Here is a 53,500-nt window from a genome sequence, read left to right on the forward strand (position 1 = left end):
TAGCCATTTAAAATTCTTCGTTACAAAGTGGCTCGCGAAAAAAAACGGGGGGGAGGAGGAAAACAACATCGCAATAAAGAACACGTGACCCGTCGCTCGCCACATTTGCGGCTACCGCGGGGGTGTGTGCGGCACGAACGCAAACAACAGCGCCTCTTCACGGCGGTTGCACTCAAGCCGTGGGTCCCCCCACCACCACCACCCCCCCCACCCCCATGAGCCGGCCCGGTGAAGGCGTTTAGAATTCTTTACATTCGGAGGAAACGGCCAAGACCGATAACTTGGAGAGCAAATTAAGGAAGTCTATCGGCAGCAATCAGAGTTATGGGAGAAGCACTGCGAGCCAGACTGCACAGCTGCTTTGCTTTAAAGGCAACAATAAAAGTGCAATCCACAGCTGCGGCCATCCCAGCAGTCCTTGCAGGCATCCCTCTCTCTCGCGGGCTCGCCGATGATCGTATTTACCTGTGAACGCAACGACACAACGCCCTCTCTGGTTATGGCGTTCAACGCGTGATCGCATTCAACATGCGATCGCGCGACGTTAAATTGTTCTGTCCGTGGGAATGGCGCGAGAGCTGACTGTGCGCGGAGAAATACCAATCCATCGCGGCGCTTAACGCCAGCACCCAAAGAGAAACCCGACTCCTTGTCCCTCTGCCGTTGGTGCCCCCTGCTTTTGCGTTCGATGTCGCGGTTTGGATTCGTGTTTTGGGATGGTCGTGCGGGATCTGTTTTGGTGTTTGGGATTGTGTCTGCGTGTGCGTGTGGGGATCGGTGTGCACATAGCCTGGCACAAGCGCCGTGGTGACGTCACATCCACTGAATGGCGAATGGCGGTTGTTGTTGTTGTGGGGAGCGGTGGCGCAGCGGTTAGCGCGCCGCGCTGCAAACCCAGCAACCTCAAGTCCGATTCCTGCTCACGGCCGACACCGGTGACGATTGTCTGAACCGGTCCTGGGCCCTCCCCTAGGTCCGCTCGCCCTCAAACGAGTAACCGGTGCGGTGCGTGGGAAACGTCGCCACTGGGGAGACAAAGGCGGCCGGGCGTGGTGCTGGCCACCCACCCCCTTCGTGCGCCACGCCGACCTTCGTAGGTGCTGCTCGCAAGAACGGCACTTTGTCCAAACCGCTTGTTCCAGGCTGCACGGTGGTGGGGGGGTGGGGGGAGCCTTTGTCTTCTGAGCGCGGGCTCTCGTGTTCGGCGTGTCCGTGTGTTCAGTTTTAAGAAGGGGAAGAAAAAAAACCCTGCGGTGGCGGCGGCGGTGAAGGAATGCGGCGGCGCTTCCTGGCCGCCGCGCTGCTGCTGCTCGTGGAGCGGCGGGCGCTGTGTGGGGGGGTGGGGGCTGTGTGGGGGGGGGGGTTACGCCGAGTCGCCCCCATTAGCTCCCATTACGAAGCCCTCGTCGGGACGGTTCACTCGGCCTCACTCGTCGCGAGCGCGCGCCAGTTCCCGGGGCTACGCCAGAGAGTTGTGCGCTCACGCGACGACGCCGCCGCCGCCGCCGCCGCCCTGTGCGTGGAAGGGTACTGGCGGGTGTTCGTGTTGTCGAGTCGTTTGCCAACCCAGTTAAAAACAACAACAACAACGACAACGACAACGACAACAACACGTGTTCAACAAAAACAACAACAACCCCACGTGTTCCTCACGTCGTCCCTAATGTTCCTAAGGCCGCTTGGCTGCATTGATTTTTTAGTTAAATCGAGTTTGACCCAGAAGGCGGATTGTTTACAAGGAATACGAATTCAATCGAGACGCAAAAGCCGTACTTTTTACTTTTTTCACTGGTTCGTTGGTGGCGGCTTTCGTGGTAATCTGATCCGGCCCCGGCGTCTCGGCAGTTGTGAACGGCACTCGGGACGGTGGGAGCTCACGTTCTGGTTGAGGGTTGACTCGGCGAATAACCCTTCCGGAGAATGATAAAACGAGCACCGCTTTTTGGGGGAAGTCAACTGGTTGTCCAGTGGAGAAACTCGCTCCCGCCAAAGGAATGTGGAATTTCCGCCCGCTGTAGCGGGAAATTGCTTTGACTTTTTTCCGTAAACCTTATGTGTTCATAGCTACACGAGAAAACCTCTCAAATCTCGTTTCGACACACCCCACCACCTCCGATTAGCGCGGTTGGCTCCGTGCGGTACGAAACAAGTTCCACATACAAATAAACACTCGAACATGTGGCCTCCCTTGTGCCGCACGGCGTGGCTCCGCTGGCAGGCGGCCTCTTTCTCGGCCGTGAGAGATGCCGCCGCCGCCTTCCCGGCTCGTTGGGCCGATCGCTCGCGCAGGCCCCGACGCCCGTGGCCCCTGGCAGGGCTCCACGCCGGCGGTGGGGAGCGGCGGTAACGGTGTGGCGGCGCCGGCCCGGCCAGGCCGTGCCGCGGTTGTTGCGCGCCGGTGTTTTGACGCGGCGTGGGCACGGGGAGAAAGGGCTGAGCCTGGGGAGGTAGCTCCTGAGTCCACAGATGTGACGAGTCACTTCTCAGCCACCGTCTCCTGAAAGAAAATACCGAATCATAATAATTCACAGCCCTTTTCCAGTCCACTGCCGGATGAAGGCCTCCCCTAAACTGTCGGTCACGAGGGCTGCGTTGGCCGTACTTCACCACGCTGGTCAGTGCGGGTCGAAGGGTGGAGGCTCAGGACTGGTTCAGATATCACCCCGCCGCTGATCTTAGCCGCGGCCGGGAATCTAACTCGTGTTGCTCGCCCTCCTTCAACACCCGTGGCCCGCGTAGTCGAACAACTCCCTCCTCTCCCCCCTCCCCCCATGACCGACGTGGCATGGGGAGGCGTTCACCCGAGGCGTCGCACCACCCGTGGCCGCGGGTTGGGCACGCGTGCTCCGACCCCATCGCGCTCGAACCTTCACTGCGCAGGTCGAACGGCAGATCGTAGAAATCGCGGCCGTGAACGTCCGAGTCGATTTTTTGCGGCTGCCGCCGCGATCGGCTTTCCCCGTCGTCACGTTCTTTTGAACGGTTTGGATTCGGGTTGCCGCGCTCGTGCTGTTTCTTGCGCGCGTGCATCGAGGGTTTTTACTTGTGGGATTGGTAGAGTGGGCATGGTGGGGCAGTTCCATCGGCAGGCTGAGAGAGAGACTAATATTGGCGTAGGCCTTGTAACGCGAGCCTCGCTCTGCGCCCGGAGGAGGCTTCTCAGCTGTTGGTCCCAGCATCTACCTATAAGCTAACGAAAACTCTTTATGAACTATGTGTATTTAACCAGGTGAGACCCACTGAGGTATATAATAGCCCTTTTATTTCAGAAGCGACCTGGCTATCGCAAATGATTGATGAATGAAAATGTGGCTCATCACGTGGAAATTTATAGCAGCCAAACACCCTCGAAACGCACGCTTCTGAATGTGGTGGGAACAAACCGGAGGACCCGGAGAAAAATCCACGCCACCACTGGGAGAGAGAGACACGCAAACTCCAATTATACAGCAGGCGTCAGGGTTGGGACCGAACCCACAACCTCCTGTATACCAGGCGAGGTAGTTAACACCTCGCCACCGTGGCGCCCCAACCACCTCTGGGGTTGAGCAGCTGCTGCAGTCCGCTTTGTTGACGTGGGTGCCGTCCGCCTCTCGCAACTCCCCCCTGCGGCTCTGCTCAAGATAACAAACAAGGACGTCGTCAGTTCTACGGAACAATCTCCGTTCAACGGCAACAACAACAACAACAGCGCCAACGATAGCGCCAGCGATAGCATCAGCGATGAGGTGACAGTAGTGGATTTTATTTGAACGCGGAATTCGTATGTGCCAAACGAGCCGTGTGCACATAGGGGGGTGGGGGGGCACTCGGCGCATCTATGCGCTGGCTGACGTGGAAATCTGGCTCTGGCCTAAAGCCCCCCGTGGAGCGGCGAGTTTGAGAGCTCCGGGCCAAAGAGTGTGAGCTGCCAGTTGTCCGTTTGGCACAAACACCCCCCCCACTCCCCATCTCTCACCCACACTCCACTCGCCGCCGCCCCCTCAACGCGGTGCCAAAAACCATCGCCGCACGGTAACAACTCTGCTTTTACTGAGATAGCAGCAGCAACAGCAGCACCAGTAGCACCAGTGGCCCCGATTTCCGCATGCATAAACCATCTCACGAACTCCGGTCATCCTCGCAGTGGCTTCTGGCTAACCATCGAACTAAGACGGTCACTGCATCGCGCGCCTTCAGACGCGCTTTTGCGGACGTCTGGAACGCTCTGCCTTCCGGTATTAGGAAGCCATTGGAGCTATCCACTTTTAAATCAGCGAGATTGAAAACTCATCTCATTTATAATTGCTTTCTGTGTTTAGTTTGTTGTCCTTCCCCCACACCTCCTATTAGCACGGTTGGCTACGTACGGTGCGAAAGAAGTTCAACGTACTGTACATATATATGCGCAGCAGTTGCTCACAGAGGTGCTCTCAAAAATGTGAAAAAAAACCCCAGCACCTTTCAGGTTCTTAAGACTCTCCCGAGCCGGTGTCGGGTTTCTGTGATCCTCGTTGATAAGGCAGGGTCCGGTTCTCGCCCACCCACCCACCCACTCCCTGGCCGTGTCGTTCCACGCCGAGTGCCGGGCTTGAGTCCTCACTTTTAAGCGCGGGCGCGCGGGGAGTTATCACCAGGGAACATCGCCGCGGTTCTCCCGGGGACGCGCAGTCGTAACCCGACACACATACACGCGCGCGCGCAAGCAGGGCCCGCTCGGTGCACGCTGATGGACGCGTTCACAAAGCGACATCGCACAGAACACAAAAAGAAAAGAAGCTGAACGCTTTGTCTGTGGGGGGGCGGGGGGCAGAGAGACGCAGCGTGGATGGAGGGTTGCGCCGGCGAGCGCCGATCGCTTGACTCTTCATTTTAGCGACAGGCCTTCTCGTTATCAACAGCAACGGTAATCAGTGCGATTCATATCCGCGCGCAGAATTCGTGCGGCGAGCTGCCAAAGGCCCAGAGGCGAATGCCGGAGATATGCTCGAGGGCAAAAATCAATCAAAAGCGTTCGAAAGGTAATTGCCAATAACAGAAGTGACTTTTTATAACGGGAACCGCGTGGGGGAGACGTGGCACTCGCCAGAACGTACGCTGAGATTTCATTGGAGTGGGGAATCGTGGGAAGCGGAGCACGGGCGTTGATCACGACGACTGTGGGATGGATGACATTGGAGGATGGTTAACATTTCGGACTTGTGAAGAGGTTGTTGGGAGAAAGGCAGGAAATATGGAATCTTAAGAAGAACATCCTCTGAGTCGAAGATGGAACCCGAACTGGTGATGGTGCGGGCCTCGCTCCCCTATTAGTGATGGTGGGGGCCTCGCTCCCCTATTAGTGATGGTGGGGGCCTCGCCCCCCTATTAGTGATGGTGGGGGCCTCGCCCCCCTATTAGTGATGGTGGGGGCCTCGCTCCCCTATTAGTGATGGTGGGGGCCTCGCTCCCCTATTAGTGATGGTGGGGGCCTCGCTCCCCTATTAGTGATGGTGGGGGCCTCGCCCCCCTATTAGTGATGGTGGGGGCCTCGCCCCCCTATTAGTGATGGTGGGGGCCTCGCTCCCCTATTAGTGATGGTGGGGGCCTCGCTCCCCTATTAGTGATGGTGGGGGCCTCGCTCCCCTATTAGTGATGGTGGGGGCCTCGCCCCCCTATTAGTGATGGTGGGGGCCTCGCCCCCCTATTAGTGATGGTGGGGGCCTCGCTCCCCTATTAGTGATGGTGGGGGCCTCGCCCCCCTATTAGTGATGGTGGGGGCCTCGCCCCCCTATTAGTGATGGTGGGGGCCTCGCCCCCCTATTAGTGATGGTGGGGGCCTCGCTCCCCTATTAGTGATGGTGGGGGCCTCGCTCCCCTATTAGTGATGGTGGGGGCCTCGCCCCCCTATTAGTGATGGTGGGGGCCTCGCTCCCCTATTAGTGATGGTGGGGGCCTCGCCCCCCTATTAGTGATGGTGGGGGCCTCGCCCCCCTATTAGTGATGGTGGGGGCCTCGCCCCCCTATTAGTGATGGTGGGGGCCTCGCCCCCCTATTAGTGATGGTGGGGGCCTCGCTCCCCTATTAGTGATGGTGGGGGCCTCGCTCCCCTATTAGTGATGGTGGGGGCCTCGCCCCCCTATTAGTGATGGTGGGGGCCTCGCCCCACTATTAGTGACGGTGGGGGCCTCGCCCCCCTATTAGTGACGGTGGGGGCCTCGCCCCCCTATTAGTGATGGTGGGGGCCTCGCTCCCCTATTAGTGATGGTGGGGGCCTCGCTCCCCTATTAGTGATGGTGGGGGCCTCGCCCCCCTATTAGTGATGGTGGGGGCCTCGCTCCCCTATTAGTGATGGTGGGGGCCTCGCTCCCCTATTAGTGATGGTGGGGGCCTCGCCCCCCTATTAGTGATGGTGGGGGCCTCGCTCCCCTATTAGTGATGGTGGGGGCCTTGCCACCCTATTAGTGATGGTGGGGGCCTCGCCCCCCTATTAGTGATGGTGGGGGCCTCGCTCCCCTATTAGTGATGGTGGGGGCCTCGCTCCCCTATTAGTGATGGTGGGGGCCTCGATCCCCTATTAGTGATGGTGGGGGCCTCGCTCCCCTATTAGTGATGGTGGGGGCCTCGCTCCCCTATTAGTGATGGTGGGGGCCTCGCTCCCCTATTAGTGATGGTGGGGGCCTCGCTCCCCTATGTCCTGAGCGTGTGCATGACCAGCGGCGTGTGTGGCATCGCCGTGGGGGTCGTGATGGGACGCCCTCGCTTGCGCGTGTGTGTGTGCGGTCGCCGCCTTTGTTGTGGGTTCACGTCTCCGCGCGTCGTTCCCATCGTGCCTTCATATTTTTTTTGCCTAAAGTTCGGAATGTTGTGCATTCGTAGCCGCGCTCCCGTGACCCTATTTCCACGCCCGCGCGCGCAGCCCGCGCGCCCTGCGTCCGCTCCGTGCGTTCGCGTTGAGGCCGACGAGAGGGTGTGCGGTTCTGATCCGCAACTCGTTCATCGCCGGTGTTGTCGGGGAGATCTGGCGAGGAGAAGAAGGGAAAGAAGGGGTGCTAATGGGGTGGTAGACGTGCAGTCTGGGATGCTGGGCGCGTCGGCTAAGCCCTGGAGGGGGGAGTGGGAAGAATGGATTGGGGGGTGGGAGGTGTTGGTGGGGTGCCGGGTGTGAGGAGGAGGGGTACCTGTGGGGGAGGGGAGATGAGGCTGTAATAGTTGGGGGGGGAGGGGAGGAGTTGAGGGTGGGGGGGGGTTGTGCCGGATTGCTCAAATTAGAGGTGCCTGCCCCCACACGCTCATTTTGCCTAATTAGTCACGCCCGTGCAAGCAATGGCTAGCATCTGGCCTTGCCAGGGACAGGAAACAGCAGCAGCAGCAGCAGACTCTCCTCCGTATGCACTGCCAGACCCCACGTGTGCTGCTTGCTGCTGGCCGTGCCATAATCGCATTTTCTCAGGCCGCAGAGGGGCGAGCGGCCCAGGTCCGCCGTGGCGAGATGTTGACTACCTCGCCCGGTGTACGGGAGGTCGTATGTTCGATCACGACCCCTGACGCCCGCTGTATATTTGGAGTTTGTGTGTGACTCTCTCTCTCGACCCCCGTGGTCACGTAGATTTTTTCCTCTGGGCCCTCCGTGCCAATTCGTTACTAGTACAGCACACCGGTGTGTTGGAGAGCAAATCCACAACATTTACAATCTGAGCACGACGTTTTGTCAGTAATTACAACTAGCTTCATCAGGCGACAGCCAGATTTGTGGAGAAATCCTTCTCGTATATTTACGCGATCTAACCCAAAAAACCTATTTTATGGGTGATATTGGTCGCGAAAGCCTGCTACGTGTGAAAATCAGTCTGCGTGTTTTCGAGTATTTGCCTGTTGATGTCAATGTCCACGTGACGATGAACCACTTTGTTGGGCTGTCATTCGTGATAGGCAGGCCGCTTTCTGAAACAGAGCCTCACACTCGTGAACACACTCAAACGGAGGCCGTCTCAGCCACGCACGTGACACTTGACACGCTGACACCCAGACACGCGCCCAGACACCCACAGACCCTCGCACAAAGGGCCAAACAAAGACAAAGATCCCCATTGGAGCCGTGATAGGCTGTCGGGGTAACTGCTGTTAGCGAGCACCTATCAAGTTTGGAACGGCACACGAGGGGGTGTGTGGTCAACACCACACCCGGCCGCCTTTGTCTCTTCAGTGGCGATATTTACACATCATTTGGGGCTGAGTCGACCTAGGGGAGGCCCAGGACCGGTTCAGATTATCGTCACTTGTGTTGACCGTGAGCGGGAATGGAACCCGGGATGGCCGGGTTCGTAACACTAACCGCCACACCACCAATACACACACGACGCTGACACACAGACACACAGACCCTTACACGCTCACCATAGGGGACTGTTTGTCCAGCTTGAAGCTCAAATCAATTTTCACCCACAGCCCCTGGGAGCTAATCTCCTGGGCTCCCCTCCCCCACCCAGCAGCCCCCAACGCTTCAGGAGGACCACGAGGCGGCGATGTTTTATGCATGAGATGATTAGCCCAGCAGGAACCAAGGGAGGGTGGGCGATAGGTGATGCGAGAGATATAGGTACAAAGGCAAAGATCCCCCGCGTAGCCCCTAACACGCTATTGGGGCATTTGCTGTTAGTGAACACTTTGAGCGAGTGGCCAAAACCATGCCGGGCCACCAGTGCTGATGTTACACATCACGCCAGGTACTACTCATTTAAGGCTCATTCGACCTCGGGGGAGGCCCAGGACCGGTTTAGATATTCGTCACTGGTTAAGTGGGAATCAGAACCCAGGTCGCCGGGTTCGTAGCACGTCGCGCTAACCGCTGCACCACCGCTCCCTCTCCACACACGCACACACACGCACGCTCACAGATGCTTAACAAAGACACACAGCACAATGCAGAGGCGTGCATAAAGGCCTCGAAGCCCTTTCCACGATATGATCATGAGTGTCGTTGCGGAGGCCGCAGGCGACAAACGTAAACATTCTGACAATTCCCTGCTCCACGCCGCCGTGCCTTGCCCACGTCTCTCGATTACCGCACCCCTGCGCGTTTACAGGCACAAGTGCGCGCACACGTACACGGACACGTTGACACACACACACACACGGCGCACGCGTCCACTGGCGCGTGCGCGCACGCACGTCACGTCGCACACAAACAGACCGGTAAGTAGACTCGCCCAGCACGTGGGCGTGCACACATACGCACGGCATGGCACGCATACGCACGGCACGGTTGCGCACGGCGATGGATTCGGACTGGGCAAATAGACACGGTGGTGTGCTGACAGAGTAACAAAAGAAGACGACAAAGATAATCCGAATAGCCGAATGCAGACTGTTGGGGCAATTGCCGTTAGCGAGCAGCACCTATGAAGCCCGGCACGGCACGTGAGGGATGTGCTGTTGGCCAGGAACATACCTCGCCGCCTTTGTTCTAGAAAGTGCTGATGTTTACCCACTACACTCGGTAGTGGGTACACATCCATTGAAGCTGAGTCGATCTAGGGGAAGCCCAAGACTGGTTCGCTGGCATGGTGACACACATGCACACGCACAGAATGGTAATAAGGCCGGGGCATTTTGCATCAACAAATAATCTAATGCAACAAAGGCCCCTTTGTTCTGATCCATTATTAATGTGCTACTCGAAGGGCCTATAAAGGTGCTTGTGAATTATGCGTCAGGCAGCAGATGATGGGTTGGCGTTATGGGTTAGCGAGTGGCACTGCTGTTTTCATCGTCGAGTATCGTCTGGCTCGGGCGCGTCAATTGCGACATGAATTACGGTGCATTAATTAACGACGGCCCGCTAAATGGGGCCCCGTCCGTAGCGCAGCACTTTCCCGCTCACTCCGACGAGGGACGTCGTGGTTGAGTGCGCCGTCGCTCGTCTTCCTGCTAACTAGCGTCGGAGCCGGTCCTCTCGTTAGCGGATACGAGAGGCCCGCTTTGTCCACGGTTGCCCCGTTCGGCGGGCGGCGGCGGAGCAACGCAGGGGCAAGGTGGCCGTCGGCACCAGGGGTCTCGGCGGCTCTCTGGTGCCCGCCTGCCCGCTGAAGGGCCGGCGCGGTAATTTTTTGGGCAAGCGGTTTCAACCCCCCGGGGGTCAGTGCGGGGTTTAAACTTTAACCTCTCTTGAGGCCTGCGGGTCTCGGCGTGCTCCATGCGGGAGCGGGCGGGCTGGCGGGGGGAGGAGGGACGTGGCGACACAAAAAAGGCCAACGCGGGTGATGCTCTGCCGGCGGACGCTTCGTGCCCGCTCACTCCCCGGCGGGAAGGAAGATCCCGCGGTGAATTTGGCTGGCCGATGTTGGTGCTTGTCTCTGCAAACGCTCGCTAAGTGCAGGGTAAGGGCGCGCCGCTTTCTCTGGGTGTGAATAATTCATCGCGGCGATTATTGTGATTGCGTACAAACGCGACGTAGCCGCGTCGAGGTTGCTCCGGGCGTCGGCGCGCGCCCCCAGCATCTCCACTGCAGCTGCCGCTCACGACAAAGGCGCCGCTCGCTGCGCTAATCGTGATCAGGGGCCCGCCAGGTTCACTCGCGGGTAACGCACGCGCGTGCTGGAGGGGCTGTAACGATTCCGTGCGAACAAGATTTCGATCGGCGCCGTGGTGTTGCGATCGGTAGGAAGAGGCGTTGTCGTACGTCGTGCCGTGCCCAATGTGATCGCGACGGCGTTGGCTCTCTCTCGCTGGCAGCGCGCACACGCAGCATGGCAGTTCTGCCTCGGCGTTGATGTGGCTGAGACCGACCACCTGGCGGTTGAAGTGGTGTGACTTCCCGTGGTGACTCTCTACCGAAGACATCGTCACCAAACGCAGATGTCTCTCATTGGGTGCACAAAGAGGAAAAAAAAACCCCACTGTGTCTCATCACGCAACATATATTGCATTGCATCAGCGTCGCATGCCCTTTCACTTTTAATAGATTTGACCTCGGGTGTTGTACTGATTACATGCGGATGAGTCAACGCACGAAGGACGGCATCAGCAGCAGCAGCATTGGGCAACGAGCGGGGCAGCCTTGTGTCTACCCCTCTCCCAGTCCCCCCCGCGTTGAGCGCAGACGAATGTCATCACTGCCCGTGATGGACTCGAGCCGTCAGTAGAAATTCCATGCCACTTCCTGGGAACGATTATAATGATGCATCATCGTACATCGAGTGTCCTGGCTGGCTGCTGGCTGGGCTCCTCACCACCCCAACGATAATTCTACTGTTAGTGGCTGCTGCGGGCCTTTGCCTCCCAAAACTAGCTGGGTAACTGGCTACACGGGATGTTTTCCGTGAAACAAATAAACATTGATTGGAATTAAGTTTGGAAGCTATAATAATACTATAAAAATATTTTACCAGGTAAGGCCCACTGAGATTTTTAGCTTTTTTTCAGAAGTGACCTGGCCACAAATGACAGCGCAACGAAGTGGCTCATCATGTGGATATTTATAGCAACCAAATACTCTAAACGCTTGTTTCTAAATGTGGAGGGAAAACCGGAGGACCCGGAGAAGAATCCACACGACCACGGAGAGAGAAAGAGAGAGACACGCAAACTCCAAATATACAGTAGGCATCAGGGTCGGGATCGAACCCATGACCTCCTGCATACCAGGTGAGGTAGTCAACATCTCGGCACTGCGGCGACAGTGAAGAAGAGGGAGTAGCGAATACAGGAGAATGACCACAGTTCATTTAAAATCGCTCTAACTTTTTCAATGTTGTGCTCCTTTTAATGTGATTCTTTCACCGGAATATTCTTCGGATCCTATGGAACGTAACAAAACCTCATGTTACGTATCATCATGGCACTCTATCGCGTTATACGTGCACGGTGGGGGTGGCCTGTTGGCTCGGCGAGCGGATATCATAGCGGTGAGACGGCGCTGCTGAGATCGTGAGATTGAATCCAGGAACCCCCCCTCCCCGTGAGTCACCTGGGCTTCTCGTGTGCAGCGAGGGGCGGTGGGGTCGGCCCTCATCGCCAATGACCGCAGACAATGAAACAAAAAAAAACCTCCACAATTAAAAACCGGCTTCCTCGCAATTCCACGTGTCAACTCTCGATAAATTAGACCAAAAGATGACCGTGCGGTGGCACACACTCTTTGCAGGGCGTCTAGAAGGTGTGCTTCTTCCCGTGCGGATTTGTCGAAGTGGCCGCCCGAATGGTGCCGATGGCATCGTCATGCTGGGTACATTATCTGACACGGGGTGGGGAGGGGGGGAGTGCACCGCTCGCTGGCGAGAGTTCTGTGACGTAAATATCTTCACGTCGTGACTTTGCACCGAGAGTGCAAGCGGAATAAACTTGTGAGAGAGAAAAACGAATGGAATGGTGCTTAAATGCATTTAGTGACATTTAACAGGCTCTGAACAGCACAGAGAGAACACGGTAATTTCTCCAAATCCAAAACAAATGACTCTGGGTCACGGGGGCAGCTTTGAAAATGGGAGCAGGTGGGTTATCGGCCCGGGGCAGGGGGGTGTGAGAGGGAGCGTGGCACTTTTTAAACGTAGTGAAAATACCGCGAGGTGACTACCTTGAACCACCCTCGCCCTTACGAGGCATCGTCGGTGCAGCGATACCCTTGCCGCAGCACGCGACGAAGACTTTTGTCGCCTTTCAGACGGCCGCTCGCCGTGTCTTATTCCGCCAGGGATCTATCGAGCTGGAAGCGGCGTTGGCGAGGGAGGGGGACTCGCTCTCTGCGAGAGGCTTGGATCTCGTAGCGAGCGATCGGGCGACGTGCGTGCATGGGTGGACGCGTGAAGGAAGAAGCGGACAGAACGGGACAGATCGTGCATCTGGTGGTCACCGTTGGGTTTACCTCGGCACTCGACCGTTGTCATGATCTGCATTCTGTTCCGCGCCGTCGCCCCCCCCCCCCCCCCAAGCACCGCTAGCGAGTGGCAGCGGGGCGGCGGATCTCGAGAGAGAGAGACCGCCTAGAGCCCCACGCTCAGAGCGCGGCCCCGCGACCGTGACTCGCTCTTGCAGTCGGTGTCACTGCCAGCTGCCCACAGACAACTTGGTAACACGTGGTAACCACATGGTACGCACAGGGTCAACCTGCTCGCATCTCGTGAAGCCTATGGGTCGGTTGTGAGTCTTCACCTCGGACTGGTGCGTGAAAATTGAAGACCCTTTCACTGTGAAGTTCAGCAAATACCCTCCAGGAAAATCCGCGTAGGCCTATGGACATATCTGTTTAGCGATTGCCGAGTCTTATCAGAGCAAGAGCACATTTGGAACAAGTCTTCCAAGATCACCGCCAGAACCAACCGGAGAGCTCCTGCTTGAAGTGTCAAATGAGCTAATGCTAACATGCTTGTTTTTCTGTTTTTACCGTGGCAGCCTGGCTTCTGTGGTCATCCTGCCGCGCTCGGCAGCTGTCGGTGCGGGGCGGCGTCACTTTGTGACGTTTCTCTGCTCGCGAGCCGACTTCTTTCCGCGGCTTCCTCCCTCCTCCCCCGCCGCTCATTTTTCCCACAGACGCGTCCCTTCTCCTGCCGCTCGCTCTGCGCTCCGCTCACCGATGACCCCTCCATCGGCCTCCCAGCGAGGAGGGCCCAGTGTGGGTTTCGACGCGTCTTAATTAAGAGCGATGCAGAAGCGGGGGGGGAGGGAGGGGTGGGGGGAGGAGGAGGGCACGCGTGGCCGAGGGGCCGCACGGGGGATAGGGGGCGGCGTGCGCTCGGGATCGGGGGGGGGGGCAGGTGGCGGTGGGGCAGCTGGCCCGGGGGTCGTGGCGGGGAGGTCTCGCACGAGGGACCCCACTCGGCTCCCGTGGAGCCATCTGCCAGGCTGCCGTCTTGGCTCCGGCGATCTCGGCTCGCGCTCGGGGCGGCCTGGCGGTCGCGATGGCCCGGGGGGTGGGCAGGGGGTGGCCGCCGTTGCCGCTCCCCCGCCGAAAACGCGGCGCGACTCCGCGGTTGACGAGCGCGACGGCGTCGGCGACGGTGGTTGCGGCCTTCGCGACGGTGCCAGTGTCGGTGGTGAAGGATTATATTTGAGCAAATCGCATCTGCACGTAAAAAAAAAGGCAATGCGCGTTGCTCCATTGTGTTAGCGGTCCCTTGCCGACTCAAGATGCGACTTGGTGCTTGAGTGGACCGGAGTGGACTTTTCATAATTTTTCTGCTCTGTGGATGTGTAGAATGTTCTAGAATGTTCTACACATCCACAGAGCGCAGACACGTGTGTGGCTGCTGTTACTGCCGCTGCTGAAAGTTCATTTCATTTCATTGTCAGCTCAAATAATAGCAGCGGTCAGCCCTACGTGATGCGGGAGGCGCACTCGGCGATTTGACAGGGCCCCGATTTTTTGAGTTTGCCAAGTCTTTTTTATCTTCGTAGGATCGGAGTGTAATTCACAGGTTGTGCTCGTGCGTATGTATGTTGAACTTCTATCGCACCGTACGTAGACGACTGTGCTAATCAGAGGTGCTGTGCATTGGGCAACTCCTCCGGCTGACTCTGTAAAACAGGATGAGCAGTGTAGGTGCTGCGGATGCTGCTGCGCCTTTGATCCAATTGCCTGATTTCCCATCTGTGTCCAGACCGCTCACAGAGGCGGGTGACTTACTTTTAACCGGCCTTGATGGCTCAATTCACCTCCCTGGGCGAATTAATGACGAGTCTACAGCAGTGGTTCTTAACCTTTACTGCAGCCTTGCACCCCTTTGATTCCCAATCGTTAAAAATTAAACAAAGTAGCTGTACTTACGTGCCCGTGCTTAATTTGTGTTTAGATGATATTTACCTTCTAAAAATATACGGCCACGTCTCGCACCCCCAGAAAGGGCATCTCTCACCCCCAGGTGGTACGGCGTGCACCCCCAGGTTAAGAAGCACCGGCCTACAGGGAGCATTACAAATTGGGTGCCCGCGGTGGGCAGCTGCCGCTACCACCTCTACCGCCGCCGCTGCGAGAGGCGGCAGAGATCCGAACACGGCCACAAACGCTCCCGAGCGTCTCGCACGAGGGGCGCTCGGCGCGCAGCCCTCGGCACCGTCTCACCGCCCCCCTCTCGTTACCGTGCCTCCATTATCATCTCACTTGGGTCACGATGCGTTGCCCGCTTCTGCCCGATGGGTGGGCGGCGTGGTAACGCGGTGCTCTCGGGAGGCACGGGATGCTGCAGGCGTAGGGGGGCCTCGTGCGTTAGAGGAACGAGACCCAGAATGCACAACGGCCACCGTGGCTATGTGCACACAAAGTGCATGCCACAAATGAACCGAAATGCCTCGCTGGTCTCGTCCAGGAGCGTAAACCATCGCACCAACTCCGGTGGTCATCCTCGCAGCAGCAGCAGCGGCTTTCGGCTGCTCGCCATCGAACAAAGACGGGCACCGCATCGCACGCTGTCAGATGCGCTTTTGCGGTCGTCTGGAACGCTCTTCTTTTCCGATTCACTATTTTTGAATCGAGGTTGAAAACTCATTTCTTAAGAGCTGCTTCTTGTACTTAGTTTGCCCCCTCCCGCACCTCTGATTAGCACGGTTGGCTACGTACGGTGCGAAAGAAGTTCAACACGCAACGTGGAGCTGTTGGAGCGGTCCGATGCGGTACACGAGCGGTGACCGCTGGCGAGAGGCGCGGTGCACGAGACGCCCCCCACCCCCCACCCCCCACCCCCACCCCCAGCATGGGCGGAGTGCCACGTCTGCCAGGGCCGCGAGAGCGAAGCCCGGAGCCTGAGAGGCCCGTTACTTCTCCTTTCGCTTGCGCCGGGGGCCACCGCGATTATTCCCTCCTCGCCTCGCAAACGCCTCGGGGAGACCTCTTCCCGAGCATGAGTCCCGGTGATTCATCGAGGCTCTCTGAACGCGTCGCGTTATGACTGCAGTGATATTACCCACGTGCACACGGCTTTTTTGTTGGTCGCCATGGCCACGGCTTGTTGTCAGGCGTGTTTGAAGCAAACACTGCGGTGTTTGTTCACAGCGGCGCGATGGCTGTAATTGTGCCGCTCGTGGTTTACGAAGGTGAACCGAAACACCGTAGCCCCACCCACGCTCCCAAAAAAAACCCGCTTGTTTGTGTCTTTATGTGGTTTCAACAATACACCTCTTGCATGTAACGCAAAGCAGCTGCTGCCCCGGCTGCCTGCCATTTAGCATAAAGAGCGCCCTGTGTGCAAGTTCAGAGCAATCAGGCTGCTATCCACAAGGGTGCCGTGCATAAGGGGGGTGGGGGGGGTGGCGGGGGGTGGGAAGGGTGGCGTCCGGCTCAGCTGGGAAGAGCTCGGTTCAATTTAAAGGGGCATAAAACCCATAATAGCGCAGCCTCCTCACAGGCTCGCCTGACCGCCCCCCCCCCCTCTCCCCCTCACACTCGCCGTCCCATCTGTCAGCCCAGAGCCGCATCAACCCCGTGCCCCCTTTAATTGGCGAATGTGTGAACTCCGTGCAGTGTTGCCACCTTCGTGCGCAAAAAGTGTGGCGAGCGACGTGCGGGTCCCCCCGTCGCCCGCGGTAACGGGTCCTCCCGTCGCCCGCGGTGACGGGTCCTCCCGTTGCTCGCGGTGACGGGTCCTCCCGTCGCTCGCGGTAACGGGTCCTCCCGTCGCTCGCGGTAACGGGTCCTCCCGTCGCTCGCGGTAACGGATCTGCTCCGTTTCCTAATTTGGGAGTAGTTTTAACCCCGAGCGGCGCCGTTGAGCTCGTTGTTATGGGGATGTTGCCGGGGGGTACAGGAACATCGCGCGGCGCTCGCGGAAATCCTCGGAGCAGCCCCATGCATCTCTGCCGCGCATGGTTGACGTGATCCGGCGTGATCCGGCGAGAGCCAGTGGGAGCCAGCGAGAGCCAGCGAGAGCCAGCGAGAGCCAGCGGGCCTCCGCTAGGCCGTCCGGTGCCCATCGGGGCCCGATCTTCTTGCCCGAATCACGACGCCGGAATCGAGATCGGATTTGGCCAGTTCCGCGTACGAGGCCTCGAGCATGTATTTCGGGAGCCACTTCAATCGATCCTGGCCAGCTGGTACCCAGATTGATTCCAGTTAAGTAATTTGGCCGATATTAACCGTTTTACATAGCCATCGGCCAGACGTTACAATGGCAGTACTGGTCCTCACAGGCCCCAGGGACCCTCCCTGAATTCCATGGTGGGCTCCACGCAGGCCCCCCCCCCCCCCCCCCCCCCCATGATTCCATGTTTATACCGCGCCCAGGATCCAAATTCTATTCTCTTTTGAGAATGGGTTCTGAATTGCGTAGCTCATCGGATTTCTGCAGGATAAATACAAATTCTGATTCTGATTCTCGTCTCTTGTATCCCGACGCACATCCAGCAAAGCAAGCGCTGTGTTTGTGGCGCCATTCCAGATCTGGCACCGGTTTTACTTTACTTCAGCTCGGAATGCACTTAATCTTGCAGCGTGAAAGCAATGCCGCTTTATAAATGCAACGATGTGCAGCTATATTCCCTTTGTGCGTGGGTGCGCGCACACTGCCGCGGTTTGTGTTTGTGACAAGAACTATGAGCCTTAAGGGGGATAGAGTCGGCAAAAACAATCACAGGAGGAATGCGTAATTGCAGGGTGGGATTGACGGGGGAACTGACGGTGCCCGCGTGAGTGCGGTGATGCGGTAGCGAGCAGCAGGCACGGGCGCGCCTCACAGGTGTGCCCACAGCCAGCGAGCCATGCCGCTGGAAGCGTGAGAGCGGGCGAGCGAGCGGGTGAGGTTCGGTGGGTGGTTGAATGGGAGAGCGAGTGAGTGGGACATTCGGTGAGCCGGTGAGTGAGTGAGCGATTGGGCGAGGGTGCGTGGGTTGAAGTGGTGGGGAGGCAGCACCGAGCGCCTCCCTTGCTTGTCACGCCGTGATGATACCGCACGGACGGGCGCTCGGCCGTGCCCGCGTGGCTTGGGTTACATGCGGGATTACCGCGTTAGTCCCAGCGTTTCCACGATCGCCGCGGTCTCTGGGATGGCGCGCGCTGTGCGCTGACCGCCGCTGCACTCGAGTCCAGCGCCGCGTCGCGAGCGTCAGAAGTAACAAGTTGCCGCGGGTCTTCATAAGCGCGTGAAGAGAAACGAATGGCAGTCAGTAAAACGGTCACTCCGCCAAACGCCTGCCGACGTTTTCCCTGCTTGTTAACGAGCGGTGTACACACGTGGCGTCGCTGACGTTCTGCGTAGAGATTCCGTCTGACTTTTCGCCGTGTCGATCTTATCACGCCCCGGCAGCGTAACGCTTCCACAGTTGTTACTGGCGGAGCGAACAGAGCCGCTCTCTCGACTACTTATTAACAACGCACCTTTAAGTGATGTTTCACAAACATGTGGCATCTGCGTCTTAATTTCTCCCTTCGCTGAAATGAACCGTTTATGAAAGAATATCAAACAACACAACTGTGTCGACAACGATGTACAAATGCACGAGAGGTGGTTTCGGTTTTGTCTTCGAGCGAGTTTTCGTCGCCCGCCGACGTCTCGGTCGCATGAGAGACTTTGCTATCGCCGCCATTCAACGGCAACAGCAGCAGCTCCTCTGCTGCTCCACCCTGTGACCATGGTGCTCCCCCCCCCTCTCTCACCCCCCCCCTTCCCCCGCCATCGCGTTGTTCAGCTGGAGCTCGGACCGGTGGCGGTTCCGGAGGGGCGACCCTGGTGCCGACGGCCCCGCGCGACCTCGTGGCGGCCGTGGTGTCGACGCGCTTCGTGCGCCTCGTGTGGCGCGCGCCGGCCGAGCCGCGTGGCGACGTCACGGCCTACGCCATCTTCCACTCGCGCGACGGCGCCAGCAGGTGCGCGACGTTTTGTGGAGCGTACGATCGCGCGCATTCGCAATTACACGCTCGCGCAGAACCGGCGATGTGGCACGGATCTCGACGAGCCCGGGGGTTTGCGTTCTGAGAGCCCGCGTGGCTTTGCCGACTATCGCATGATGATTCACGCACTCCTCCTGCGAGCTCTCCCCTTGTTTGTCCTGCTGCTGTCACGCGTCGCACCCTTTTTGAGTCCTTGTTCTCCTCTGTCCATGTGAGCGCTGAACGCAAGTTGTGAGGTTCCCCCTCGCGATTGGTCTGATGGGTGACAATGAGGACCCAGGCTACGGACGGGCGACTCACGGCCGTTTGTGCGTGCGGCTGCAGGGAGCGCGTCGTGAACACCAGCAAAACGGGCGACCTTCAGATCACCATTTCTGACCTCCGACCCGAGACCACGTACGCCTTCCGGGTGGTGGCCTACAACAGGCATGGGCTGGGCGAGAGCTCCGCGCCGCTCAAAATCTCTACCCAGCCGGAAGGTGAGACGGCGATGAGAGAAGGGAAAGGCTGCCCTGGGCCCGAGTGCTCGCCGTGTTTGTGTTGTGTGTCCCACTGGACGGGTGCTCGCTAACAGCACCTGTTACATCCGGCAGCCTTGAGAATCGCGCAGTTGCCTCCGCTGTCTCTCGCGGCCGCCGGCGGAGATGAGTGCTCGTTTTGAACGGCGAGAAACACTCACTTTTTTACTTAATCGGAAAAGATTTTTAGAAATGTTTTGTTAAAAAATAAAAAACACAGTTTGTTGTCCCCCCCCTCCCCGCACCTTCGATTAGCATGGTTGTCTACGTACGGTGCGAAAGAAGTTCAACGTACTGTACATTCCTGGGTATTTAAATGCCCCGTTAGGTTCCCGGAGAGTGGAGAAGGCCGGTGTTGCTTTACACAAAGCCTGTAAATTCTGTACGGCCTTTGACCTCCCCGTAGTCGTGCTGCGGCCCCGAGGGCGAAGTCCCTGCAGTGGCTCACGGGGCAAGGGGGGTGGGGTGCGACTCGCTGGGGCCCAGGCGTGCTTTGAAGAAGTCAGACTTCCTTCCATAATACAGTTTTTTCTTGGGTTAGACCGCTTAAATATATAAATGTGTCGTTAAACCCGCCACCACCCGACACGGCCAACTAGTAAGGTTTGTCACGTAAACAGAACGTGGCCAATTCGTTACCAGTACAGCACACCGGTGTGTTGGAGAGCAAAGCCACAACATGTAGAGACCTTTTTCATCGACTGTGGGCGCAAAGCGACGTGTGCGCACGGCGGACGCTTCGCCGCCGTGAGGCTCGGAGCCATTGGCAGCCACGCCGACGTTGCGTCATGAGTTACTGCAAAAACTTTGCTTTTCCCTGAGTGTAAAACTCTCTCGCGCGGGAACGACGTAGCGTTTGTGCGCGGCTGTCGCGCGGAGATTTTACAGCTGTGCATGTTTAGCCCATTATGCGTCTCACGCGTCTCCCAGCGTAAACGGTGCACTTAATGTATCCACGCAGCCCACTGGGTCACTTAAAAAAAAAGTTACTATTTTTATTTGACCAGGTAAGGCCCACTGAGCTACGTAGCTCTGTTTCAGAAGCAGCTTGGCCATCACCAATGATGGCTGAACGAAGTGGTTTATGAAATGGAAATTTATAGCAGCCATATACTCTGAACGCATGTTTTGTATGTTGCGGAGGGAAATACCAGAGAACTTGCAAACTCCAAATATACAACAGGCGGCAGGGTCGGGATCGAACCCACGACTTCCTGCATACCAGGCGAGGTAGTTAACATCTCGCCACTGCCCCCCCCCGCGGGCACACCCCACCGGCCACGTGAGCCGGCGGCTGCCTTGCCGTCGTGTCTTCGTGCGTGCGGCCGTGGGGCCGGCACTGAAGAGACGCCGTGTGCGGGATCGCGATCTGTTGAACATCGTGTTTCGTGTTGGCTGGGTGGGGGGGGACAGTCAAACGTGTCTCAGTTGCCCTTTGCGTAATCTCGGAGCCCTTTGTGCCAGTACGACAGAGGGTTGTAAAAAAAAAATTATACCAGAAAAATGACAAACAACCGACCCGTGAATGTGGCAGGGGAGAATATTTAATACACATGTGGTGTTTCCACGCAAGCTCCGTTAAAAACCCCCCGAGACGGTACTTAGCGGTGATCCCTTCCCGGGAATTGGTCAGCGTTGCGCGGCCCATGATTGTGTTACGGGCTGTTAAGCCGGTTTCATTAACCGTCCACGGTGCGTCCATCAAATCGTGCTTCATTCTAACGCAGATGCCAGCTGAGGCGGGTTGATTAAAGCCCGACCGGGTGATGTTTAATGTTCTCTCGCATTTGCCTCCCATTTAAAAGTGGGCGAGAGTCACCCGAATCTGTTTCAATGCTCCTGGGCTGCATGCTGTTCCAATTTGGCCTCAGGAGCAACTGCCGGTGGAGTAATATATTAAAAACGTCGGCTGATGCATTATAAAACCAGGGGACATTTGCCTGAGTTTAAAATGATATCACGTTACAATACATTCGCACGCTACGAAGGCACGTAAAGCGATTCCGAAGCGAGGCATGTGGAGTTGTGTGTATGTGTGCATCGTGCGTAGCCAACCACGCGAAGGAAGGACAACAAACTAAGCACAATAAGCAATTCTAAAGCAATGAGTTTGTCAATCTAGATCATTATTTGAAAGTGCATCGCTCCCAGTGACTTCCTAATATCGGAAAGCAGAGCGTTCCAGACGGCCGCAGAAGCTCGTCTGAGTGAACTGAAGAGGTGCAGCGCTAAGCTGGCAGAACCCTCGTCTGATAATTAGCAACGTGGATCGGCACTCTGCCCCAAGTGCCGTAGTTTGAGCGATCCAGCAGCGATTGTTACCAGCAAACCTGCCGATGAGACTCAAAGAAGTTGAAACCAGCCCAGAGTTTTGCTGCTGAGATACATATTCAAAAGGAAACCATGAATACATTTTTTCGTAATTATTTTACTTTGGTGATGTCACAGACCCTTTCCCGGTTCGGTCTGTTATTTTATAATTATTTTGTTGCAAATTAATTTGCGGTTAAGTCGAGGAGAGAACCGGGTTAAAGTTCGTACATAATCGACAACAAACGTGTCATCTGCTTTAAATCGCAAAATGAACAGACCCTGCGACATCAATTCACGGACAGAATAGGCGCCAATTACGTACCCCGGCGTCGAAAACCCAAATCCCAAATGGGACGTACCTGCAAACTAAACCGCGAAAGGTGACCGCGGGGTCTTCCACTGCCCGGAGGGAACGAGTCCTCGGCGGGCTCGCTGCCGACTCGTCGTTAGGCGCGGGGGAGTATTTATGGGGCCAATAACCGCTGTCGGGATGTGTGCCCGTCTACCACGGCACAGCATGGGGGTTGCAAGGCTGCCCTGTTCGGGGAGTAGTGGTAAGGTTTAATGCGTGTACGTACAAACGTTGAACTTCTTTCACACTCTACGTCGCCAACCGTGCTAATCGGAGGCGTGGGGAATGGACCACAAACTAAACACATCTAGATTTGAAAGTGCATAGCCCCAGTGGCTTCCTAATATCAGAAGGAAGAGTATTCCAGACGTTCGGATTTGAAAGCGCACGATGCAGTAAATCGTATTTGTTCGATGGCTAGTCAAAGGGCCGCTGCTGCGAGGCGTTCGCGTGATGATTTATGCTCCTGGACGAGATCAACAAGGTTATAATGGAGAGCCTTCTGTGAGGGGCACCTTTTTGTTTGTTATTTATGAGACCGTGTTCCCCAAACACGGAACAAAGAATGGCGAAAATCCTGAACACGAGTCGCAGCTGCCCAGTCTGCGTGTGCTGCGCCCTCCGATAGGCTCCCCAAAGTTTGCAAATTCGCGGAAAGTAAATCCCTGTCGAGAAAGTGAAGCGCGGCCTGCGTCGGGCGTCTGCTGCCGTTTGGCCGCAGCGGCGTGCCCGGGTGTGGGCTCGGGTGGAACCTGGGGCCCTCGGAGGGCCCGCTGCGTCGGCGTCGTCGTAAAGGTGAAAGGGGCGCAAAGGCGGCGGCCCCAGTGGTTGCTCGCTCGGCCCCACCGCTGCCGGCAGAAGGGCCTCCACTCGAGGGAGTCGTGGTGAACGCCTCTCGCGGGCACTTCCCCTGCTCGTCTGCACGGACCAGATGTGTAGGAGGAGGTGCGAACGCGCACACTGTACCCCGTCGCACGTGACCTGTCCACACGTCTAACCGTGGCGCTTACCCCGTGTTTTACTGCTGGGTGGAACGATGCGGTGGGGGTCAAGTAACGTGGACGGACTGATTGACATCTCGAGGAGTAGTTGCGAGTGTTCTGATGGTTGTGAGTGGTAGAGTCGGGACGGCTGCGAGCCTTGCACGGTTGCGATTGTCAGGCACGGTGCGGAGATCTCACGGTGTGCCCCCCCCCCCCCCCGCTTCCTTGGTTCTCAGTGCAAGTGCCGGGCCCCCCCGTGGGCCTGCAGGCGACGGCGCTGTCTCCCACGTCGGTGTCCGTGTTCTGGCAGCCGCCGCTCTCGGGCAACGGGCCCATCCTCAACTACCGCCTCCTCCACGTGGAGCGTGGCAAGGGCCCCACCGGCGAGCAGGTCGGGGTCGCGACCTCACCGCCAGGCCGCAGCCTCGGCGGCCCCAAAGCGGGCGCACCAACGGCGCTTCGCTCCGCGCGGCGATCGTCTGTTTCCGTTCACCGTATACGCGTATACGGTCAATGGAACGGAATCGGAAGAAAAACTGAAGTCAAATAACTTTGTCGGTTCGTCTTCAGGTCGGAAGACGTACTGAGGCTCCCGCAAGGCCATGTGGGAGGATGTGTGGCACAGTTTGGCACCTGCTATCATAGAGTGTGGTCGTGTCGCTACGGTTCTCTGCGGTGAATACAATGTCTTTAAAAACAGCTGCGCTACGCCTCTCTAATCAAAATTAACGCTGGACCGCTCGCGCGTTCCGAGATTCAGCGGTGAACGGGACACCCACCCCGCATCTTGCAGACGTCTCAGAACGGGAAAGGGTTTTCGTACGACACTGAGCCCGTCGAGATCGTCGTTGCCAACCTGCGGGTGTCCTTCGGTCTCGGCAGGATTGCAAGTTGAACGCGCGTAGCGAATTCTTGAGCCACACGCGCTCGCCCGACCACGGAGTCTGGGTAGGGGGGGATAGCGGCACCCTGGCGTGCAGGCTGTGTCCTCGTCGTACCTGCGGTGTTGACGCGGCGCCAGCTGTTGAGATGCCTTCGTGAGCAAAGTGGTCGTCTCCACTTGCCGTGAGCTAAACGCACTGCTCGTAGCCTCAGGCTACCTTTGTTATCAAAAAGCTCTCTCCGGATGGTTTTTGATCGTCGGTGTTTCAGTCTGCTGGGCATCTCCGGTAAACGTTTTATATTTGGTTTCACGCTCCTGTTTTTAAACACTATCCCTCACCCCACCCCCTGCATTTAAACTCGGCATAATAACGTAACCGCTCTTAAGTCGTGTTTGTGGATTTCCACAAAAGTAATGTTGTTATTTTCTAGTGTATGCGCAGCTTCATCATGTCAAAATTGTCTTTATTAATATCATTAAAATTTGATGTACAAATGTAGGCTTCTGTGATTAGATAGCCTTCCATAATATGATTTCATAATAATTGGTAAAAACAAGGTACGGAGTAAATTGATTTACGGGATATTGATGGATGTTTTCCTCCCGTCAGGCTAATGGATAAGTGAGTTACCCTGATGAGCCCGACTATTGAGCATGAAGAATACGGGGAAGACCCCATCAATACGAGGATAATAAAGTGGACAGTAATGTGAACGTAACAAGTTTTGAAATTGAAAATAGTAATTTGTTAAGTGTGAATTACGATTGATGAGTGGCTGTTTCCATTCAACCCCCACCGCTCCTCTCCCGTGGACGATAATGGATCGTTAATTAATTATCTTTGCAGGCAAAGGGGATGGCACACGCACACACGCACACACGCACACACGCACGCACACACGCACACACACACACACACGCACACACATGCACACGCACACACGCGCACACGCGCACACACACGCACACGCACACACACGCGCACACACACACACGCACACACGCACACACACACACGCACGTCCACAACAACAAGGGGCGTACGCCACCAGGTGGCGGCGATGTCGCCACAGCTCCTGTGCCAGGTTAGGTGCACCTTTAGGAAGGCTGGCCAACAGGAGGTCACGTAACACAACCCCAAACGGCGGCCGCCATGTGTATAGGAGCACGAGTAATCGGCAGAGGGCGCCACGGTGGCTAGGAGATGTTAACTACCTCGCCTGTTATGCAGGAGGTCGTGGGTTAGATTCCGACGCCTTTATATTTGTAATCTGCACGTTCTTCCCGTGGTCGCTTGGATATTTATCCGGGGTTCTTCGGCTCTTCCACTCCACATTAAGAAACGTGCGTTTGGAGCATATTTGGCTTGCTGTAAATTTCCACGCGATGATAAGCCGCTTCGTTGAGCCATCATTTGTGGCAAGATCGCTTCTGAAAAAAGAGCTACATTTGTTAGCTCAGTGGGCCCTTAGCCTGCTAAAATAAAACATATCGCGCCAAACGACGTGGTGGTGAAACGCGGTCGAGCAAGCGTGAGATTGCGTGCGAGGTGGTCTTTCGTCCATGGACAAAGAGCCGTAAGTGACGGTGTGTTTGTCTTCACCTTAAAACGTCACCGACTGGGTCTCCGCTAAACGCTCGCCCCCCGTGCCCCCCGTGCGCGCGCGCCCCAGGAGGTGGACGTGGAGGGCCTTTCGTTCGTCGCCCACGGTCTCAAGAGGTTCACCGAGTACAGCTTCCGCGTCGTGGCCTTCAACCGGCACGGCCCGGGCCTCTCGTCCGAAGACGTGACGGCGCGCACGCTGTCGGATGGTACGCACGCGCACACGCACAAGAACAAAGATCCCCCCGTGTAGCCTTTAACAGACTATTGGGGTAAGTGCTGTTAGCGAGCACCTATGAAGGCCGGCATAGGACAGCACCACTCCGGTACGAGCATACGAGTGCAGACGTACGCGCGGACAAACACGCACGTACGCACGCGCGCAGTCTGATGTGGAGCCAGTCCGGTGCTGAGCTCCGTTCGCTCGCTCGCAAGGAGAGGGGGGTCCCACGTCTATCCCCGTAAACTCTTGGGACAGTCGCTGTTAGCGAGCGGCCGTCAAGGCCGGCGGGCGAGGCTCACGGAGGGTGACGTGGGTAGTCGCGCACCCAGCTGCTTCTGTCCCCTTGGCTCCAATGTTGATCATCGCACTGCAGCAGCGAGCTTCTTATTTTTACACTGATCGACACGGGAGAGATGGAGGCCAGGATCACGCGAGCCATCGGCTGCTGGATCACGCCGATGGTGGTGGAGTCAGGGTTTTGATCACCACCCCTTCACCCCTTCCTCGGCTGCCTCTAACGATGGCGTTTGTTTGCAGTGCCGAGCGCACCCCCCCAGAACGTGACGGTGGAAGTGCTCAACTCCAAGGTAAGCTTGGGTCACACTCCCCCAACTACCCCACTCCACCACTCACTGTCACCAGACTTGGCTCATGCTGGGCTCGGCTCGGGCCGGGGTTATGCGTCTGAGCGACAGCAAGCGTAGTAACTTCCTCCGTGCGCGCTGCACGGAAACCTGCAACTCATAAACCGTGCAGACTTTTGAGACACTCCACATCCTCTGCGTTTCATTTCCGTTCGGTCCCGCGGTAAGCCTTGCTCGCCGGCAAAACAGCAGCGTAACGTTTCGGTAACCTGCAATTATCGGCGGTTTCTGATTTATGCTTTCCTACGTAACACTGAAAACCGCATTTTAAAGGAAGGAATAATGATGCCTTGAAATGGAAAGTGGAAAAAAATACAAAACCTCTGGGAAGACCGAGGCGTAGGGAAATAAACTTGAAACATACGCCATCCGGTCGCTGCATCGAATCACCGCCCTGCCGCCCCGGGCTCCGTGCCCGGAGCGACGCCCGCGGCCGCTGCGGCACCGTGAGAGAGCGTGGCCCCTCGGGCGCGACGCCACCAGGCCGGCGCTCACGCGGACTCGCCGGGCCCGCCGTGGTCGGCCAAACGTGACGGAGAGCGAGTCTTGCGTCGCTCCGCGTGAGAGGGGTTGGAAGCAGTGAACCTTCGCCGCCCTTTCCCCGTTCCGAGACGCCGAATCTGGGAACGCGCAAAGCCGTACCGTCTTTTTTCAAGACGTTGTCGCTCGCCACAGAGAAGCGTAGCGACACGACCGCACTCTGCGATAGCTGGCGCCAAACTGCGCCACACGCCCTCGCGCGCGTGGCCTTTTACTTTCGTACGTGTACGCACGGCGTCGCGACGGGAAAGGGTGAGCTGAGAAATGCTGAACAACGCCATCTTAAAACGGGAGACATTGGCAAGCCGCTGCTCATGTTAACCAGGTGCAGTGATTCCTAGCAATCGATATTAAATAGACCAGGGCGATGGCAGTCGATACGCACGTGACGTGCACACTTTTACCTGTTGTTCTATGCCGAACAGTTAAGACGTTGATCGGCATTGCGTATTGAACGCAGCCGCATCTCAAAGCGCGGGAGGGAGGCTTCGTATCCATTCGGATCATGACGACGAGACGGGCCGCGCACGGGGAGGGGGGGAAGAGAGGAAAGTCCCGAGCCTGGACCTGAGCGGAGGCAGGGAGTCGACAGCACAGATGGCTGGGGGGGGGGGGGAGACGTGCGATATTTTAAATTAAAGGCCAGAAACGTGTCACGCTTGGTGGCATCTGCCGTCATCGCTTGGAGAAGGATGCGTGCCTCTCCGCTTGCCCCCGAGGTTGCTTGCAGATGAACGGCGGCCGGACTGCACCGACCCTCTTCTCTCAATCGGTGGTGTTTGTGTCCGGGTTTCGCGGGCCTAGAGCTGCTGCACAGTTGCTGTCTCGTTGTGCTCTCACTTGGGTTGGTTGAACAAAGATCTTGTGAATATCCAGGGAGTGTTTGTGGATATCTCTGTAAAGCGAGGGATTGTAGTTAAGTGACTTTTGTATCGAACATAAACATTGAACTGTGTCAGGAAAGTGGCGTTTTAGGGTTCTTTTCTCTCGCACTCTCCCCACGCTCTCTCCCCTCTCTCTCCCCTCTCTCTCTCACCTCGCTCTCTCCCCCTCGCTCTCTCCCCCTCGCTCTCTCCCCTCTCTCTCCCCTCTCTCTCCCCTCTTTCTCCCCTCTCTCACCTCGCTCTCTCCCCCTCGCTCTCTCCCCCTCGCTCTCTCCTCTCTCTCTCACCTCGCACTCTCCCCACGCTCTCTCCCCTCTCTCTCCCCTCTTTCTCCCCTCTCTCTCTCACCTCGCTCTCTCCCCCTCGCTCTCTCCCCCTCGCTCTCTCCCCTCTCTCTCCCCTCTCTCTCCCCTCTCTCTCTCACCTCGCACTCTCCCCCTCGCTCTCTCCCCCTCGCTCTCTCCCCCTCGCTCTCTCCCCCTCTCTCTCCCCTCTCTCTCTCACCTCGCACTCTCCCCACGCTCTCTCCCCTCTCTCTCCCCTCTTTCTCCCCTCTCTCTCTCACCTCGCTCTCTCCCCCTCGCTCTCTCCCCCTCGCTCTCTCCCCTCTCTCTCCCCTCTCTCTCCCCTCTCTCACCTCGCACTCTCCCCCTCGCTCTCTCCCCCTCGCACTCTCCCCCTCGCTCTCTCCCCCTCGCTCTCTCCCCTCTCTCTCCCCTCTCTCTCTCCCCCTCTCTCTCCCCTCTCTCTCCCCCTCGCTCTCTCCTCCTCGCTCTCTCCCCCTCGCTCTCTCCCCTCTCTCTCTCCCCTCTCTCTCCCCTCTCTCTCCCCTCTCGCTCTCACCTCGCACTCTCCCCCTCGCTCTCTCCCCTCTCTCTCCCCCTCGCTCTCTCCCCTCTCTCTCTCCCCTCTCTCTCCCCTCTCGCTCTCACCTCGCACTCTCCCCCTCGCTCTCTCCCCCTCGCTCTCTCCCCCTCGCTCTCCCCTCTCTCTCCCCCTCGCTCTCTCCCCTCTCTCTCCCCTCTTTCTCCCCTCTCTCTCTCACCTCACTCTCTCCTCGCTCTCTCCCCCTCGCTCTCTCCCCTCTCTCTCCCCTCTCTCTCTCACCTCGCTCTCTCCCCCTCGCTCTCTCCCCCTCGCTCTCTCCTCGCACTCTCTCACGTGCACATTGATTGACACCGCATGCCCCACGCGTCTCTTGGGGTGTCGCTGGAAGAAATGAACTTTATTCACGCGAGATGCGATTCTTGTCGGCAGCCCTGACAGGAAACAGGCCGCCTTGATTTAGATGGAATTTCGATGCCCTGGAGATTGGGGTCGGAGGGCAAAGGGCAAATCCATTCATGCCAGTCATATTCTGCCATTCCTTGCTAATTACGGTACTCCAAATACCGGAGAGCCGCACACAATAGGCGTTTTTCCCTGCACTTTATTATTGTTCATCGGTGGTGGGACTTTTTTTATTTAATCATCTCGAGGCGGCGCGTACGCGTCGCGTACGCGGGCCCTGGCAAGAAATCGATATGACGGGTGGGGGGGGAGCAAAGCGAGAGGTCTGGGTGGGGAGTCGCTGTCCAGCCGCGATGCATTATTAATCACAAACGTTTCCGCGCTCCTCGTGCATCACGAGCCGCCCTCGTTAACATTCGGGCTCGGCGAGCCGTTAGAGAGCGCGGCTCCCGGAGCCTTGCTCGCCCGGAGCCTCGCTCGCCCGGAGCCTCGCTCGCCCGAAGCCTCGCTCGCCCGGAGCCTCGCTCGCCCGAAGCCTCGCTCGCCCGGAGCCTCGCTCGCCCGGAGCCTCGCTCGCCCGGAGCCTCGCTCGCCCGGAGCCTCGCTCGCCCGGAGCCTCGCTCGCCCGGAGCCTCGCTCGCCCGGAGCCTCGCTCGCCCGGAGCCTCGCTCGCCGTGGCAGTGAGAGCCGCGCCGCCGTCGCGAGCGGGACAGCCGCTGAGGACAACTCGCGAAACGCAACGACGCCGACCGTAGCCCGCCTGATGCTTCACTGTCGCCGGGATGATGACCGCATGTGGACGTGGCAATGAACGTTTCGTCCTCATTTTGGGATCGTCGGCGAGGTGAAACAATACCCACACGTTCAAAGGCTCTCGGCCTTACCCAGACCAGCAGCTCGGTGGCCATTTTTGTCGTTTCGAGAATTCAGAAAATGTGGCCGTCCCAACACGTGAGTTCTTTTGAGTTGGTGGTCTGGGTAAGGCCACGAGCTTTTGTACCCGCAAAGCACACCTTTGCGAGTGGTTGAATCCGCTCGTGTTTCCGTGAGCTGCGCGTGACCTGCACGGGGTGCGAACGCCGCCGAGCGTGGACGCGCCGTCCGACGAAGTCATTCCGATCATAACGGCGGCACGTGTGGCGGCCTCCCTTCTCCTTCCTAATAACCTCACGCGATCTTCAGTGTTCACCGTGAAGTAGACTGTCGCGTAGTTTTTTTAACGGTCAATACACCCGCGCGGCATTAACCGGGGGCGGCCGTGGGCTCGAACCAACGAGCCTCGGTGAACAAGCGGGCGAGCGCCCGGGCAGGTCACCGCTCCCAAAGGTCCCAGGGGGAGCCGGAGCCCGCGGACCAAACGAACGATGGGAGATGGCGCTTTACCAAGCGGAAAATAAGTCGTCATTTAATCTGAAAGGTGACATTTCACCTCCTCTTATTTTTCTCGGAGGGGTAAGATAAATATTTAATATCGCCGCTGTCACAGGCCAAAACCTCGAGCTCTGCAGAGGCAGCATCCAAGGCCCCCCCCCTACCCCCACCTCCTCCTGCCACCCCCCCTCAGGGCCTTGAGCTTCAGCCCGGTAGGGTGGCCCCGTCGGGCAAGCGCGAGAGACGTTCACGTTCCACGCTCTTGTAGCCGTTACTGCTTGAGCCGTGTGGACCGCGGCATTATCAGCCTCGTGCTGTTTACGGCATCAACTGGATTCCGAGTATATTTCCCCTTGGATTGCTGATGGATCGTACCTACTGTATAAGCAACGCAAGTCGCCGTGGTCAATTGTAGTTAAAGTGCAGCTAGCAATGCGCTCGTGATGATAAGCGTTCAACAAATGAATCGCAAAGTGTTTTTTTTCAGCCAATCAAAGCGGAACTGCTGAGGCAGCAGCGTGCATCAATAATGCAGGCGTCTCGGGTTCTCAGCGGCCGCCTCGTGTCGGTGGAGGTGTGAGGGACGGGTGTGGGGCAGCGCCCTCTGAGGAGGAGGCAATTCTGACAAAGCGGCCCAACGGTCCAGCAGGGCCCCAGTGTCGATAGGACAGTGGAACCTGGCAGTGGGAAAGCGTTCGGCAGGAGCCCATCGCCCTCCGCGTCCGCTCCGCTCGCTCTGCGCTCCAGACGAGACGACGACCGTGCCTGTCAGATCCACCGAGGCACTTAACACTCTGCCACGCGCAGCGATCGTGCGGCTTAAATATGACGAGCGACGTGAAGGATGCATGGCACCACGTCCTCCTGCGCGACTTGAGCGTGGCTGTCGCTGTGCGTCAGCGCCGCCGGCGAGAGAGGGACAGACGCTCGCACCGCGCGCCCAGGCACCCTCCTCTCTGCCTGGGCACTCGGCGGTCGATCGCCCCCTCCCCCCCACCCCGTGACCTTCGCGATCTCGGGAGGAAGAGGAAGAAGACCCTGTAACCGCACAGCTGCTTTGAACAGCACTTTAATATTTTATGAACTGGGGCTAAATCGGGCCCATTGTACATTAAGCCAATAGAAAGTAATTAATTTCTGGAGATTGACATTCGGGCAGTTCAAAGCAGTCGGGGTTAAGAAAATTCTACGGACGGCATCGACTGCTGCGCGGAAACACGGCCTGGAAATACCTCGCTGCCCTCGTCGTGATGGAAGCCACCGGAGTGGTAATAATAATAGCGCGATGGTTCTCCTGTTACAGCTCCGTATTCCATCGCCCCCCCCACCCCCGCTCTGCCTGCACTGAGGCCACTTAAGAAATGCAGCTTAATAATCGCATTATTAAGTCATCGGGCCGCGTGTGAGTTACAACTGCGGGGGAAGTGAATCCAGCCAGCGGAGGTTCGGGTTTCCTGGGCGTTTTGAGGATGACGGTGCCACGTGCCCGCGCGCCCGCAGCCTCGCGGCGTCTTACCCAACGGATTGACGCGGAGCGTGGCAGACGAGGGGGACGCTCCTCGCCGCTGTGTGCACGCCATTGGGCCGGCGGCGACGACGATGGCGGCGTTGATTGCCTTCGCTCACGACGAGGTTGGAACTCGTCCGAAACCCCGAGGGGTTTTATTTTTTTCGAGGCTCGGTGGGAAGGGGCGGGGGGGCTAACTAAGTACGGCGCGACGTCGCGCGGCGCAGATTCCAGGGTGCAAACGATTCGAATCGCGGATCGAGCGTGATTGGTGGTAGCGGCTCCCACCGCTCTCCTTTCATCAGCCGCCTCTCGTTTGTTTATTGTGTTTGAGCTTCACGGAACGGTGAGCACTGTTGATTTTGCATCGGCGGCATGCACGCTTTGGGAGGAATCGCCCCCCCCTCCCCCCCGCTTCATAGCCCCCCGTGGCCCGTGGGCTCCGTCGGTGCAGTTGCACCGCCTGCGCACGGCCACTGCCCTCGTGGTTGTACGCGTGCCTCGCGACCGATGGGGCAGGCAGGAGAGTTTTCTCATCAAGTGCAGGTTTCTCGAGGGTGGTATTGACTGACTTGTGAACACGTCGGGGCAATTGGCGAATTGCCCGTGCGGTCAATATTACAGAGCGAAAACCACGGTGTTCTCAGATTTGCCCTGCAGCTTCGTATTGTAATCTCTCCGAACGGAAGCCTTGGTGATTGAAGAATGAATCGCTATTGTTTCGTCTTTAAGAGTTGGCGAAGCTGTGCGAAAACGGAGGCCTGCGTGGGTGAAACGTGACCCAAAAACAAGTCGAGGTGTATGAATAATAAGAATAGGTTTTACCCTTTCTGGCAATACAACAGTTGTTAAGATGTTCAAACACCAAATAGCTACTTTTTTCAAGGAATAAAGTTTGCATTAACCACACGTACATGTGGTCAACATGCTAACAAACCTGCTCTGATAATATATGCATTGTCTTTGAAACTTATTAGCCTACACCAGTTTAAAAAAAAAGTTTCTATAGTTTTCTTGGAAAGAACATTATTGGTCTGGACTCGGTGTGCTGGTATAAATGATGAGCAGAACTGACACGTGACATAGGGCATGAGATCGAGTAATTTAGCCCCCTTGCGAAAGAAATTAGGAACATTCACAACTCACTCTAGGTTGCCAGCAGGGATGGGCACTATCCCACACTCATTTGAGCATGGGGCAGACCCCCTCGACTCACTCAATGAAAGTCCTGCCTTGAGATGTGTGGCCAGTCACTGGCCACAGAATCTTCCAGTATAAAGAGATATTCTGATTGAGTGGTTTTCTACTCGTGCCGTGAACTGCAAGAACCGGAGAAAACCTACGCCGCAATATGAGTGGGATACCACGCAACGTTTTCACTCAGGGTCACAAAAGCCCACTTTGCTGTTACGCCCGCTCCATACCATCTCACAATCCGGTGGGTTTGTGGTGCCGGCACAGGATGCCGCGTGTATGCGTGTGTACGCGTGTACGTGTGTACGCGTGCGCGCAAATCCACGAGACGCAGAAGTCCACGAGCCGCGCTCTCGAAGCGCGTGTGTGTGAGAGAGCGTCGCTCGGTGACGAGCCCCACGGCCCTGTGGGTGGGAACACCCTCGGAGGAGCCCCCCCCCCCCCCCCCCCGCTGGGACCTCACCGCCGTCCGTGTGCCGCAGGCCATCCTGGTGCGGTGGCAGCCCCCGCCCCCCGGCGCGCACAACGGCGTCATCGTCGGATACCGCATCCGGCACCGCAAGACCGGGCGGCGCAGCGAGGCGGAGGTCACGGAGAGCAGCCAGCTGTGGCACCAGCTCGCCGGTGAGATGCTCGGCGAGGACGCGCGTGCGTGTTCGTGCATGCGTGTTCGTGCGTGCGTGTTCGTGCAGGCGTGCGTGCGTGTTCGTGCGTGTTCGTGCGTGTATGTGCGGGCGTGCGTGTGCCTGCAGAGACCAAGACCCTTGACGCACCCTGTAGCCTCAGCAGACCGTTTGGGTCGAGCGCTGTTAGCGAGCACCGGTGAAAGCCGGCGCGGCACCACGCCCGGCCGCCTTTGGTCTCCCCCTCAGGGGTGGTGAAGCTTACACTCCGGCACCAGGTGCTCATTTAAGGCTCGCCTGACCTGCAGACGAACCGGAGATCACTTCGGATATTCGCCACTCGATGTTGGGCCGTAAGCGGGAATCGAATTTGGGTCGTCGTGTTTCACGCGCGCAAGCACGCGCGCCTGCGCACGCGCCTGCACACGTGCAACATATATACGCTCCAGCGAAACGCGCGCAAACTCACACGACCGAGCAAGGACAAGACCCGCACGTTGTGCGATGATATGCCCACTCAATGTTCTCTCGTGTTTATAAAAAGATGCTGCCCTTGAGAGTTTCAGGCCCTCGGAACACACGCTTGTTAGCCAGCTCCCATTAATGCTGCATGACACATGACGGGGGGCGGGGAGCGTTGGCGCAATGGTTAGCTATGAAGCCTGCCCTGTTAAAGCAATGCCTATCGGTATCCTGACGTTATAAAGCAATGTCGGCCAATAGATGCCGAGTTTGACTCTGGCCAGGCACATGTGGTACAGCCACATTGCAAAGCAAAAGCATTATTACAGAATCCAGTTACCAAAGACTGCACACACACAAAAAAAAAAACGTTATTTTTTTTGGCGGTGTTCGCCACCCTTCAGCTCTTCAGGAAGACCGATTTCTGTTCGGTCGTCATGCAACAAGAACCACTGAGAGGCGACGTAAAGGAGTGGACACATGCCAATTGAAGCAGCTGGAGAAGGAACACATTTTCCAGAGCCGTTGGCCAACGCGGCGCGGTGCCGTGTGGTGTTGGCGGACGTGCTCCGATCGCTACGAACGGGGTGCCTCCTGTCAATTGATGGCGGTCGCTCGCTAAACTCAACTATTTTTTTTATTTTACCGGGTAAGGCCCTATGAGCTATGTTGCTGTTTTTCAGAAGCGACCTGGCCACAAATGATAGCCCAACGAGAAGTGGCTTATCACGTGGAAATGTATAGCGGCCACATACTCTAAACGCGTGTTTCTAAGTGTGGAGGGAAAAAACCGGAGAACCTGGAGAAAAATCCATGCGACGATGGGGAGAGAAAGAGAGAGACACGCAAACTCCAAATATACAGGCATCAGGGTTGGGATTGAACCCACGACCTCCTCTATACCAGGCGAGGTAGTTAACACATCTCGCCACCACGAGTCGCTGCGGATCAACCAGAAGCGCACCACGTGTGAGACCAGCGCCAGTGTTTAATTGCCTGCCTGTGACTGCATGTGACTGCCTGTGACTGCCTGTGACTGCCTGTGACTGCATGTGCTGCTGCTGCTCTTGTTGCGACGGCCGCCGTGCTCGCCAGGCCTGGAGCGCGGCACCGAGTACAGCTTCAAAGTGTCGGCGCTTACGGTGAACGGGACGGGGCCCTCCTCCGACTGGGTCTCCAGCGAGACCTTCGAGGAGGACTTGGACGGTGAGACCCGAAGCTGCTGCCCTCCCCGCGCACGTCTCCTCGCTATTTCAGTCTCACGCGCGTTCCGTGAGTGAGAAAGCCAGAAACACGTAGACTTATCTGTCATGAAGGTGTTTTGGCGAAAGCCGAAGTGTTAAACTGCTTGTAAACTGCAGGAAGGCACGACTCCCATGATGCTTTACATTCACGTGACCGAGACGTTGCATGCGCAACGTTCACCTATTGTCGTATTTTTGTTTAGACCAGCAACTCGACAATTATTATTCGAATTTGGTGGTCTCAACAATAATATGACCACTTGTTCAGCTCCTTTGAGCGAGTGGTCTAGACAAGGCTGAGAGCATTGTGCATGTAATGTGTTGGTCACGTGATATGCATGCAAGGCATGATGGGAGTCGTGCGTGTGAACAGCACACCTCTGCTTGTGGTTATTTCCATTCCTTTAATATGTTTTATCTCCGCGTCTTGGGTAGCGTTCGGTCAGATTGGTGCTGAGAAAGCACCAATCTGACCGAAGAAAACCTCTTTGTTATATTTAATGTTTGATCTCCACGACTCATCGTTTCACATCTCAGAATATACACCGCAAAGTCCAAGAGGATTTGCTGATCCTTGCAAATGCTATGGAGGCTTACTGGCACTGGGCACGGGCCGAGCGTCAAGACTGTAACCGTATCGCTACACTCAATTTGCACAGCTGCTCCTCGTGAATTCCCGTGTTGTCGCGGCTCAGCGTCGGGTCATTGTGCGAGCGCGAGCATTTGAGTCATCGCTGCTGCCCGCCGCTGCGAGCGATCCCTCCTGCGAGAGCGATCCCTCCTGAAGGATCTCGCGACGGGAGTCGCCGTGGCCCCGTCTCCACTGCGTAGGCCACCCCCCCCTACCGTGTAGCTGCCGAGTGATGAGCCCTTGAAACCGTGACCGTATCCGCCGCGGTTGTGTGTCTGGCGCAACCTCTAACTCCACCCCACGCCCCCCCACCGGCCAGGGTTCGGTTCGGCTGTCCCCCGCCCGGTGGCTGAGCACGCACGGCAAGGGGTCCGTTATGGTGCGGCCACGATTGGCAGAGGGTCCTCTAGGACCACAAATAACATTGGTCCTCTGAAACCCAGAGAGTCTGGGTGGTCCGAGTGAGTTTAGAATTTCACAAAGCGTGGCAAGCTCTCCCCACCTGTTCCGCACGGGATTTCTCCGATTTTCCTCCTATAGCTGCTAAATAACTTAATGAATAGAAACGCGCAGCTTAAATGGAATTGGCAAAAAAACCCATCTCAAATGGTGAAAAATGACCGGCGCGTTGCTTTCATTTTTCGCGGCACTGAGCGAGCAACGTCGCTCCCCGACTGTGAAACTGCAGCAGGGACTGCGCCTTCGCGATAGCCGTGCGCAAAACGTGCTCGATACGTTGTTATTATTATTATTAAGCCAATAGTCGGATGCTTGTCGTGGGAATTGTCATCATACTCGGTGGGAGAGGAGCAGCAGTCCTCACGGGAGGAACCATGAACCGGCGGGATTTGACCGTGACATGTCTACAAACCTTCCACGGTAAAAAAATTATAATAAATATATTGGAAACTCAACACATTCGTCAATCACACTGTTACCTTAAAATTAAAAGTATAAAATCGGTGAAGTGTTGGGCAATGGCCCTTCATCACAGAATCCTCCGATGAGTACGGTTGGCTACGTAAGGGTGCGAAAGAAGCTCAACGTTGACACGTCCAGCACATGGAGAAGCTGGAGCGGCTATGTTGGTGTGCCACCGCTAGAGGGCAGCACTGATCAGGTGGTGGAGGGCAACGCAAAGGATGTTTAGGGTCACTCATGGAAGGCAATTTCGGTAAGGATTGAAAGTAAGAAAATCGATTCGCTTTTACATTGGACAAGGCGGGTATTCGCACTCCCGCGTCTCCGCACGCGTCTGCGCCGTCCCGCGCTCACCAGCGGGCGTCTCTCTCCCGGGGGCAGAGTCGCGCGTGCCCGAGCAACCGAGCTCGCTGCACGTGCGCCCCCTCACGACGAACATCGTGGTGAGCTGGACCCCGCCGGCCGGCAGCGACGTCATGGTGCGCGGCTACTTCATCGGCTACGGCGTGGGCAGCCCCTATGCTGACACGGTGCGCGTGGATGCCAAGCAGCGCTACTTCACCATCGAGGGACTCGGTACGGGGCTCGCTCCGCACCCTTCTTGCTGCGACGCGTAGGCCTGTTGAGGGTGCGACAGATACCAATAGGAGAGAGATGCCGATAGTTCGCTTTTGTAACTGACAGCAAAATGAAAACATCGTGCCGTAGCAACCGGCGTCGCTTGCCGTTGTCCATGAAGCTCCTGAATAAGCTCCCAGCGCCCGGAGCGAAACGTCGGACGTCGTGCCGAACAAAAAATCGCCGGCACGACGGGAACGCGTGTCGGAGCGCTGCGACCCGTGGCCCAGTTTGCAGGGCGAGGTGCAGGCTCCGCGTGGGCCCCACTCTGCGTGACCCCTCCCCCACCCCCGTTGTGTGCCCGGCCGTGCGGTCACAGAGCCCAACCACCAGTACGTGATCTCCCTGAGGGCCTTCAACAACATGGGCCAGGGAGTGCCTCTCTACGAGAGCGCCACCACCCGCTCCATCACGGGTACGCGCGCTCACCCCTCGCAGATACTCACTCACAAATACACTCACGCATAAGTACACTCACTCACAGATACACTCACTTACAGATACACTCACTCATAGATACACTCACTCACAGATACACACACTTACAGATACACTCACTCATAGATACACTCACTCACAGATACACTCACTTACAGATACACTCACTTACAGATACACTCACTCACAGATACAGATACACTCACTCATGGGTACACTCACTCACAGATACACTCACGCATAGGTACACTCACTCACACATACACTCACTCACAGATATACTCACTCACAGATACACTCACGCATAGGTACACTCACTCACAGATACACTCATTTACAGATACACTCACTTACAGATACACTCACTCACAGATACACACACTCACAGATACTCACAGATACACTCACTTACAGATATACTCACTCACAGATACACTCACGCATAGGTACACTCACTTACAGATACACTCACTTACAGATACACTCACTCACAGATACAGATACACTCACTCATGGGTACACTCACTCACAGATACACTCACGCATAGGTACACTCACTCACACATACACTCACTCACAGATATACTCACTCACAGATACACTCACGCATAGGTACACTCACTCACAGATACACTCATTTACAGATACACTCACTTACAGATACATTCACGTACAGTGACACTCACTTGTGTGTGTGTGTGTATGTATGTTGGACTTCTTTTGCACCATACATAGCCAACGGTGCTAATCAGATACACCCACTCATTCACTCACTCACAGCAATATCGACTCACTCCACGGTACACTCACTCACCCTAGAAGGCCGTACAGCAAAGTGTAGATTAATCTCCATCTGTCGCTTCTGTCTGTCGCCCCCTGGCACGTGTGGGTTGATTTCCGGGTGCTCCAGTTTCCTTCCACATTCATAAACAGTCGTCATTAATAATTGGCTCAAAATATATTTGTATTCAACTTTTCTTCAATTTTTATTGTTCAAGAACGTACAAAATATCATCGAGGGAAACGCAGGTCGCGAACCCGTCACATTTCAGAGGGCGAAACCCCCCCCCCCCCTTCAGAAAGGGGACCTGCTAGAAGCACTTGGGGCTCCTCACTCCACGACCATCGTCGGGATGACGAGTGGCAGGGGGAGGGAAGGGGAGGCTAATGACACCTTAATCTCTGCGCCTCCCTGTGTGGCGGATTGTGCAGTGTTGTGTGAATATTGTTGTAACTGTTCTAACCCGCGCTGCTGCGCCAAGCTGTGAACTGTTTAACTGCACACGTGACTAACTGTGACTTCTCTCTTTTTCCATGTTAACATCTTTTCGTTTACCATCTGTACGCCCCTCGCTGTGTTTTGTCGCCTTTGTTGTCTGTGGGTTTTTTTTTTACGTTTTCATCCATTCTGGTGCGATCTGAATCACCATCTGTCCCACGCGGGCGTACGTACGTGTCTCCACGGGGCCGCCCCGCTCCGCGTCGCGCTGCCTCCGTGCACTGCGCGCCCCTCAACCCCTGCCGTGACCGCCCTGCACGCACCCTGCACACACACCGCACACACACCGCACACACACCGCACACACACCGCACACACACCGCACACACACCGCACACACACCGCACACACACCGCACACACACCGCACACACACCGCACACACACCGCACACACACCACACGCCCTGCACACACACCGCATGCACGCGCGCAACGCCCGTGTTGGCCGCTCGCACTCCCACTGCTGCGCCCTGCGCATCTCCCCTGTGCGCCGCGCGCCCCTCGTCCGCACCGCGTCACTCCGTGGCCTCCCCCCCCCCTCCCCCCCGCACGAACCCCGCGTGGTCGCCGCCGCCGCGTGGCCTCCTCTGGCCCCGCCTCCGTCCGTCCTGTCCCCGCCTCTCCGCCCGCTCGTCTGTTCCGTGCGGCGCCCCCCCCCCCCCCCCCCGCTGCCCCCCACCGCTCTCCGCCGCTCAGACTCGATGGACCCCTCGGAGCCCGACCCGTTTGACCTTTTCTCGGACGCTTTCACGGCAGTCCCCGAGCCGCCCACGCCCATGCTGCCCCCCGTGGGCGTCCAAGCGCTGGTGCTGGGGCCCGACACGATCCGCATCACCTGGGCCGACAACTCCCTCCCCAAGAACCAGCGCATCCCGGACGCGCGCTACTACACCGCGCGCTGGAAGACGTACTTCACCAACAACGCCAAATACAAGGTGCGCCGGGCGGGGGGGGTATGGCGCGTTCCGCAAACCTGGGGCTATGGGTGGTGGGCGGGTGGCCTCTCCTGTGCCCGGAGTTTGGGTTCAGCTTCCTTCCCATTCATGGTCCTGTTACTGCAGAGGCGTTGGCTCGAGAGTCGGTGATTACGTTTGAATCTGAAGGAAAGTATTCTTTCCTTCACGTATTCTTTCCTTCGCGTGTTTTTCTTTCCCCGCGTGCAATCCTCTCGGCGGCTGTGTTGCTGCACCGTTTGTGCTCCACCTTCTTGCGATCCTCCTCTTTACCAAGGGCGCCACGGTGGCGAAATGTTAACCACCTCGCCTGATTTACAGGAGGTCGTGGGTGCAATCTCGAACCTGACGCCTGCTGCTGTATATTTGGAGTTTGCGGTGTCTCTCTCCCCTTGGTCGCGTGGACTTTTCTCCGGGTCCTCCGTTTGTTCCCCAAACGTTTAGAATCAACGTCACGCGTTTAGAGGATTTGGCTCCTGTACACTTCCACATGATGATAAGCCTCTTTGTTGAGCTAACAGCACTCGCCCCAACATTCTGCGAAGGCTCCACGGGGGATCTTTGTCTTTGTGCGCGTGCTGCCGCCGCAGATGGCAAATTCGACGACGCTGAGCTACCTGGTGACGGGGCTGAAGGCGAGCACCCTCTACGAGTTCTCCGTGATGGTGACGCGCGGACGCAGATCCAGCACCTGGAGCATGACTGCGCAGAGCACCACCCTGGAGGCCGGTACGTCGCACCGAGGAATCTGGTTGCAACTAGGGGGCAGTGGGGGGGGGGGGTGCGGCCGGGGGGGGGCGGCCGCGAGGGGCGAGCGCGCTCACCTCCCGTACGAAATGTAGCCGTTCTTTCTTTTCATTTGTATGCCAGTGCCCACGTCCGCACCGAAGGATCTCACCATCATCAGCAAGGAAGGGAAGCCGCGCATCGTCATCGTGAACTGGCAGCCTCCGTCCGAAGCCAACGGCAAAATCACAGGTGAGCCGGCAACGCACCGCACGGGTGGAGCTTCAGACAGCGCCCCCCCCGGGGCGAGACGGGCCTGGGCGAGCGCACGCGCCAGCGACGCTGCTCTCTCGGCGAGTCCCCTGCCGTGCGGTGGTGAGTCCCAGGGCACAGGAGGGAGGCAAGTCGGGGTCGCGGTGCAGGGCTCGGCTCAGGCCCGCCGACCCCCGTGGGTCGGCACGGTCGCCGCTTTAACGGGCGCACGCTGTGAACTGGGACAGCGACGCACTGGCCCTGGCGAGCGTGGTGTGTTTGTGACGGTGTTATATTATATAATACCGTTACATGTGTGCAATGGCGATATTATACAAACTGCTGACTTGCTGCTCATTGGCAACCGAATCTGAAGGGATTTGAACATCTCCACCTCTCCCATCGGCTTGTGGTGGGGAGCGACGGTCACGCGGAGGCCACCGTTGTTGGGTCGCGACGACGCGGGGACCCCGGGGGGGGGTGGGCGGAGTCTTCTACCGCTGACCGTGTCTCCCCCCCCCCACCCGCACGTTGCAGGCTACATCATCTACTACACGACTGACAAGTCCGCGGAGCTGCACGACTGGGTGATCGAGCCCGTGGTGGGCGACCGCCTCTCGCACCAGGTGCAGGAGCTCACGCTCGACACGCTCTACTTCTTCAAGATCCAGGCGCGCAACTCCAAGGGCATGGGCCCCATGAGCGAGCCGGTCACCTTCCGCACGCCGCGAGGTCAGCAGCAGCGGCCGCCGCACTCTTCTCTATCGCGCACGCACGCACGCACGTCGTGACTCCGACTGGCTTCCAGCCTTCCTCTCGGCGCCCCGCTGCTTGAATGCAGCCGGGCTGGGGGCCCAAGGGTCACATCTGGGGTCACGGCAGGGCGGCTACGACCGCAGCGTCTGCCGTGGACCCCTATAATGCGCACAGGAGGGATGGGCTGGTGCGTGTTCCTCATTATGAAGTGGGGGGGGGGCGGGAGAGGGAGGGGAATCTCCCCCACGTGAGCAGCGCGGGTTTCTGCGCTGTCCCGAATCTGTAAATGACGACAGAGCCGTCATTTACAAGGTTTGAGAGACGCGCGCGGGTGGCCGAGCGCCTCTCTCAAACCCCCGTGGCCACCGGCGGTGAGGACCTGCTGCTTCTGGGCTCTGCTGGTGTCGTTTGCTTGCCACCCCACCTCCCCCCACTTCGCCCCCCCACCTGCCCCCCCCCCCCGCCTCCCCCCCAACCCCCCCAGCCCCGCAGCTTGACGGCACGGTGTTAACACGGAGACTTGCTTCATTTTAACGCGGTGGCATCGTCTCTTTCTCGCCCCCTCCCCTCTCGCCCCCCCTGCTCTGCCACACCTGCGCGTACCCCGGATGCCCCCCCGCCCACCCTCCCCTCCCCCCTCGACCTGCTGCCCCCCCCCCCCCCGGGATGTCCCTGCTGATAGCACCAGCTTCTGGCAGGGGCGCTCCAGGCAGTGGCATCGCTTGGGCTGGGAGCCCCAGTCTCCTAAACCGTGCCACTTCTAATGGTAAACTCGCTTCTTCTCCTCTCCTCTGCGCAAAAAAACCTGCGGTGCCGTTGCGCCGTCGCGACCGTGTGCGCGCCGTGCGAGCGATGCGTTTGAGTCCGTGTGCTGTGCGTGCCGCTGTGCGTGCGTTGCTGTGTATTGGGGAGCGGTGGTGCAGCGGTTAGCGCGCTGCGCGGTGAACCCCGTGGACCCGAGTTCGATGCCCGCTCACGGGCAACACCGGTGACGATTTTGTGAACCGGTCCTGGGCCCTGCCTTGGGTCAACTCAGCCTCAAATGAGTACCTGTGTATACGTCGCCACTAGGGAGGCAAAGGCGGCCGTGCGTGGTGCTGGCCACCCACCCCCTCGGCCTTCGTGGGTGCTACTCGCGAACACAGCACTTGCCCCGACAGTCTGTTGAGGCTGGTCATCGAGACGCTGCGCCCCCCCACCCCGCCCGCTCCCCCGCCCCGCCCCACAGACGGCCCCACGGGGCAGCAGCACCCCCTGCAGAGCAGCCGCGGCTCGGCGCTGGACAACAACCTCCTCATCATCGTGATCGTGACGGTGGGCGGCCTCACCGTCATCTGCGCCATCGTCGTGGCCGTGGTGTGCACGCGACGCTCGGCCGCCGCCGTCAAGAGGTGAGGGCCCCAACGCACTCACGGCTGCAGCCAGGGCCTCGTGCTCACCCTCCACCTCGTCATCGTCACTCTCCCTTCTTCTCAGCAGAACCACGGCTCCAGTCAGACCCTCCCTCCCTCTCCATCCCTCCCCTCCCTCCTCCTCCCCCTCTCCCCTCCTCCCTCTGCCTTCTTCTGGGTAATCACTGAGCCCTTATCGGATCTTTCTGGCTCTTACTGTCTAACCACCTTGCTCTGATTTGAATCTACCTTGCCCCTGTACCGTCCACGTAGCCTCCACATTTTGCCGTGAACGTGGAGAGGGGAGGGAATGTCTTGAGGTGTGTCGTCCATCCCAAGCCGCACCGTGTCCGCGGTACGCGACGTCACCCCCTCGCGCGTCCCCCCCCTCCTCCTCCACAGCAAGCGGGCCGTGCCAAAGTCTCCAAACGGTTCGGGCAAGCGCAAGGGCAGCCCCAAGGACCTGAAGCCTCCGGACCTGTGGATCCACCACGAGACCGTGGCCCTCAAGCCGCTCGACAAGGCCCAGGGCCCGGGCGCCGGCGGGGGCCCTGTCGGCGGCGGGCCCGGCGGCGGCGGCGGTGGGCCGTGCCCCTCCGGCCCGTCCGGCCCGGCCGACCCGCACTCGGCGGCTCTGCAGTGCGGCGGCGGCGGCGGGCCGGACGTGGAGCGCGGCGACGCCTACACCAACCACCAGAGGGGCTCCTACTCAGGTGCGGAAGCCGCCCCCCGCCGGGGCCCGGCCTCCTGCGAGCGCCGTGGCCGCCGCGCACGACGTCGGTGGGGGAGGCGGTCGAGTGGATGGCGGGGGGGGGGGGGGCCGGGGGGGGGGCCCAGTGTATTTGTTGTTTATTGTAGATTTAGATTCTAGCCGGTTAGCCGCGTGTAGCCGGAGGGGAGCGCTCACCGAGTCGGGGCTCGGGAGCCCTTGGCACTGACGATTGGTTTTGTATTCCCGATGTTTCAAGTAACTTGCAGGTAATGTCTCAAATTTGGACGATGAGGCCAACATCCAACGGGCCCTGCTCTTCTTTGTATTTTGCGGTTGACACACACCCGCAGTGTTAGTCACGGCCGGCCCGTGAGATTCAAACCGCAAACCACTGCAATAAATGCCGGGAGACAATCAGCGTGGACCGGTGAGGTCCCTGGTTTAAATGGGGAGCCTCCACTTACAAGAATAACGATGATACATATGAGGAGCCACCAGTGATAATGAGACCAGGTTCTCATGTGGATGGTCTCACGGAACGAGTTCTAAGTCATCACCTTCTGAGAGCTTCACGCACTTTCGGGGGCTGCACGTTCGAAGGCCCGGAGGGCGCAGGCCGCCGCTCGCGTCGGCCCCGCAGGACGGCACCGCGGGTTTTATTTCGGTAACTCGGCGCGGCCAAAGGATGCGCTTCGTCTTGAGCGCGGGCGGAGCTTTGTTCTGCCGCCCCATTAGCGAGCGTCGTGGGTCGCACGCAGCGGCCGCACGGCGAGCTACGTCGCACAGAGAGGCTGTCCAGAGGCGCGGCGCGGGTCACGCGGTCACGTGGCACTCGGCCCACGTGCCGCTGCGCTCAAGCGCGCCGATGACGGCGGCCGTAGCGAGGGTCTCCGGCTAGCGACGGGGTCCCGAGTCACCGCGCGTGGGCGTGCGGGCGTGCGGGCGGGCACGACCTCGAGGCGCCGGTCCGCCCGGAAGCGGCGGTGGAGGCGGTGGCGGCCCCGGCTGAGGGCGGCGCGTGTTGTGCCCCTCGCGCAGGCAAGCGAGGCGAGGACGGCATCTCGTCGTCTCTGGAGCGCTCGATAGCGGCGCGCCAAGCCATGCGCCTCAAACTGGCCGTGCCCTCCGAGCACAAACACGCGGCGCGTACGTACTCCCACACCGCCACTCTTCTTGCCATCCCATCGTCGCGAGCACCTTTGTGTTTCTGATTTTATTTTTATCACGTCGATGTTTGGTTTTATTAATATGTGTGTTTTCCTGCTCTCTCTCTCTCCCCACCCCCTGTCCCTCGCCCCCTTCCCTCTGTGCATCTCATTCTGTCTCTGCGGATGTTTTTCTGTTTTTACTTTTAATTTTATCCATACTCCACCGCCACCCTTTTCAAACCACAAAATCTTCCAACGCCTACTTCTTCAAATACGTATAAACACCGTGCATTATTTTACCAATAACGCCCCTTTCGAAAATTGGTTGCCTACTACCCAAACGGTCAAATTGACCCAACTTGATAACCCCTCACAGCGCACCACCACCACCACCAGCAGCAGCAGCACCACCACCACCACCACACGCACCTCAGCCACTCGGCCGCGCTGCTGCCGAGCCCGGCCCCTCCCCCCGTGCCGTCCCCCCCGGCGTCCCCCTTGCGCCACCACTACCCCCCCTGCCAGCCGCCGCACTACGGCGCTCACTACCCGGGCTCCCCCCCCGGGGCCCCGCAGGAGCGAGGGAGCCACCTCGTCGGTGAGGCCTTCCTCAGCGAGGGCGCGGCGCACGCGTGTGTTGTCGTCGTGTTTGTGTGTTGTGGTCGTCGTGTTTGTGTGTGTTGTGTGTGTTGCATTCCGTGCATGGTATGAAGCATGCAGAGGCCGATAACGAGGGCAGCGCTGTGACTCGTGGTGGTGGTGTTGCGTGTTGTGTTTTTTGTTGTTCTGTTGTGGTGTACGGAGAGCGGTGGTGTTGCGGTTAGCGCGCTGCACTACGAACCCGGCGACCCGAGTTGGATTCCCGCTCACGGCCAACACCAGTGACGATTATCTGAACCGGTCCTGGGCCTCCCCTACGTAGACTCAGCCTCAAATGAGTACCTGGTGTGGTGTGTAAAATCATCACCACTGGGGAGACAAAGGAGGTCGGGCGTGGTGCTGGCCATCCACCCCCTTGTGTACCGTGCCGGCCTTCATAGGTGCGTCCAGAGAACAGCACTTGCCCCAACAGTCTGTTAAGGCTATACGGGGATATGTGGGATCTTTGTGTTGTGGTGTTTGCGTGGTACATGAGGGTGGCCCCTTAAGATGGAAAATCTGCAAGAGGCTTTATGTTGTCTTCCCTTATTTCCCGTAATGTGTATAGAGGTCACTTTGAGCAATCGACCATTCCATTTCACAGAGGTGTGTTTCGGCCAACTGTCACTATTAATTTTACTTTAATTACGGTATCGCTAAACCATTCACAAAATGCATCAGTGCCCGAGTACACAAAACGATCTTAAGATTTCTCGTGAATCCAGAAGGCTGCTTGTTGTAGCGCGATCACGAACGTGCCGTGGGAGAAAACGGATCGTGAGTCAAAGTGAAGAGGGGTCAAAGCGAGATTGTGGCTCTCACGCGCATGAGAGCTATTACTCGATGAAACGTCATCATCGCTCCCGCTGCCAGTAAGAGACAAACATGGCCGGCATGACATCATCAGCCAGTTGGTGGCCGAGGTTGATGTTGTTGATGTTGATGATGTTGATGATGGTGTTGATGTTGATGTTGTTGATGTTGATGATGGTGTTGATGTTGTTGATGTTGTTGATGTTGATGATGTTGTTGATGTTGTTGATGTTGTTGATGTTGATGATGTTGTTGATGTTGATGATGTTGTTGATGTTGTTGATGTTGTTGATGTTGTTGATGTTGATGATGGTGTTGTTATTTGTGGTGACTGCTAGAGGCCCTCACCACTCATACGTTTCTCGTGGCTTCACGGACGCCTCATATAGCGCCCTAATTTGCTTGGAATTACGGTAAATCTTATCGTAAATCGGACTTGCAACATCGAATCGGTACAATCCAAATGTGCCGTACAGTGCTGTGAATAGAGTCTTGTAAATACCGTTTTACTTGGAGACCTCCGTGAAAGCGTCGGCCAAATTGTTTTCAAATATCCCTAGGAAAGTTAATTGAGATTCGTGAATCCACAACAAACTGTTTTTTTTCTTTGCCTTCAAAATTCCCCCACGTTGTAAATTGTGTTTTTGGGCGGCAGAGTGGCGCAGTGGTAACACATGTCGTGCCTCGCAGCAGGAAAGAGCCTGGGTTCGATGCCCGACTCGGGCGTCTTTCCGTGTGCAGTTTGTTTTCTCAAACTGCACACCTTAAATCAGCTACAAACACCACACCACGTGACCTGGTGTAGGCCCAAACATTCCCAATGCTGAAACATGAATCAATTGGGATCGCAAACTTGGCAGGAAAAAAAGTAACGAGGCTCAGCGAGGCTTTTCCTGAGCCAACGAGCGGAATAACAGCAACGATATTAGTCAGCGCCCGGGAAGCCACCGATAATTGTAAGTGAGTTTGCATCGTTTGAGTCCGACGCAGCGGGGGGGGGGGCTGACCAATCCGAGTCCTGCTCTCCTGACGTACGCCCGTCGCACCCACCCCTCCCGCGCGTGGCCCCCCTCGGCGCGAGCAGAGATCGTGGGAGTGGATGTGGAGGAGCTGCGGAGCGGGGGGCTGCCCCCCCTCCCGCCGGCGGGGGAGGGCTCGTCGAGTGGAGAGTACGAGGAACCGCGGCCCGTCGTGCCCACGGCACACGTGCGGCCCACGCAGCCCCTGCGTAGCTTCGCGGTGCCCCTCGTGTCGGCCCACGGGGCGCTACGCCCCTCCGACAGCCCCCTCCTGTCCCACCACGCAGGTGGACACAGCCCCCTCCTGTCCCACCACACAGGTGAGACACGGCCCCCACTTCTGTCCCACCACGCAGGTGCAACACGGCCCGCTCCCGTCACCTGCTGGGAGCCATTCACTGAGTCGACGTAGTTTTCTGCCCGCTGTGAGGATCTCAGACTCGTCCCTGGTGGTGTCACTCAGTCGGGTCCTGTGCCTGAACCAGGCCCTCTGCCACTGCCAGTCTCTGTCAGAGCGGTCTCGTTCCAGTAACGCAACTTATTTCTGAAAATAAAGAAACAAATTAAATGCTGTGCGAGCTGAAATTGTTGTCGTAACGTTCTGACCCGCCCCCACTGGACATCCGTGAAAAAGAGCTTTATAGCTCATCGGATTCCTCCAGTATAAGGGACCTCCTCTTGTACATTGTCAGTGGAGTTCCACGGTAAATGTCATTTTGTACACCCGTATTTATAATCTCTACGCATCCCAAGGGTGTTGCATTGAGCCGCGATCGATCCGCGTGCGGAGAGCGCTCCGCTCTGAGCCCCGAACGCCGAGAGCCGTGAGCAGCGACGCGTTCCCCGTCGTTGCAGGGAGCGGCTCGCCAAAGGTGGCGACGCTCGGAACCCTGGGACGGCTGCGCGTGCCGCTGCCCGTGATCCTGCCCAGCGCCCCAGACTCGTCGGCCCACGACTCGCAGACCTTCGAGGACTCGGACAGCGTGAGTTCCCGCGCGCCGCCGCCGCGTCGTTTTCGCCGCTCTAATTTTTTTTGCTCTTGCGGCCGCCCCCTGCTTCGCCGCCGCTTCGCTTCGCCCGCTTTTGTCGTCCGCTTCGCGACGCGAGCCGCTCGTCCCGTACGGCCCGTACGGCCGTGGCAACGGGCGCGTTGTTGGCACCGCCGTCGAGTGGCGTTCGTTTGCCCCGCTCGGCGTGCGCGTCATGGGCGGTTCCGCGTGCGCGTTTCGTTTCGGCATACACTGCCGCTGACCCCCAGCGCTGACCCTGAGCAGATGACCCCCATGTAAACCACTCGTGGGTCCGGAGAACCCCATCACGAGTGGGGGGGTTTGGGGGCGAGTGGGAGGGATACATCTGTCGTGGTGGCAACACGCCTGATCGTACAGATCGTGGAGCACTACGGTGGCGAAATGTTAACTACCTAGCCTGGTATACAGGAGTGCATGGGTTCGCTCCCAACCCTAATGCCTGCTGTATATTTGGAGTTTGCATGCCTGTCTCCCCGTGGTCGCGTGGGTTTTTCTCCGGGTCCTCCGGTTTTTCCCTCCACATTTAGAATCAATGTGCGTTTATATCAATTGGCTGCTATAAATGTCCACATGATAAGCCACTTCGTTGACATCACCTGGTGAAATAAAATAAAAGCGATTGTGACATCCTCCAACGGCGGTTAAACCCTGTGGTCGTACGGCAGCGACGGCGAGACTTTTGCCGTGCCGTCGCTCGCTCCGGGTCGTGAACTCTCGCGGGGTCCCAGTTTGCGTTGAAGCAAACTTTCGCAGGGGATGTTTCCTGCGTACGACCGCTCGCGGCGTGGCGAGAGTATTCGGAGCTGAGCCGCGGTGAACATTGCCCTGGAGAGAGGTGCGGGAAGGGGGAGAGTCCGTGGGTCGGCGCTGCTGTGCGCTCTGAGCATTTGCAGGCTGAGCTAGAAGTGGCCACCCATTCGCATGCGGCTCAGAATCTCAATCTTTATTCATACTGCAGGAGGAATCCGATGGGCTAAAAAGATATTTTTTTCACAGATGTCCAGTAGGAGCGGGTCAGAAAGTTACAACAACAAACTGTACGAAAATACGATAGGAGTGCAAAGTATAGGAAAGATAAGGAAATCACTAAATATAGCTATGTTTATTTTACCAAATAAAGCCCACTGAGCTATTAGCTTCTATTTCAGAAGCGACCTGGCCACAAATGATAGCGCAACGAAGTGGCTTGACATGTCTGGAAATTTATAGCAGCCAAATAATCTGACCGCAGCAAACAAGTGGACATTACAGTTGGGAGTTTAACACGTAGGCTTTCGCGACAAATATCATCCATAATATAGGTTTTTCTTTTGGATTAGATCGTGTAAATATGGGAGTATAAAAGCAAAACATTGGATAAAGGTCTCCCCATGCCACGTCAGTGACATGGGCTGCTTGACCATGCTTCACCACGCTGGTCAGTGAAAATTGGTCAAGTGCCAGGGCTGGGTCATGGCCCGTTCAGATATCAACACTGCAGCTAGCCACGACTGGGAATCAAGCTCGGCTCACGGGGGGGGGGGGGGGGGGGTTTCCATTGCGCAGTGCGCTAACCGCGGCACCACAACTCCGTACCTGGGAATGGTTTATGATTGCCAAGAAATTTAATTTTCATCAGTTAGAAAACGAATCTCCCCGCTTTGCCATCTCTTGGAAGGTTTGGCAATGCGTCAGCACGCAGTCGTTTTTTGTCGTTGAACTAAATCTTTTTATGCTGCTTTGCGCACTGCTTGTTGTGGACTGAGCTGCCCCCATCATCTCCCCTGCTGCTCCTCATCCTCCTCCTGCTGCTTCTCACGCCCGTGCACGCTCCGCTCCTGCTTCTGGTGCTCTCTCCTGCTTCTGCACCCTCCGCTCCTGCTTCTGGCGCTCGCTCCTGCGCCGTGTGATCTCGAGCCTCGTTCCCCCCACCCCCACACTTCCCGTTTGGCATCGCTAATATATCAAAGTTTCTTGTGGTAACAAAACTGTTACGATCCATGAACCTGTGCAGTGGAGGCTGCATGTTCTAACCATGTTCTCTCGTCTCTCTCTCTCTTTTCACATTGTTTACCTATTTTATTTTTGTCTGATCCTACATTTATTTAACGCCCTTTTTTCCATGCCCCCTTTTGTCTGTCTCACTCTCTTCCCCGTGATTCTGTCTCTCTCTCTGTCTCTCGCTGTTGCTGCCAATGACGATAGCCGGCTTGGTGAGTCACATTGCTCGAACCAGTCGCCCGTTCCTCCCGACGGCAGCGAATCGGCATTGCCATGAGACCCGTAAACCGCCTCACGCTGTGGCTTTGGTGGCGATCCTCCTTCCTTGCAGACCTACGGGCACGACGACGACGACGACGAAGACGACCTCAGCGCTGAGATGGCGAACCTTGAGGGCCTCATGAAAGACCTCAACGCCATAACCTCCGCGGGAATCTGACCCATTTCTTTACAAATGGATCTCTGGGCGAGCGAACGAGAGTCGCGTTAATAGTTTGCGTTGCACGTCGTTCCGGCGTTGTTTTTCATAGCTCTGGGAACCATAAAGCAAGCCGCCGCTCTCCAGGAGATCTTGAAAACTCGGGAAATCGCGTCGCTCCGCAAGATGTTCACGACGCCGACAAGCGTGCGTGTAGCGCGCGCGACGGAGCAGCGTCTTCAGAGAGCAGCGTCTTCAGAGAGATCCTTCGAGAGACGCCTTCCGTCCCTGCTGGGGGGGTGGCACGCGGGCGATCGGCCACGGGGGAGGAAGTCGAGCTGCGGCGGCAGAGCGCCGACGGAAGAAGGAGCCGAGCGGGGCCCTGGGGCCAGGCCGATCTCCTGCCCCTGGGGCCAGGCCGATCTCCTGCCCCTGGGGCCAGGCCGATCTCCTGCCCCGGCTGCCCCCGGGGAGGCAAGCCCGGGCGACGGCAAATGGGGAATAATGCCGTGAACTTTCTTTATACGTCGGAGGACATTTTATAAATAGGTGTTTTGCTTCCTACTCAAGCCCCGTTTATACTTGTACTTTTATTTTTAAAGCTTGTAGATAGCAGTTATTGTTGTTGTTGTTTTTATAAATTGTTAAATGTACATAATTATTCAGTGGGTGTTGTTGTTCAACGAGTGCTTTGCTACATTGCATAAAGGCTAACGGTTGGGATTTGCCAGCAGCTTTGGGTGTTACCGCCTCCGACGTTGTCGCGCCGCTACCGCCGCGTGCACCCCAGGTGCATGTACAAAGCCGTACCGTGAGGTCCGCCGTGATCGTTCCCAATATCGCCGTGCGTGTTGTTGTGTTTTTTTATACGCAGTGAAACGGATTTTTCATATGAAATATTTCGTTTTTTTTGTTATCATTTTTTTTGTAAGTTATACTATGTATAGAATTAGTCTTTACGTAAGTGTTTTTAAATAACTTGTATAAACATGTTTTTTCTTGTTAAAGGATTTAAAACAACAAAAATTTGGAAAAATGGAATATGCGGTTAAAGGGAGTGACCGCAGGGTGGATTAAATAAAAAAACCATTTGGAAACATTTAATATGCGGTTAAAGGGAGTAACCGGAGGGTGGATTCAATCAAAAAATATTTGGAAAAATCAAATTTGCGGTTAAAGGGAGTGACCACGGGGTGGATTCAATAAAAAAATATTTGGAAAAATCAAATTTGCGGTTAAAGGGAGTGACCACGGGGTGGATTCAATCAAAAAATATTTGGAAAAATCAAATATGCAGTTAAAGGGAGTGACCACGGGGTGGATTCAATCAAAACAATATTTGGAAAAATCAAATTTGCGGTTAAAGGGAGTGACCACGGGGTGGATTCAATCAAAACAATATTTGGAAAAATCAAATATGCAGTTAAAGGGAGTGACCACGGGGTGGATTCAATCAAAAAATATTTGGAAAAATCAAATTTGCGGTTAAAGGGAGTGACCGCACCCCGAGCGTGTTGGGTTCGTGTCGCCCTGCCATGCCGGCCACGCCGGGAGTCATGACCCGCGTGGCCATTGGCGATCTCCAGCTCACGAGCGCGCGGCATAGACGCAACGCGGAGCGAACCGGGGGCGGGGAGAGGGGGGTTTGTGCTAAATTTATAATTAGTTTTTTTGTTTAAAAGTTGCTTTAAAACAAACGTGTTGTCGTGCAAACCGCCCCCACCACACACCCCCACAAATCCAAATAAAGAATGAATATGCAATTGTCTTTCCGCAAGAGACATGGACGCCGAGGTGTTTTTTTCCCCCGTGTTGGTAAGATGGACGATGAGCGTCGCGCGGTTGTTTTATCACTTTGCTGGAGTTCTTTTTGCCTCATTCCACTTTTGCTCTAGTAACTGATGGGCCGCCAGGACACACCATGAGGGTGAGCGAGGCCGTATTCAGTAGGCACTGTGCCTAGGGCCTCCGAAAACTTAATGGCCTACGAAAAAAAGATGTGACCGTGTATTTTCGTTTGTATGATAAAAAAATATAACCAAGATATATTAATATAGCAAGGATGGCAACAGTGTATACACGAAGAGGCAGGGTCATGTCAATCTTTTTTTTTTCATAAGGTGAGAGAAATTAACACCGGAGAGGAACTTTTCGAGATTGTTTTCATTGCAAAATTAGCAAGGACATCTTCAAAACGGTGTTTTTCGCACATTCTCAATAGAGTCGTGCGAGTAAAGACAAAGGCGACATTGTCCGATGGTTGATCGGGGACAGTTTTAGCCTCGAAAAAGAACGCTCCCCTTCACAATTCATTCCCAAGATGGCAAGCTACATACTTACAGCAATGTAAACATTCGGAAATATGTTGATCATCTTGTCAGATATTTGGGCTTTGACCATATCTATATAAGGTAAACTGGGGGAATATGGC

At 57.0% G+C, this 53,500-nt stretch overlaps 1 protein-coding gene across 1 annotated transcript; it reads left to right on the forward strand.

The window, feature by feature from the left end:
* The first annotated feature begins 12,408 nt into the window (after positions 1-12,408).
* LOC144731393 (neogenin-like) lies at positions 12,409-52,850 on the forward strand. Its single transcript, XM_078612411.1, has 28 exons — positions 12,409-12,449; positions 13,348-13,388; positions 13,797-13,981; positions 14,836-15,001; positions 15,641-15,697; positions 16,409-16,520; positions 16,692-16,849; positions 18,568-18,745; positions 19,094-19,248; positions 23,172-23,326; positions 25,492-25,630; positions 26,182-26,231; positions 33,497-33,638; positions 35,195-35,305; positions 37,277-37,471; positions 37,833-37,928; positions 39,988-40,166; positions 40,775-40,913; positions 41,055-41,162; positions 41,700-41,894; positions 42,601-42,684; positions 43,147-43,309; positions 43,712-44,022; positions 45,060-45,167; positions 45,546-45,767; positions 47,706-47,960; positions 48,496-48,623; positions 50,983-52,850. Exons 1-28 carry the CDS (start codon positions 12,409-12,411, stop codon positions 51,088-51,090), a joined length of 3,981 nt encoding a protein of 1,326 aa, XP_078468537.1. The 3' UTR covers positions 51,091-52,850.
* Positions 52,851-53,500: the final 650 nt, after the last annotated feature.

The sequence above is a fragment of the Lampetra planeri genome, chromosome 39 (genome assembly GCF_965212315.1).
Source record: "Lampetra planeri chromosome 39, kcLamPlan1.2.h2, whole genome shotgun sequence".
NCBI lineage: Eukaryota > Metazoa > Chordata > Hyperoartia > Petromyzontiformes > Petromyzontidae > Lampetra > Lampetra planeri.

What these genes read in the sequence shown, in the direction of transcription:
- LOC144731393 (XM_078612411.1), top strand. Translation starts at nt 12,409, where the DNA reads ATGACTCTGGGTCACGGGGGCAGCTTTGAAAATGGGAGCAG. An exon ending in GCGAGGGAGCCACCTCGTCG is followed by an intron (nt 45,768 to 47,705) that starts GTGAGGCCTTCC and finishes CGGCGCGAGCAG; the next exon opens with AGATCGTGGGAGTGGATGTG. An exon ending in CCTCCTGTCCCACCACACAG is followed by an intron (nt 47,961 to 48,495) that starts GTGAGACACGGC and finishes CCGTCGTTGCAG; the next exon opens with GGAGCGGCTCGCCAAAGGTG.